Source organism: Triturus cristatus, chromosome 7, assembly GCF_964204655.1.
Source record: "Triturus cristatus chromosome 7, aTriCri1.1, whole genome shotgun sequence".
Taxonomy (NCBI): domain Eukaryota; kingdom Metazoa; phylum Chordata; class Amphibia; order Caudata; family Salamandridae; genus Triturus; species Triturus cristatus.
Window position 1 is genome coordinate 1,391,740,660 of NC_140590.1, and position 72,089 is coordinate 1,391,812,748.

Sequence of the window (72,089 nt, forward strand, 5' to 3'; positions counted from 1 at the left end):
CCCAGTCCGGCCCTGAGTTTGGTGACCAGGAGCCCTATCACAGATATGGCTCAATGTCCGACTCTGTCCTGCAGCACAAACTTAAGTGTGTGCCACAGCTTCATACTGCAACAATGCGCCATGTCACAGCAAATGGGTTGTTCCCAGTACAGACACAAGCCTGTGCCAGCTGTAGGAGAAATGTGCATTAGTGAAAAGTGGCCAGTCAATCTGCATTTGAAAGGGGACAGAGACCACCCTGCAGACAGACTGCACCGCCCTTCCTCTCTTCGAATGGGCAGCCTCAGAGAGCTCACTGCCTGTGTGTCCGCCAGTGCTTAATTTGAACTGGTGGTTTCCAGTGCTCGGCACCGGCACTTAACTGTCAACACCAGCGCTTGTTACAATCTGCCACAAGGTGGCACTGTCTGGCTAATTTAGAGATGACCACAACAACAGTTAATTATTAAATTAATATATGTTAAAAATGACTATTATTTGCCGCCTGAGCCATTCTTATACATTTGGGGACCTTAAATAGTCTGAATTGCCACACTTATAGGAGTGTGATTGTTAGTAGTTGTGTTGTTACGATCAATGGCAGCATGCCTGGGGCAATATGGGGTGCAAGCTGCAGTGGCTTCCTGAGGAGGCACTTATCTTTTTACCAATTAAGTACTGGTGCCTGCTGTATTTGGTGCACAGCCAGTGCTCCTCCTGAAGACTACTTCTCCTCTGGGCCTTGCTACCGATGCGGGGGCAAAGGCAAAGGATGCCCTCATGTACAAGAGGCCACACCACCATGCAAATAAGGGAATGCAAACTTGAAATCGCACCAATGCACATTTATGCCAGTTTGATCTGTAAAATAGAAGTGGCCTCTCAAGGGTTTGTTTCCCCTTCTGATATACCAAAGGCAGAGGCTACCATTGCGGCCCAAGACAATTTCTGTAAACCATCCCCAGGAGTGTCTTATTATTGTTAATGTAATTTCAGCTTGTAGTTTGTAGGCTGTACTTTAGGTCTGAGTAGGGAGGCTACTCTTTTCTGTGGAGCTCCAGTTGAATGAAGGGAAAGAATTAATGAAGCTGCCTCGGCTTTCAGAAACTTGGTAGCCAATCTTTTTTGGGAGTTGAAGCCCAAATCACTGGCAAGATAAACAGCTGGGTTCTTAATTTACTGGTGATGAAGAGTGGGAAAGAGAGATGGAGGGAGAGCTAGAGAGTGGGAGAGAGAGAGAAACTGCGTGTGTGGTGGTTCGAAGTGGGTGCCCAACACAATATATCCGGATGTGGGAAGCCACAAAATGTCCAAATCGAATTTTTTGATTTTCTGAGGTTGAAATCGCCATTTTTTCTAAACAGTTTTTGAGATTAGAGAGGACTATGGCTCGGAACTGTTTTCTCCAGGAGTTTAGGTTTAGGCATTCACGTTCAATGCTTCTTTAATATAGCAACAAGAAACCCTTTGGTGCGGATATTGGGCTCTAGAAATGAGCATATAGGTAGGTAAATTGCAAAAAAAGTTATTGGAACCATTAATTCACTCATTTATTTGTCTTTCATCAGAGCACATGCCCTAAACAAGATCCATTGGAATGGGGGAGGGAATGACCCTAAGGGCTCATTCATTTGCGACTAAGTGGGATTCACAAATTAACCTGTTATTCCCCATTTCAATGTACACAAAAGCAAGTGTGTGGTAAGTATCCCCCAAATTGCAACAGATTTCACCAGACCCAAATCAGATGAGCAAATACCTGCATTTGTGCCCATAATGGGATTAGCAGCCTGATCATGAATGTGTTCAACGAGGGGACTGACGCTGCGGTACACGGTGGGTGATTCTGTTGGAATCATATGGAAGTATACCACTTGGCCCTCAGTTTCATGCTGGTTAGGAATGATTCAAACCATTGGTGATGTGGACCCAAGTGACCGAAGGAAGTGGCAATGCCTTATAAAAGTATTCTATGAATGACTATGAGCACAGCTGCTGAGAATTCTGCGGGGGGCATGCGCATGTGAGAGGCAGCTGCATCTGTAAGTCAGATGGCGTCAATGACATATCAACCAGCAATAAAAGACACTAATCAACTGTCAAAATATACTAGTGTCCATATTAGAGAAATTATAAAGTCTGGGTCAAAGCTTTAATATACACCGTACATAAATCATCTTCTATTGAGTAGCAGCGCCTTATTTTCTCTCACCCCCAAAATCAGGCAACAAGCAAACTTTTTTACCATCTCTTTTAGTGCTTAATTTGTGCCAGTGGTTTCCGGTGCTGATCACTGGCACTTAATTGTCAGCACCGGCTCTAGTGACAGTCTACCACATGGTGGCACTCTCTTTTTCATTTTGAAATGAGCACAACAAATGTGTTTATTAAGTCTATATACATTGAAAATGAATAATACCAGCCACTCATGCCATTATTATAGCTTGGTGTGGCCTGAAATAGTCTGAATTGTCACACTTGTAGGAGTGCGATGGTAAGGTGTTATGCTGGTACGATCATTGGCACTGGCAGGGTATTGGATGGTGCTGGCTGCAGTGCCTTCCGAGAAGGGCCCTGGCACTTAATTTTTTACAAATTAAGCACTGGTCTCTTTAATCTTCCAAGTATCCTTTCCATCCAGTATCGAAGAATGAACACGTTATTGTCTTCCTACCCTACCACTGCTACAGACCAGAAAGCTCTTGCAATCTTTAAACAATGCCATGCCAGCAACACAGACCTCATGCTGTCCCATGTCCACTAATGCTGCTCCATAGACTGCTGAGAGCACTGCGTCCAAAGTAAATGCATGCACCAGACCGGGGGGGGGGCGGGGGGGGACAGAAGCTGCAAATATCACACCCACCAACGACCAAATTCCCTTGTTTGCCTTCAATGATACATAATAGACATAAAGATAGTTCAGTGGAACAATGCATGTGCTGTAGAGACGAGTGTAATCTGTTCATTGATTCAAATGCCAGTGGATCTGCGTTGAATATGAGCTGGGTAACAAAACATGATGTTTTATGCAAACAGGCAATTCAAAATTAGGTGAGTGATGTGTTACGGGTCAATATTGTGCGTTTTCTACATATTTCTATGAGAACCTCATTGTGTGTAAATACCTGTCTTTGTTATTTCCAAAGGGTGATCCACCCTGTTTCCAAACTATCCTCAACGGATTGAAGTATGTTTCTATTTTTTCCTAGTGGCATGCATTTATTTAGCGTTCTTGCGACATAGAGCAGGTGATTTAAAGATCAAGAGCAGACCTCACAAGCCAGCCTGCTTTGTTGCCGTATACACTGTTGGTCTCCAAACAAGCTGTTGGCTCTGAAAGTCCCAAAAAGTTGGTGCAGAGTCAGTTATATGTTTCAGGATTATTCATCCTGCCACAGCCCCAGTGCTTTATAATGGGCCGGTACTTATTTATTTTGAGAGGGAGAGTACCTGTACTTCTCAAGAAAAACTTAGGGGCAGCGATAATCTCACGAAGTTTGGCGATAGCTTGCTGATAGGGCCTCACATACTTAGCCATGATATCCACCTTCCATAGTATATCATGGCTAAGTCAGTCACAAAGCAGGCGTAAGGAAAGTAGCGATTACAGGGGTGATCGCTACTTTTCTTGTCGCTATGCTACTTTGCGTGAGGCTTGATAATAGGAGAAATGTCGCTTAGCGACATTTCTCCCATTATCCTGGGGAGGAACTCCCACTTTGCATCTCATTAGAGATGCAAAGATGGGCGTTAGGAATTCAGGCGCTAAGGCAAGGTTTGACGCGATAGCGTGACCTTGCTGATATAGCGATAAAATTATCGCTGCTTTTCGGACGAAAACGGCAGCAAAAGCGGCGATAATTTTATATCGCCGCCTTGTTGATATGCCCCTTAATACTTTTAATTGGAGAGTACAGGCACTTCTCAGAAACAAGCTGCACTTCTATTTTTCCATTTCAAGCACTGCACAGCCGTATCTGCCTTTTACGAAAGGGCTAAGGGGCATATTATCAAGAAACGGCGTTAAAATTATCGCCGCTTTAGCGAAGCAGTGATAATGGGCTTGATAACATGCCGCAGAGAATTCCCATAGAAGCCCATGTTCTGGGTGTCAACATGGGCTCCTTTGGGAATTCTCTGCGGCATATTATCAAGCCCATTATCGCCGCTTTGGCGGCAGTTTTCTGCCGCTAAAGCGGCGATAATTGTAACGCCTTGCTTGATAATATGCCCCCAAGTTTCTTACAGGCAGACTGCCTCTGGCCGTGGTCCCTACACCTACGCAGTGTCCCCTCTCACCCTGCCCTCCAAACGTTGCGTAAATGATTTACCGTCGAGTTCACCACAGATCTTTCAAGGACGTGGGCTGCGACGCTTCAGCCCCTCCACGGGCTCGCACAGCCCATGGATGTCCGCCTCTCCCTTTCTCATTAATGCCACACCTTTCCTCCACAGGCCTGCTGGAGTTCAGTCATAACTTCCCGCCCTTCCTCCTCCGCGCCCGCACAGGCCCTCGCGCTCACTTGGCTCGGCGCCCTCCTTCTCACTGCACTCCCTGGAGTAATATTATTGGCACCATCTGAGCTCGCTCACTCCCTGCTCCCCTCCTGTACGGGCGGTTCAGAGCAGCAGATGGAAAACGTCTCATTTGGTGCGGGGCTACTGTGGGTCGAGCTCAGAGTTATTGAAATATGTCAAATATTGCAATTCTGTGTAGTTTAAATAATCAAACAAGACGTGCAAAGGAGTGTTATATAACACAACTGTTGCAGATGCCTCTTGCTGGCGTCCTTCATTCCCAGGGTCGTGTTTTCAATGTAAGGAACATGGAAAAAGCATGCTAAAAACTCATGCATTAGTTGAGATCTACATATTGCACTGGATTGAGGAAAGCCCAACCTGACAAGAAACATATTTGCTAGTACCTGTTGTATACAATTTAAGAATTTACTTTAGCAACATATAACATCCTCCCTATAGCTCTCCTTTCTCATTGTGGATATAATTCCTTCACCCTTTAGGGGCATATCAACAACAACCGGCGATAATTCTCGCTAAGCGCACTTAGCGCTAGGATAATTATCACCGGCTAGCGTGGATTTTTATCGCTGAGATAGCATGCTATTAGCAACGCTTATCTCAAAAGAGAGAAAAATCCTAGCGCTAACTGCCTAATGTGAATCGCTGGAAACCCAGTGATAATCTCACGAAATGTGACATTAGCTTGTTGATAGGGCCTCACATACTTAGCCATGATATCCACCTTCCATAGGATATCATGGCTAAGTCAGTCCTGAAGCAGGTGTAAGGAAAGTAGCGATAACAGGGGTTATCGCTACTTTTCCTGCCGCTATGCTTCATAGCGTGGGGCTTGATGATAGGAGAAATGTCGCTTAGCGACATTTCTCCTGTCATGTCAGGTCAGTAATGCCCACTTTGCATCTCATTAGAGATGAAAAGCTGGGGGTTAAGATTTCGTACGCTAAAGCAAGGTTTCACGCGTTAGCGCGACCTTGCTAATTAGGCGATAAAATTATCGCCGCTTTTCGGCCAAAAACGGCCGCAATAGCGGCGATAATTTTCTATCGCCTCGTTGTTGATATGCCCCCAGGTTCTTTTCACATGGCCTCTTTCTCTGTCTCCCAGACGCTATTTTCCTCTCACTGTTTCCTCTGCCTATACCTCTATTTTTCCACAACTTTCATCAGATTTCCCCATACAGGTATCTCTTCCTTTCCATTTTGGTTCTTCATCAGTCTTTTGTACCCGCCTCTGTGTCTTTCCCTCTCCAATATGTTGAAGATTCAGTTCTCCCTCAGCATGTTTCTTTCTCTCACTCTTGTTTACTGGTTTTGCCTCTCACCTCTTCAACCTCTACCCCCCTCTCAATCTCTTCACTCCCTCTGCAGCCATCTTACTCCTTCTCCCAGCCTCCCTTTCTCTCTCACATCAACGTTCTCAATGTATCATCCATCTCTTCGCTCTCCTATCAACTTTCTCTGCCTCTGTTTGGCTCTCTGTCGCTTCCATTCGTTTTCCAATTTCCACTCTGCTACTATTTCCTGTCTACCAACTTTCTTTCCACTGTAACAGCCCCATCTTCTCTTTTCAGCCTCTTTCCTTCTCGGTTATCATATTCTCCCCTCACATATGCCTTATTTCATCCTCGTGGACCCTGTCCTGTCTATTTCATTCTCCCAAAGCCCCTTTTTAGCTTTGTCCTCTTCAGTTTCACTCCACCCTCTTGATCTCACTCTTACTCAGCACCATTATCTACACATGTCTATTTATTACCACTTGTATCTCTAATTTGTTCTCTCTTTCTCTTCTTCCCACCCAGGGCCATACCAAAATCGGCACTGGTAAAAATGTTCAACCCAGACTCAATCGGGTCATGGTTGGGCTATCAGATTCTCTGAATGCGGCTAGTACATCTAAGGCCCAACAAGGAAATACCAGAATTGCACAATGGACAGTTCAGACCTGCTCTTACCTCAATTTACTTTTCAAATCCCCACTCTCATCCCTCATGTCTTCTATTTTCTTCTCTTTCAACCTATTTTCCCTCCCTGTTTTCCAGTCTGTCAATTTTCCTTTTCACACAATCTCTGTTTTGGTTTTTATCTGTTAGCCTCTCCACCCCTCTTACTGTCTGACTTTCCCAACAGTGACTTATTTTTTCCCCTGGGTGTTTCTGTCTCTAATCTGTTTCTCTTCCCCTATTCTAATCTCATTTGCCTTCTAAACCGTTCCATGCATATCTGCCTGCTTGGTTCCTTACCTCCAAGGCTCCACACTCTTCTTCTCAGTCTCTGTTTAATTCTCTTCCAATCTATTTCAACCACTCTCTAATTGGACTTTTCTTTCCAACTTTTTTTCGATCTAATATTAATTCTCTCTCTATTTCTCCTATTTCATTCTTTCATCCCCTTCACTTTCTCTATCTTCTCTCAGCCGCTGTCTTGTCCGTCTTTGGTTCTCCCCCATTGTCGTCCTTGCTTCTCTTTGAGCTTCTGTTTCTTTTTCTATGTTTCCTACCTGTCAATGTCTTTCTCCTCTCAATCTGTCTTGCTCCCAACATTTATCCCCTATATCTTCCTATCTCTAGTATGTATACTCCTCCCTCATTGATTCACCTTCAGACCATTTCTCCTTCAATACTAATTTCTTCCCTCCCAGCATCTCCTCTCAATTTGCTTCTCTTTCAACAATTTCCTCCTTTATCAACCTTTCTGTTCTCTCTGTTTGCATCCCTCTCTATATATTGGTCCTTTCTACTTGCCTTATTCTCATTATTTCTCCTGTATATTTTCTTCATTCTAATCCTATTTCTCCTGTCTAATCGATTGTCTTACAAAGGTGGCAAAGTTCAAACATTTTTGTGAGACTAAAATATGCAAAAGTAGTTTTTTGCATTTATGAGCTATAGGTGGTCATAGGGATGATGGTTGTGATCCGATCATTCTACTTCTCTTGGCTTGAGGAGGCCTACATTGATATTGTCTGCATTTGTTATTCGGATTCTCCCAGTTTATGTTGAAGCGTTTTATGTAGATATTTTTGTCAGATTCAATCAATCAACCAATCAATCAATCAATAAATCAATCAATCAATCAATCAGGGGCTTTTAAAGTGTGCTATTCACCAGTGAGGGTTTCAAGGTGCTGGGGGAGTGTGGGGGGATTGGTGTCAGATGAAAATTCAGGTTTTGAGGCTCTTCTCTGAAGGTGTGCAGGGTAGGGAAGCATCTGTGGTTGACTGGGAACTCGTTCCAGGCTTTGGCTGCAATGTAGGAGAAGGCTCTTCCCCCAGCTCTGGTTCTACGGATGCGCGGGCCGCTGCCAGGGCGAGGTCGGCAGAGCAGAGGTTTCTTTTGGGTGCATGGAAAGAGATTCTTTCGATGAGGTATTTTGGCCCGATGTTGTGGATTTGTAGGCATGGGTGAGTAGCTTGAAAGTTACTCTCTTCTCGACGGGGACCCCGTGAAGGTCTTGCAGGTGTTGGGTCATGTGCTCATGTCATGGGGTGCCGAGGACGAGTCTGGCTGGAGTGTTCTGGATGGTCTGGAGTTTATGTAGCATGGATTTGATGATTTCTGTGTAGAGTGTGTTTCCGTAGTCCAGTTTGCTAGTAATGAGTGCGTGGGTGATGGTCTTTCTGTCTTCGGGGGGATCCACTTGAAGGTCTTGTGGAGGACGCGGAGGGAGTTGAAACAGGTGAAGGTGTCGGCGTTGATTTGGTGAGTAATGGTGAGGGAGGAGTCTAGAATGAGGCCGAGGTTCCAGGCATGATCCGTTGGGGTGGGTGGGTTTCCGAGGGCAGAGGGCCACCAGGAGCTGTCACAAGTGGTGGGGGAGGGTCCAAGGACAAGGACCTCTGTCTTCTCTGAGTTCAGTTTTAGGCAGTTCTTGCTCATCCAGGCGGAGACGTCTTTCATTCCTTCCTGGAAGCTGAGTCTGGTGTCTTCGTGGTTCTTCGTGAGGGAGAGGATGAGCTGGGTGTCGTCGGCGTAGGATACTATGCTGAGCCCATGCTGACTGATGATGGCGGCGAGGGGGGCCATGTAGATGTTGAATGGCGTGGGGCCAAGTGATGATCCTTGGGGTACTTTGCAGTTGATCTCTGTGGGTTCGGAGAGGAAGGGTGGGAGTCTGATCCTTTGGGTTTTGCCGATGAGAAAGGAAAGGATCCAGTCATGGGCGGATCCGCGTATGCCAGCGTTGTGGAGTCGCGCTGCAAGAGTGCGGTGGGAGACGGTGTTGAAGGCTGTGAGGAGATCTAGCAGGATTAGGGCTGTCGTGTGTCCCTGGTCGAGTAGCATGCAGATGTCAATGGTGGTGGCGAGGAGGGCGTGCTCGGTGCTGTGGTTGCTGCAGAATCCAGACTAGGAGGAGTCAAGGATGGCGTTCACTTCGATAAAGGTGGTCAGTTGTGCATTGACAAATTTCTCAGTGACTTTGTCTGTGAAGGGAATGAGAGAGACGGGCTGGTAGTTTATCAGGCCTGTCAGGTCAGCCGAAGGTTTCTTGAGGAGGGGCTTGACCTCAGCCCGCTTCCAGTCGTCGGGGAAGATGCTGGATTCGAAGGTGGCATTGATGGTGCGGCGTGGTTCGGGTGCAATGGCGTCATCGGCTGCTCTGTGGAAGATGTGAGGCGGACAGGGGTCTGTTGGGGTTCCTGAGTGGGTGCTCTTCATGGTCGTGGTGGTGTCTTCGATGGTGACCATTGTCCAGGTGGTTATGGTGGGCTGGCTGTCATTGCTGGAGGGGAGGGTGGTTTCTGTAGTCTGTTAGTTGAATTTGTTGTATATTATGTTTGCTGTTCAGTCACACATTGTATGAGTTTGTTGAGTAAGTCTTTATCCTTTTATTGTGTTTGATAAATGGAAGGAAGGAGAAAAGTCTTGTTGGGAGAGGAGTTGTGGTGAAGTGTGCCAAAGACAGTAAGGCAACTTGTGGCTGGAGTGGGTGGTTGAAGATCTGCTGTAGGATCAAGAGGGAAGGGCAGTTGCCATTCCATGGAAAGGCATTCATGTGGATTCAGGCCCCACGTTATCCATCTAAAGAGGTAACTGATTGTACATTTGAGCTGCAGATATTAAACAAGCAACCCAGACCACATGGAGTTTCTTGGTTTCAAGCCAAAGAACTGCTGCAGAGCTGTTGCCAGAATCCACATCTCTCTAGAAGAGTGTCTCTAAAGCATCCCTTTGTCTTCAAAATGCTTATTCTCCATTACAGTGTCTTTTCGTTCCCATCCCTCCATCCTATCTCCAACACCCAGGTTTGTAACCCCTGATCTCATTCAAACCACTCAATCACATTGTCCATTTCAACTCTTCAATGCAGTGTTACCAAGTCCTGTTCTCCATAGTGGTTCCCTATCACCTTCCCTACATCCTAACACTGCACCTCACTGAGATCGTCTCATAAAAACACACCACCCCAATCATCTGCCCTGAGTTTAACGTGAATGCCTTCATCTATTTGGTGGCCATGACCTCTCACTCCTAAATTCACTAAACGCACTCCCTAGCCCTCCATAAATTTCTCATCATCTCTAATATTGCCGTGTTTCAGAAAAACCCCACAAATTCCTTCTCAACAATAACTTTCCTTGCTACTTCGACCATCTCCTTTCAGCTCTACCTCTCGCCTTAATTAGATATATGAACCTAAGATTTCACCAGCTATCAACTTTTTTCATGTGCTTCACCAACTAAGAAATGCACTCTCAGTCACCAGTATTGCATCTAAGATGACGAAATTGCACATTGCCAACCTTCAGATGTCATCGGCTCTGGCTCAGAAGTAATCTGGTTGTGATAATCTCTAGCACCCGATAAATAAGTGCAAACAATTGATTATGTTTTTCCATACTAGATGAGGACCTCACTGGCCCAGAGTTATTGCATCTAACTTTCTTTCAAGCTGGATCCATACCAGGTAAATTTTCAAATTTCAACAATGTTTAGTTACCACCATCATTCGCTGAACGAAATTAGTATATTTTGTCAGTTCAGGAGATGGTAAAGTTGCTTTTTGGATTATTTGCCTCCAAATACTATAAGCAGAGCAGTGCACTAAGAAGACAGTCTATCCCAGGTGGCAGGAAGGTAGCATAAAATATACGCGCCAGTCTTTCCCCAACTGTTTATGTTTCGATCTATTCCAGCTTCTTACTGGAGTCGACTAATTACCTTCACACAATTCAAGTGAACTAGCAACCTCTTCAGGGGCCGTATTACAATAAGTGCACCGGGGGTGCAACAGGCGTTTGCCCCCGCTTTGCGCGATCCCGTGGCCTTTGGTATTACCAAAAGGTGTGCAGACGTTTGTGCGTCCCCTTCAGTAATACTGATAGCGCTGGTGCACTTAAAGCGCCAGCGCTACCTTCAGGGGGCGTTCCCTCACTTGCATTGGGCCGTGCCCAATGCAAATGAGGGAATTCCTTTGCCTCCGCGCCTTCTAGGTGGCGCAATGTGAGTGCACCCCCTGAGAGCAGCACTCTGGATTCACTGACTGCACCAGCCTGCAAGGGGATCTCTAATCCTCTTTAAAAGTGCAGTTGGGTTGCCACCTGCACGGTGAAAACACAGAGAGGCTGCCAGAAAAGGGGACAAGGAACCAATTTTCTGCCCATGTTGCATGGATCTTTTATCCCCAGTGTTCCAGATAGAAATCTCTCAGCTGGGTGGTGGGATACACGCAATGTCCCCCATGGAGAGGCTGTCTCGTCCCAACTCTGAGATAACAAGACTGTTTAACCACCACAGAGGGCAATTCCCTGGAAGATCTGTGTCCCTCCCGTATATTTAACCCAACAGAAAGTAGGTCTAAATGTGAGCAATGTATGACCTCACACAGCTCGCTCTCAGATACAGTTTTGGTATACAGAGCAATGTATTGCGGTCATAAGGGGTCTGATTTGCGTGGTGACACCCCATGCTAATCAGCCCACCGCGCATCACCCCTCAGCCTTACCTAAAGAATAGATCATTTCTGATCAAACATGGCTAGGCTCACCACAGGGGGAACCTCCCACTCTGTTAAATAATCAGGCACCATTCTGTCTGTCATCATCTCAAGCGTGGTCCTTCTTCACTTTCCCTTACCACAACCTCCATCATCTGCAATTTTAATATGAAAATAAGAAACCACAATTTTCCTAAGAATATACTGGCAATGAATGCTGACGTGAAGAAGCTCTGGGGCATATCACCAACAACCGGCGATAATTATCGCTAAGCGCACTTAGCGCTAGGATAATTATCGCCAGCTAACGTGGATTTTAATCGCTGAGATAGCATGCTATTAGCAACGCTTATCTCAAAAGCGATAACAATCCTAGCGCTAACTGCCTAACGTGAGATTATCGCTGGAAACCCAGCGAGAATCTCACGAAGTTTGGCGTTAGCTTGATGATAGGGCCTCACATACTTAGCCATGATATCCACCTTCCATAGGATATCATGGCTAAGTCAGTCCTGAAGCAGGCGTAAGGAAAGTAGCGATAACTGGGGTTATCGCTACTTTTCTTGCCGCTATGCTTCATAGCGTGGGGCTTGATGATAGGAGAAATGTCGCTTAGCGACATTTCTCCAGTCATGTCATGTCAGGAAGGCCCACTTTAGCTGGGCGTTAAGAATCTGGGCGCTAATGCAAGGTTTCACGCGATAGTGTGACCTTGCTAATTAGGCGATAAAATTGTCGCCGCTTTTCGCCCGAAATCGGACGCAAAAGCGGCGATCATTTTATATCGCCTCGTTGCTGATATGCCCCTCTGTTTTTAAAATCCACGCTCCTCTACCAGAGCGCCGGTAGCCTTCAGCGGCCCAGGCCAGGCGTTCACACGGTGAGCAGTGCCCAGAATATACAGGCTACTGCAGTGTTTTTCTTCCCCATCCTGGAACCAATGGAAGCAAATTGTTTGATCTTGTTTTAAAAGAGTACTTACTTCTCCCACATCAGGCTAATAAAAGATATCATTACTGTATAGCACTTGCGTCCCTTTCCTGCTATTTCTGGCCACTCTTTGCTTTCACTTGGAAGGAACATGAAAGCCTGAGCGAGAAACCCTTAAAGTACATTATTTTTCGTTCATTTAAAAAGGCTGTGCCTTAATCTTTTTATATTTTTCTAACTTAGATCACTAAAGAAGGAGCTTTATATATCTTTTTTAAAGTGATTATTTATGTTAAGGCAGCACAAAGGTCCAGGGACACTTAGGCCTTTGCATCCCTAGGGAGGGCAGCTAAGGTAAGAGTTTGCGCAATAGAAATATCACTTACCTAAATATAACAAACCTTCTAGTTTGTGAGCATATGTGCCACAATTATGGCCACCCCTGTACTGGAATGGTTGGTTACTCCTTCATTGATGGTACCCTGTGTCATAAGGTAGTGATCATTGGCATATTGTGTGTAATGTTAGTCTAATGGTGGACATCCAGGTAATAGTGACAGTTCTACTTAGCGGGATGATGGTCCACACATAATGGTGAATACTCCGGCTGTGTGGTAACCATCTTTGGATTTTGGTGGGTATCGCTTTCATATGAATGGAATCCCTGGCACCTAGTAGCCAGGCGTGACCGGCACAGGAAAGAAAGGTGGGGGCATGGGTTGAGGCGTGGTGGAGGGTGGGAGTCGACAATTGACGGGACAAGTAAAATGTAAATTAAAAAAACACTCAAACTTGCGCTCGTCGCATTGCCAAGTCGGCGATGCGGCAGGCGAAAGGTAAGTGTTTTTTTTTTTTTTTAAATTTCATTTTACCTATGTTGTTGTCTCTCGACTTCCCCGCACACACTGCCCCACACCACCATCTCACCGCTCTTACCTGTGCCGGCTGCGCCTGCTAGTAGCTAGTGGACATCTTGGCGAAAGATGGAAATAGATGAAGCAGAATCTGTTGATGTTGGCCTGTTCTTTATGTGAGTACTTGGAGAAAATTCAAGGCTTATATTGAAGGACAATGGGGCATATCAACAACAACCGGCGATAATTATCGCTGAGCGCACTTAGCGCTCGGATAATTATCGCCGGCTAGCGCTGATTTTTATCGCTGAGATAGTGTGCTATTAGCAACGCTTATCTCATAGGCGATAAAAATCCTAGCGCTAACTGGCTAACGTGAGATTATTGCTGGAAACCCAGTGATAATCTCACGTTAGCTAGTTGATAGGCACTCACAAACTTAGCCATGATATCCACCTTCCATAGGATATCATGGCTAAGTCAGTCCTGAAGCAGGTGTTAGGAAAGTAGCGATAACAGGTGTTATCGCTACTTTTCCTGACGCTATGCTTCATAGCGTGGGGCTTGATGATAGGAGAAATGTCGCTTAGCGACATTTCTCCTATCATGTCAGGTCAGGAACGCCCACTTTGCATCTCATTAGAGATGCAAAGCTGGGCGTTAGAAATCCCCACGCTAAAGCAAGGTTTCACGCGTTAGCGTGACCTTTCTAATATAGCGATAAAATTATCGCCGCTTTTCGGCCGAAAACGGCCGCTGAAGCGGCGATCATTTTTTATCGCCTCATTGTAAATATGCCCCTAGATTCGTCCTCACTAAAATAGAAAGATCGTATTTGGGAACAGGAAGAGTTATTTAACAGCAAGTACTTGTCATGCAGAAAATGTGTTTATTTACCCAAAATTATGTGCATATTTTCAGAAAATATGAAACTAGGGTTTGAAGAGTGTATTTAGCAAAAAAAGTGACATCTTATATTTGAGAATAAAATGTATGTATTGTAAGACAATGTTAAGCTAATAATTGAGGACAAACTAATTTATTTCCAGAGCATTAGTGAAAATGATGTTGACTGAAAAGTCATGCTTAGTGGGGGGACTCATGCAAGAGTTATTTTCTTGCTTTTAGAGGGTATTTGATTTTTTATCATTTCCTCGTTGATTATACTGTCTTTTATAAAATATAATTATCATCATTGCTTTATCATCATTGCTGCTGTGTGAATCTTTGTCTTTAATAATGTTGGGGCATATTATCAAGGACGGCGTTAAAATTATCGCCACTTTAGCGGCAGAAAACTGCCCCTAAAAGCAGCGATAATGGGCTTGATAATATGCTGCAGAGAATTCCAATAAAAGCCCATGTTCTTGTGTGAACATGGGGTTCTATTGGAATTCTCTGCGGCATATTATCAAGCCCATTTTCGCCGCTTTAGAGGAAGTTTCCTGCCGCTAAAGCAGCGATACTTGTAACGCCGTCCTTGATAATATGCCCCGTTGTAACTTAAGGGGAGCGTATGCTGTCTGAACTAGCACTGTCCGTAAACCGAATACGATCTCTCGTGTCCAAACCGTCAGATAGCAGGAGCCCCAACAGCCACGGCCCGTGGAGGGTGTTCCGTGGGGTGGAAAGGCGGGGCGGGGGATGGGCAGGGTGGGGGTGCTAAAAACCGGAATATGGATAATTGGAGGTAAGTAAACAATTAAATCAATAAAACTAATTTTGCAGCGCGCGCTGCATCGCAATTTGCGATGCAGGGCGCGCTACGAAATTTGTTTTATTTATTTAATTGTTTACTTACCTCCAATTATCCATATTCCGGTTTTTAGTACACCCCATGCTGCCCCTCCCCCACCCTGCCTTTCCGCCCCACGGAACACCCTCCACGGTCCGCGGCTGAGCCCCAAGATGTGAATATCTCTGAACTTTCAGCATTCCATTCCATGTTGATTCTCAATTGTAGTACAAGTAAAAAATGGAAAGTGGAAGGTAGAAGTGAAGAGAAATTATAGATGAATAGGAGATCATGTAAAATTGCACACAGAACCTTTGAACTGCCTGTAAATCATTGGCTTTCTAGCCTTCCTATTTCCTAAAATTGTTTTGTGAAATTGTAGACAAAAATGCAGTTTTGCTACCACGTTTTAATTTTAAGCCTGGTAACCCAAAAGGGATAGTTTTGTTTGGCACACCAGGCAAGTATCAGAGTAGTTCTTAAATGTCTGTAAACACTGCAGCGGTTTAGCAAATGTATTTTAAAATTATTTGAAATGCACCTTCCGGTATACTTTTTCCAACATTTTCTTGGGATGAGAATATCCTAATCCCCCCCAGGTGGTGTGCAGGTTCTCTCTCTTGGTCTAATTTGGGATATTTATTCATGTACCACCACTTTCAAAGATCTTAAAATGCTCTTAATGTGAGGTCATTGCACAGAGCACAGCTTTTTCACTGCAAGTCTAGAAACCTATAAAAACAAGACACTAAAAGAAAAGAAAACTGGAAACAAGCCACACCAAGACAATGGAATGAAATACACTTTTAACTCAAACTCATCCCCTCACTACAATATGTAAGGGCAGAGGTGGCTCCTCCGATACGACGGAGGATCGTTGTGCCCCAAAAAACGTTAGGAAAGGAAAAAGAAAACGGCACTTGTTTCATTTTTCATTTTCTGCCGAGTCTTGGGGGCAGGGCCTGGTAGTGACAGGCACTGATGGGAGTGGTAGTGCATTCGAGAGATCTCAGGCCGGCCAAACCATCATGCGCAATGAAAGCTTTCTCCAACCCAGCAACACAGCTGGGTTGGAAAGAGTAGGCTTAGACTCTCAGGCTGAGCAGGAGCGTGAAATGTGGGCTCACAGGCCAATCCCGAAGCTGCTCTCTGGGCAAGAGCAGCTTCAGCATTGGTCGCAGGGCATTCTGGGAGCCTGTGTCTTCCTGACGAGGTGAAGAATAGCACAACGGGGACGGCTGCAGGTACGTTTTTATTATTTTTTATTTTTTTATTCACCTCCACGACCCCTAGTGCCTCCTCCAGCCCGGCCGCCACCCCCTGCCCCCTCCGCTCTTCCAGCATACCGGCCATTCCTGCGTAAGGAGGGAGCTAAAAACTCTCCTCTGCCCTATATTCCTTCTTCCAGAAGACCTACCACTCTTCAGCCACTTTCCCTGGTCCCCTGGTACTCCGTGGACCCCTGGTGGCCAAGACCTTATTTAGAGTTTTGGCAGATTGGATACCCATTTTAATTTGGCAAATATCCCATTCGCCATATTACAAATGTCATAGGCTATAATGCAATTGTTATGCGGCGTGCAGGACATCCGCCATGTTTGTGATAAGTATTCTGTCGGCAAACTCTAAATAAGGCCCCAGGTTTCTGCATCTTGGCTTCATAGTGCTTTTGGAAAGGTGAAAAGAAATTAAGATAGCAACAGGAGATGTATATAATCACAAGAATGAGTAAAATTGTTTTTTTATCCTGGTTATCTGTAGCTTGAAGATTACACTTACACTTTCATATCGACACCCTCATTCATTCTGGTAATGGTAGCCATGCCTCTTACCTAGGGAGTCTTTTAAATCAGGTTATACATTTAAGGTTGTGCGAAGCAGAGAATTAGAAAACGTTTCTCTTCTCCAGTTTGCAGTCTCGGACACCCACATGGACTTTGAAAATGTAAAAAAGTCTAGTCAGGGAAAACCGTGTGCTAAAAATAGGTTCATGGGAGAAGAACTCAACTGTTAGCAGGGGAGAACTTCTGTGTGAAGGAATCTACTTTTTCATGTGAAGTTGTATGAAGTTTGCAAGCTGCAAAGTTTGTCAATTTCAGCTTATTCCAACGAAAGCTTTGAAACATATCCAGTGGCTGCTCCTCTGCTATGGCGGAGGAGCATCGCCCCACTGCTTTTAAGCAGTGTGTGGCGTACATAGTAGAAACATAAAATGATAATTACTTTGCTTTATTATAATTTTATGCTTCCTGCTGCATTGCGGGTGGGCAGGCACAGCTCTGCTCACGGAGCAGGGCGTGGAAAGAGTGGTAGCACCCTCCTAAGTGCGCAATGACTGTTTGGTCGGCCCTCTCGGCCCACCCAATTTAGTCATGTGCACTTCCCCTTTTCCATGCAGGCTGCATTACAGCCTGCATGGAGAACATGCCCACCCCTCCAGCACCTGGATGAGTGCCGTGTCACGGTGCTCAGAACAATCACAACACTGAATTGCAGCGCTGTGATTGATTTAGGGGAGGGAGTCTGGCTGCCTGCTTCCTGTTCCTGGAACGGAGACAGGAGAGCAGGAGCAGAAACGCGGGATCTGGCGGAAAGGTTTTTATTTGTCCCTCTGACACCCCCTGTGAATCCCCTGAGATCCCCTGCGACCAACCCACGCCCGCCCCTCCACCCACGAGCCATGCCGGCTGTCCCTGAACATATCCCCTAAGGCACTTGGCATTGGCTAGCATCTGAGTTATATAAAATGGTAAGCAAAGAAAGGCAAATACTCCTGAGTTCAGCCTTAAACCTGCCAGTCCCACCAGAGATGACAGCCGCAACTGGATGTCCCGCCCACAAAGGGCGGGACATCTGCTGCAGGTAATTTTTCGGTCCTGAATGCTAATCCCCAGATACTGAGTGCCTCAGAATAATGGGTCTACGAAACAACAGCAACTAGAGAGCAGTTAATTTACACACTTCCAAACTTGGATGCCCTTAACCCCCAGAGGCAATTAGTGAACCACCACTACTTGCTCGCTTTGCACCAGCAATTTCCTCCTGCCGGAATTGTTGCCTCTTATGGGGGCATATTATCAAGCACGGCGTTAAAATTATCGCCGCTTTAGCGGCAGCGGCGATAATGGGCTTGATAATATGTCGGTGAGAATTCCAATAGAAGCCCATGTTGACACCAGAACATGGGCTTCTATTGGAATTCTCTGCGGCATATTATCAAGCCCATTATCCCCGCTTTAGCAGCAGTTTTCTGCAGCTAAAGTGGCGATAATTTTAACGCCGTTTCTTGAGAATATGCCCCCAAGTGCGTACATTCCGGCGTTAGTGAACTTCAGAGCATGGCCCCGAGGGGCAGTAGGAATGGTTTCTCCCTATCAGGAAGGGTCTCTAAGTTAAAGAAAAATATGTGAAGTTGCGAATCACAAGCCATCACAACTGTGCAGACCCATATCCTCAGAGATGGGTGTCAACTCCACATAGCACTGACTTTCCCCTTCACACCAACCGTTTCATTTGCAATGTGTGTGCCCAATCCGTTTTGTACATTTTCTTTTCTTAGTTTAAAACACCATGGGGCATATCAGCAACACCCGGCGATAATTATCGCTCAGCGCTCTTAGCGTGAGGATAATTATCGCTGGGTAACATGGATTTTTATCGCTGAGATAGCGTGCTATTAGCAACGCTTATCTCCTCAGCGATAAAAATCCTCACGCTAACTGCCTATCGTGAGATTATCGCTGGAAACCCAGTGATAATCTCACGCAATGTGGTGTTAGCTTGTTGATAGGGACTCCCAAACTTAGCCATGATATCCACCTTCCATCGGATATCATGGCTAAGTCAGTCCTGAAGCAGGCGTAAGGAAAGTAGCGATAACAGGGGTTATCGCTACTTTTCTTGCCGCTATGCTTCATAGCTTGGGGCTTATGATAGGAGAAATGTCGCTTAACGACATTTCTCCTGTCATGTCAGGTCAGGAACGCCCACTTTGCATCTCATTAGAGATGCAAAGCTGGACGTTAGGAATCCTGACGCTAAAGCAAGGTTTCACGCGTTAGCATGGCCTTGCTCATCAGGCGATAAAATTATCGCCGCTTTTCGGCCGAAAACGGCCGCAAAAGCGGCGATAATTTTTTATCGCCTGCTTGTAAATATGCCCCCATGTTTGAGCTACAGAATATCCCTGGCTAGTTCTGGTGCCATCTCTACATTTAGTGGATTGCATTAGCAGGTTGAACTCAGAGAAGTGAGGAACCAATTCTGACCTGGAAAGTAACCAAAAAGATCTCTTGGGTGAAGCAGATTGCACATAAGTGGAAATTGTCATCATTGCGCAAAACAGGCAAACTGATCCTGCTATCGACGGGCAGCCTCATTAAATCCACAAGACACAGTCCAAAAGATTGAGGAAAATGCCATCTCTCCACGGTACTGAAGGGAAACCTCTTTAAGAAAATTGAAAGCCTCGAAGACCAGACTAAAATGAATGACAGAACGGCAAGCACTGTTGTGTTTTTTTCTCCCCTCATCTCCCATCTAGCTTCCAGGCTCCAACTGATAAAATCATTACAAAGGCCGTTTATTTTTTTAAATTGGAAGATTGGGAAGAGTCTTAATGAGATATTATGTGTAAAAGTTGCACATAAATTTCCTAGTGTCATACTTTGGGCTCGCCTAACGCATCCCTTTGGCAGGCCAGAGCGAGGCTGATTACTTTAGTATAGATTGTGCGAGCTTCAGTAATATTGCCCAAGGACAGAGCCACTGGGCAATAGCTGGATTTTTATTGGCCAGGTTAAATTGTTCTGTCTGGAAAGAAAAATACATTTTTATTGCAGAACTCGCAAACACAATTGGTAACAACATTTTCTTTCTTTCTTTCTTTCTTTCTTTCTTTCTTTCTTTCTTTCTTTCTTTCTTTCTTTCTTTCTTTCTTTCTTTCTTTCTTTCTTTCTTTCTTTCTCCTTATTTCAATGTTTGTTTGTTATTCCTTCTTTCTTCCTTTATTTCTCTTTTTTCTTATCCATTTGTTCATTCATCTTTCTTTCTTTCTTGATTTATGTTTCTCTAGCATCTCTCTATTTTCTCTATTTTGCTTATTTGTTTCGTTTGCACATCCTTGATTTTTTTTATTTGCTTCCATTCAGTTACGTTCTAATCATTACTCATAATTTCCCCATTCCTTTCATCTTTGTGTATTCGCTTTCTTTTTCTAAATATGTATTCTCTTAATTCTTTTCTATTATCTTGGCCCTCTTTTTTTATTTTTTCCTAACCGCTTGATGCTTTTTTCATCTCCCATTCATTATTATCCCCTCATCTGCAGTCTTTTGTCTTGTGCTTTACGTCTAATCCTCCTAATTGCTCTTTCCACTTACTCATTCTGTTGTCTCTAACTCATTCTGTGGTCAGTTCCCTCAAGATTCTCCATCATTATAACTGACAGTTACATCTCTCCTTTTCTCTTTTCTTGATCTTTTTCTGTTTCGATCTCATTTTGTAATGCCATTGCTTCTCTCTGTTTTCCTCCCCTTTCTTCTTTCTGCCACTCCTTTTGTTTCCTTTTAATACTCTTGCTCTTTTTCTTCACTTATTCAAATTTTCCATCCGCTTCTGCTCTGTTTTACTTTGTCTATGTCTTGCTCTACCACTTCTGTTATTCCCCTTGACCTTCCATAATTTTTTCTGTTGTTTTCGTTACTCCATCTCGCCCCCTCACTTTTTCTGTCATTTATATCAATACTTTTGTCTTCCTCACAACTCCTGACTTTCCTCTCCCTCTATCAATCTTTTCTCTCACTCAGTTTTTGTTTTCCCTCAAACCTTTTCTCCAGACTTTTTCTTCCAGTTTGCCTTTTCTCTCACACTGTTTTTATTTTTTTCCCTCTGTGTTTTGTGCTCACCTCTTTGCCTGACTCTATTTTCATTCACTTCTGCTGTCTTTTCTTTGACTCCCTGTCTTTTTCATAAATCCTTTTGTGTTTTCTTCATTAGTTGTTTCCCCCTCTCACTTTTTCTCTTTTATCTCACATATTCAGCACTTGTGTCTTTTCATTCATTCCTATTGTCCTCTCCCTAACTCATTCTTGGTTTACCTCTTTCAGCTTGTCTGTCCCCACCGACTCCCTTCTTTTCCCTTATTCATGCTTTTAGTACTTTTGCCCTATCTTTTCAAGCACCTCTTGTGTCTTTTCCTTCAATACTTACGTTATTTGCTTTCCTCCTTACATATCCTGAGCAAAACCAAAGGAAATGATGGACGGAGTGTTGAACATTGCAAGCACTCTCCCCCAGTCAACTGATTTGGGTTTAATCCATCATCATTCTTCAGCTCACTCCGCCACCCCAGTTCAGACATGGCCATATGCAAATCAGTCTGACCCTGTGCCTCATGGGAACAGTCCAGCCCGAACTGTCAAGCCATGTCTTCCCTGGACCGGAAACAAGCATCCTGGGACTGGTGTCTGTCAAATCAGTCGTCATCAGCCAGGCAAGCTTGAATCCAGTGGTAAAGTGAGCAGGGGACCCACGTCTGGGCATACCCTGGCAACTTAGGGCGAAAAAAGCAAAACCAAAGGGGATGATGGACGAAGTGTTGAACATTGCAAGCACTCTCCCCCAGTCAACTGATCTGGGTTTAATCTATCATCATTCTTTAGCTCACTCCGCCACCCCAGTTTAGACATGGCCATATGCAAATCAGTCTGACCCTGTGCCTCATGGGAACAGTCCAGCCCGAACTGCCAAGCCATGTCTTTCCTGGACCGGAAACAAGCATCCTGGGATCGGTTTCTGGCTAATCAGCCGTCATCAGCCAGGCTAGCTTGAATCCAGTGGCAAAGTGAGCAAGGGACCCACGTCTGGGCATACCCTGCCAATTTAGGGAGATCAAAGCAAAACCAAAGGGGATGATGGACGGAGTGTTGAACATTGCAAGCACTCTCCCCCAGTCAACTGATGGATTTAGGCCCAGATCTCTGTACTGGGGTGAATGTATGACATTGTTCTGCATTCTGTCCATCAACTGTTGTTTTTGCATTTGTCACCCTGAGTGGGACGGGTATGCCCAGACGCGGGTCCCGTGCTCTCCATGTCACTGGAATCAAGCTAACCTGGCTGAAGAGGGCTGAAACCCCAAAACCGTTCCTAGGATGCTTGTTTCCAGTTCAGGGAGGACCTGGCTTGGCAGTTCGGGCTGTACTGTTCCCATGAGGCACAGGGTCAAGACTGATTTGCATATGGCTGGGTTCAAACTGGAATGGTATGGTGAGCAAAAAAACGATGGATTTAGGCCCAGAGCTCTGTCCTGGGGTGAATGTATGACATTGTTCTGCATTCTGTCCATCAATTGTTGTTTTTGCATTTGTCGCCCCGAGTGGGAAGGGTATGCCCAGACGTGGGTCCCGTGCTCTCCATGCCACTGGAATCAAGCTATCCTGGCTGAAGAGCGGTGAAACCCCGAAACCGGTCCTAGGATGCTTGTTTCCAGTCCAGGGAAGACTTGGCTTGGCAGTTCGGGCTGGACTGTTCCCATAAGGCACAGGGTCAAGACTGATTTGCATATGGCTGGGTTCAAACTGGAATGGCATGGTGAGCAAAAAAACGATGGATTTAGGCCCAGATCTCTGTACTGGGGTGAATGTACGACATTGTTCTGCATTCTGTCCATCAATTGTTGTTTTTGCGCTCCTTACATATCCTACCACATAACTTTGTATTTCCCCTTTCTCTTGTTGTCATTTAAGTCCTCTTGAACATTTTCAATACTCTCATTTACCCATCTGGCATTCCCCCTCCCACCTGTCTTTTTTTTCTCAATTTCTGACTTTTCTCTCACACTGTGGCCCAGATGTACAAAGCTTCCCCTTTGCATTTTCTGAAAATAGCGACTCCATAGGAATCACTATTTAAGAAATGCAAAAAGATATGTACTAATTTTGCAATTCCCTAATAGCAATTACTACAAAGTAGAAATCGCTATTAGGGAATTGCAAATAGGAAATGCCATTGCATTCCCACCTATGGGCAAAATAGGAAATGGTTTACATTTCTTAAAATGCGATTTCTTAATAGCCTAGGGTGCTCCTGGGCTTAAGGCCCCCCTAGACAAACCCCGAATTATCTAGGGCACATGTGAGTGCATATATGTGTGCATCATGACACATTAAAAAATGCAGTTTTTAATTTTGCACATGGTCTACCATCAACTTCAAGTCAATGATAATAGCATTGCCTAAATGCCCTATTTGCATTTAGAAAATGTGACGTACTTGTGCTTTCGGAATCGCAAATAGGTAATCCTTAAATTTGCGATTCCTAAATCAAGGTCGCAATTTGTGATTTCTACCAGTTAGAAATCATAAATTGCAACCAGTTTTGGACATTTGTACATCTGTAAAGTCCATTTAGCATTTCTTAACGGGCCGAAATAGAGATTCGGACCATTAAGAGATGCTAAATTGCTTCGCACATCTGTGCCTTTGTCTCTTTTGCTCACTCCACCTGCTGTTTTTCACTCCCACCATTTGAATCATGCCCTTCATTCTTTCTATTATTTTGCTAATTTCTTTTGTATCTTACTTCTCTTGCCTGTTTTCTTACTCTTTATATAGTTATCCTAATTTGCCCAATGTGACCTTTTTCAGTGTGTCTCTTTTTTCCGATTACACACCTATAACATTTTACCACATCACACTCACAAACAACACATTAGACAGAACTTCTCTCACTCAAACTCTCTGTCTCTGATAAAAAACACACATGCATCAAAACTCCAAAAAGCATACACAACACAGATAAAACAAACGACTGAGCCAGCAACACTATGGGGTAGATGTACAACCCCCTTGCTCCACTTTTGTGTCACTTTTCCCATGTTAAAAGTGACGCAAAAGTGGCGCAAGGGGCTTGTAAATCTGCCCTTATGTATCTAGGGAATAGAGTGGAATGTGGAATGTGGGGGCCAGGTGGGTTCCGAGGGTTCTAGGAGAGACGTTGAGACGGGTGAGAGCTGGAGAGAGGACAGAGAAATTGGGTAGCAGATATAAGTGAAAGCATGTCGTGAACAGCATGAGACTGTAATATATAGAGGCCGTGAATAAAGCTGCTGCTACCAGTAGCAAAGTGTATATTTGCAGTGCGGAAGAGCGTATATGGAGAAAAGGCAATGAATAAAAAACTCGCCCGACGCGAGCGCGGCAGACGCAATGGTTATAAGTGAAAGCGCATCATGAACAACACAGAATCTAGGTGCGCAGAGGTGCATTTGTGAGTAAGAATTTTAATGACATGAAGGATACAGTGGCAGCTCCTCAGCTAAGGCAGAAGAGCTTCGCCCCACTGCTTTTCAGCAATGTAAGGAAAAATAAAATTATAATAACTGAAAGTTATTATAATTTTATTTTTTCCTCTTTGTGGACAGCTTTGCCAGGCAGTGTGGGGCGTGGCTGCTCTGCTGACGGAACTGGGAGGGGGGGAGTGGTTTTCACTCCCTAAGTGTGCATGAATGTTTGACCGGCCCTCTCATGGGTTAAATGGATGGAAGGATTATTTGTACGCTATGCTAGAGTATGTGGGGTGACATTGAGTGTGGAAAGGAAAACCTTGTTGCTTCTTCATGGTTTGGGGCCGGAGGGGCAGGAGGTTTTTGAACACCTTCTGGAGTTAAGTGATGAGCAAGCAGAGGGTTTGAATGAGTTTGATGTATGTGTAAATAAATTAGACAAACACTATTTTCAAAGGTCTGGTTAGGGACCTGCTCTCTACCCCTGCAGCTCCGTTGTTAAGTGCCGCTGCCCGTGCTGTGCCGCACTCTGTGCTGTTAGGGGTTCGAGGCCCTCCTCGACCCGCAGGCTCCTGCCTGTGCCTCATCCCTGGTGGTCCAGTGGGAGAGCCTTGCTCTTCTGCTGGTTCCAATGTATTGTACCCGTTTTCTGTTCGGTTTTCGTCTCAGTCTTTGTTTTCCTCCATTTATTGTATACTTGTAACTGAACTGTACTGTATTAGAAGTGTGCCTGTTTTGCCCCGTATTTTTGTCTTGTCTTATTTTTTCCTGTTTACTGCCCATTTCCCCTTCCCGCCGCTGCTGCCCCCGTGGCCCCTTCCCCCTGCCGATACCCCGTTCCCGCCACCCAGCTGCGATTCCGTCCCCCTTCCCTACTTCATGGAGGCCGCTGCGAGGGAGCACGACAAGACCTCGGACCTCCTGGTCAGGGACCTGCCCTCTCCCCCTGCAGCTCCGCTGGTAAGTGCAGCTGCCCATGCTGTGCTGCACTCTGTATTGTTAGGGGTTCGAGGCCCTCCTCCACCCGCAGGCTCCTGCCTGCGTCTCATCCCTGGTGGTCCAGTGGGAGAGCCTTGCTCTTCTGCTGGTTCCACTGTATTGTGCCTGTTTTCTGTTCGGTTTTCGTCTCTGTCTTTGTTATCCTGTATTTATTGCATTATTGTAACTGAACTGTACTGTATTAGAACTGTGCCTGTTTTGCCCTGTATTTTTGTCTTGTCTTGGTTTTTCCTGTTTCCTGCCTGTTTCCCCTTTCCCGCCGTTGCTGCCCTCTGCGGCCCATCCCCCCTGCCGATTTCCCATTCCTGCCTCCCAGCTGCAATTCCCACCCCCCTTCCCTACTCAATGGTGGATGCTGCGCGGCCATGCAGTGGCCACACGCACTGGCGCACTGCTATCACGCTGAAGGTGCGCCAAAGGCAAGCCCGCCTGCGCCCGTCCGCGACCCAACCACGACCAGCGCCAGGGACCCTGGACCTCCGACCCTCCACTGCTACAACCCAGCTACCCTCCTCGCGCTCAACCCCAGTAGAAACAGCAACTGCCAGCTATCGACACCGAACACCACCCACGGCCAATTCTCCTGCTGACATTCCTTCACCATCCATAGCACTCCTTCAATCACAGCACCCACGCCGGAAGCCCGCACCAATGAAGCCCTGAAATGCATCCTTCTCAACGTGCGCTCCTTACACAGACATGTGGTAAAGATCTGGGACCTTCTTGACACCCTCTCGCCAGACATCGCCTTCTTCGTGGAAACCTGGATGAACGCGGCCTCTGCCCCTGCCACCTCCATCCCCGACAGCTACAGGATCCAGAGGAAAGACCACCCCCACTGTCAAGGAGGAGGACTCACCAGCACACACAAGAGCTCCCTCCAACTCTCCACCTCCAGCACAAGCGACTCTCGCTCCAACACCGAACACCTCAACTTACAGATCCAGACCAGCCCCAGAACCACGCTCCGCGGCACCCCTCGCCTACAGACCCCCCCCAGGCCCGCGCTCCTTTCACCACCACCATTGCAACCTCATCGCACCCCACCCCACGCCTCGACGGACTACATACTCATCGGAGACCTGAAGTTCTATCTCGAGAACCGCAGGGACCCAGACTCCACCGCCCTCCTGGACAATCTCGCTAACCTCGGGCTGAAGCAGCTCGTCACCCAACCCACAAGGCAGGTCACATCTTCGACCCTATTTGCACAGGAGGGACCAACAACCACTTCAGCCACACCTCGCAACCCCTCTGGACAGACCACCACTGTGTACACTTCTCCTTCTGCACCACCACCGCACACAAGCCCACCTGCACCCGCCACGAAGGAACTGGAGCAAGGTCACAGAAGTGGACCTCAACTCTACCCTCGCCCAAGACCCCCCTACTCCACGACCGACGCCAACTCTGCAGCCACGGAACTACACCGCTGGATCTCCAGCTGTGCAGACAAGCTTGCTCCCCTCTGCTGCCCCTACAGGCAAAGCCTTCAGAAGGCCGCTTGGTTCACCACCCACCTCCAAGAAGCTAGACGCTCCTGCATACGGCTCGAGAAACAATGGAAAAGCAGCAAAACAACCGAAGACCAGTCCACCTACAGGCACGCCATGACAGAATACCACCAGCTCATAAGAACCACCAAGAAGTCCTTCATCAGGGTCAAAATCCACACCAACGCCAGCAACTCAAAGGAACTTTTTAACATCATCCAGCAGTTCACCAAACCCCCCAGCAAAGCCACAGAGATCACACCAAGCCCAGGACCTCTGCAACAAACTTGGCTCCTACTTCCACCTAAAGATCATGGCCCTCTACAAAACTTCAGTGAACAACAGACTCCAGAAACCACCCTCCCTTCAAGCAACGACAGCCAGTCCAACATCACCACCTGAACACCGGTCACCACCAAAGACACCACCATGTCCATGAAAAGCACCCCCTCAGGAGCCCCCGCGGACCCCTGCCCGCCTAACATCTTCCACAGAACCACCGCCGCCATCGCGCCTGAACTAAGCCACACCATCAACGCCCCCTTCGAATCCGACATCTTCCCCGATGACTGGACGCGGGCTGAAGTCAAGCCCCATCTCAAGAAACCCTCGGCTGACCCGACAGACCTGAAAAACGACCGGCCCATCTCACTCCTTCCCTTCGCAGCCAAAGTCACCGAGAATTTCGTCAACGCACAACTGACAACCTTCATCGAAAAGAACGCCACACTTGACTCCTTTGAGTCCAGATTTCGCAGCAACCACAGCACCAAGACCACCTTCCTCGCCTCCACGGATGACATCCGCACGCTACGCGACCAGGGACATACCACGGCCCGCATCATGCTAGACCTCTCTGCTGCCTTCGACATCGTCTCTCACCACACTCTTGCAACCAGACTCCACGACGCTGGCATATGAGGACTCGCCCTCGACTAATCCGCTTCTTTATCACCGTCAAAACCCAATGGATCCGACTCCCACCCTTCCTCTCCAAACCCACAGAGATCAACTGTGGAATACCCCAAGGATCATCGCTCAGTCCAATGCTCTTCGACATCTACATGGCACCTCTCGCCGCCATTTTAAGACAGCATGGGCTTAGCATAGTATCCTATGCCGATGACACCCAGCTCATCTTCTCCCTCACAAAGAACCCCAAAGTCATCAGACGCAGCTTCCAAGAAGGAATGAAAGACATAGCAGCCTGGATGAGCAACAGCTGCCTAAAACTGAACTCAGAGAAGATGGAGGTCCTTGTCCTTGGCCCTTCCCCCACCGTGTGGGACAGCTCCTGGTGGCCCTTTGCCCTCGGAAACCCACCCACCCCGACGGACCATGCCCGAACCTTCAGCATCATACTCGACTCCTCCCTTACCATGACCAGCCATATCAACGCCATCACCTCCACCTGTTTAACTTTAAACTCCCACTGCACCCTCCGCAAGACCTTCAAGTGGATTCCACCCGAAGCCAGACAAACCGTCACCCATGCACTCATTACCAGCAGACTGGACTGCGGAAACGCCCTCTACACAGGAATCAACAAATCCATGCTATGGAGACTCCAGAACACCTCAGCCAGTCTCGTCCTCGGCAGTCCACGTCATGAGCACATAACCCAACACCTGCAGGACCTCCACTGGCTCCCCATCGAGAAGAGAGTGACCTTCAAGCTGCTCACCCACTCCTACAAATCACTCCACAACATTGGACCCAGATACCTCAACGAAAGAATCTCTTCCCAGACACCCAAAAGAAACCTCAGCTCTGCTGACCTTGCCCTAGCAATGACCCCGCGCATCCGCAGAACCAGAGCAGGAGGAAGAGCCTTCTCCTACGTTGCAGCCAAAGTGTGGAACGAACTTCCAGTCAACATCAGACACTTACCCACCCTGCACACCTTCAGGAAGAGCCTGAATCCTGGCTTTTCGGCTGACCCAGAGCTGCACCTCCCCACCCCAGTGCCTTGAGACCCTCATGGGAGAGTAGTGCGCTTTACAAACCCCCTGATTGATTGATAAAAAAAATAAGACATTCACAGCATGTGTGGACATTATTAAGAAAGAGAATCATACAGAGAATGAGAACGATGGAAGGGAATAGGTACACAGTGTAGTTAAGGCCAAGACTGAGAGCAAACAAAGGAAGGGGTTCACAGGAAAGTGCTTCAGATGTGGGGTGGTGGGCCATATGGCGAACAACAAAAAGTGCCCTGCTTGGGGAGTGATGTGTAACATGCAGTGTTAAAGGCAATTATGAAAAGTATTGCAAGTCCAAAACTAAGAATAACAGGATGAAAGAGGTGGGGTTGCTGGAGAAGACACTGATGAATTGCTTATGATGATTTTCAGGTGGAGAAATTGTCCTTCAGGTGTGTGACAGAGAAAAAGTTTGTGGACCAGAGGTCTCAGTGCAAGTAAATGGATTTAGTGTGAAGATGTTGTTCGACTCAGGGGCAAAGATAACGGTGGTCTCCAAGGAATCCTATGATGAGAAATTGCCTGGAAAGTTGAGCCTGTTCAAGCTAGACATCAGGGGGCAGATTTATGTTGCACTTGCGCCACTTTTGCGCCGCCGTTGCGTCACTTTTGTGACGCAGCAGCAGCGCAAATCCTGCGCCATGGTGCGGGGTATTTACAACGTGACGCATCTGGGAGATGCATCACGTTGTAAAGCCCTGCGCCACATGTAGGCGTTCCAGGGCAGGTGGGGGCGTTCCGGCGCAGGAACGCCTCCTAAAAGTGGCTGAGTGAAATCTACAAGATTTCACTCAGTCACTTTTAGGCCCATGCTGCGTCAAAACCCTGCGCCTGCTTGAAGCAGGCGTAAGGATTGACGCAGCATTGTACAGATAGGGCCCCCCAGAACATTGCTGGAGCTGCGTCGCGCTTGCGACGCAACTCCAGCAATGCGCCACTTTTACGGCACAGATGCATCACGCATCTGTGCCGTTTATGCCCCATGGTGCGCCGCATTATAAATGCGGCGCATCCATGGTGGCGCAGCTGTGGCGCATAATAATTGGCGCATCCCTGCTGATATGCAGGGATGCGCCAGTTAACATAAATCTGCCCCCAGGTCATTAGCTCATGGTGGTCAACCCATGAAATTAGTAGGTAACTTTGTTGGTGAACTCTAATACAAAGGACGGAGGTTAATACAAGACGTTACTCAGCGAGAGCCTAGATGTTGTTGGCAATAAGAATTCCCTGTAGTTTTCTGAGATCGGTTGGGTTGTCTCACACAGTGTACTCATGAGATTATCTTTTTACAAAATGTGGTTTCAGTCACTAGTAAGGTGTGGGTAGTTCCTCTTACCATGAGACAGCTTATGAAGGATGAATTAGAAAGATTAAGAAAAGTGAGGATAATTGAAGAGGTAGAGGTATCTGAGTGGGTGGCACTGGTAGTGTTGGCGTGGAAAGCTTCAGGTGACATTAGGTTATGTGTGGGCCTGAGAGTGTTGAACAGGGAGGTAGTGGTGGATGTCTTACTCTTACCAGCTGGATGGTGTGGAAGTGTTCCTAGGTTTTCGAGCCGCGTACCACCAGAACAATCTAAAGACCCGATGGCCTTCACCACACTCTTTGGCGATTTTAAGTTTACCAGAAGGATCTTTGGGTTGATCTCAGCTGCCTTTGAATTCCACAGGAAAATGGTCAGTGTGTTGGAACGTCTGGTGGGGGTAAAGATTTACCAAGATAATGTTCTGGTCTATGGCAGGAGGAAAATGATCTTCATTTGAGAGAGGTTATTGCGAGGTTTAAGCCAAGGGGCCTCATATCGAAAGAGAGTAAATGCAAATTTGGATGCAAGTAGGTAGTTTATCTAGGACATAAGCTGACAGGAAGAGTGTATTCTCTAACAAGGAACTGGTGGACATGATCAAGAAATTGGCTACCCCTGAGAATAAAGAAGACTTAGACAAGTTCCTTGGAATGGCAGAACATTACCATAAATTCATTCTGCATTTTGCGCCAAGGGCCTACAATATAAGAACGTTTTTGAAGTGGGGTATGGAATTTGAATGGTCAACACAGTGTGATGAGGAATATAATGACCTCAAAGAGGCATTATAAAACCGTCCTCATTGGGAAATTTTAAAACGCTGGATAATTCAGTGTTGATCACAGATGCCAGTGCCAAGGGACTGGGGATTGTGTAAAAGCAGGGAGAAGGGAGTGAAGAACGACCCATAATGTTTGTGTCAAGGAGCTTGAGGGCTCCCCAGAATGCTATTTAGTAATTGAAAGGGAGGCCCTGAGTACATTTTGGGTCGTTAAGAAGTTAAAACATTTCCTATGGGGAATGGAGATTATGATAAGGACAGTTCATAAAACTCTCAGACAAATTGTGGTGAACAAAGGAATAGATGTGGTCTCTAGTAGGATCTGCGTGGGTGTTTTCACCACAATACTTTAACTTCAAAGTGGAATATATTTCAGGAGTGGAGAATGTAGTAGCTGACTGTCTGTCAAGGTTGGTAGAGGCAAATAAAGCGGAGGCAGAGGAATGTTTTGAGGAACAACAAAAGGAAACTGATAATTTTAAGGTATGTAAAGTTAGGGAAGGCAGGTAAAGAGGAGTGAGAAGACCAGCTTATGAAGAGTGAGGAGTTAAGGCAAGTGAGCATGCACATTGAAGCAAGAAGTAAGCTCCATCATGCCTGGGGTGATGAGTGGTGAGAAATGAACTGTCTGTGCTTCATGCCTTGGTGTGTAGACACTCAAAACTGATTCCTCATGGTTAGGCTGAGAAAAAGAGTGATGGAACTGACACACCAAGGGCATTTGGGTGTTAGCAAAAAAAGAAAGGATACATTTACACTGGAAAGGGTCAAAAGAGAGTGTATAGACTGCAAAAACAGTGACAAAGTCTGTAAGGCACGGACGCAGGCCATGACTGTAAGGGAACAACTGGAGAAACCATGGGAGCAAATAGCATTGGATATATTTGGGCCTGTAACCAACCAAATTGGTCAATTTAATGTTGTAGTCTTAATTGACTTATACTCCAGGTGCCCTGAGTTTAAGATCACTCAGGGTGCTGAGACAGGAATATGGTAAAGTTTCTCAAAGGTTATTTTTTCCAGAGGAGGTATCCTAGATTCCATTTTTACAGAAAATATAGTACAATTGGTGTCAGGGGAAATAGAAAATTATCTTTCTCTGAGGAGCTTTCGGCACAAGGAGTGTGCTCTCTATCACCCGAAGTCCAATGGAGCGGCGGAGAGATGCAATAAAGTGCTCAAGGAATCCATACAGGTAGCTAAACATGAAGCAAGAGATTGGAGGGAAGAAATTACAACAAGAGTTGAAATATACAGACTTAGACTACATACAGTTACCAGGATGTTTCCGTTTGAACTGTTTAGAGGGAGGGAACCCAACTTGTTGATGTGTCCTGCTTAGATCAATCACTTTAAAGAAGAGTCCTAGAAGGGGGCAAAAGAATGGTGGACTAAACAACAGGAGAAGACACTCTAAAAAAAAGAGAGGTATTATGTCAAACATTCTGTAAGGCGGATGGAGGTATCAGTCGGGGACGGGGTCAGAGTTAAGCTACCCCCAGGGTTGATTAAATCCTCAAAGTTTGGGGTTCCCCAAAAGGTAGTCAAAATATTCAAAAAATGTGGTTAAACCGGAGGATAATCGGATTTGGAATTTAAGTAGAGTGGTTGTGGTACCAGGAAGGTATTTGAAAAATCAGGAGAAGGATGAACATTCACAGAGCGGTGACAGCACAATACCTGTAGGGGAAGAATGTATGACGTTACATCGCATACATTCACTATTCATGGTTTTACAATGCTGTTGTTACAACAACTGCGTTGTTACCACGCGTGCCATTACATCGCAAGTAGTTTCAATGACTTGCTGTAGGGGGCGCGCTGAACTGAGGAATAGTGTTATTTACTATTCCTACTCCAGTTTGCGCAACAGCAGGTAAGTTGTTGGATTTAAAATCCAACACATTCCCTGGTGTTGCGCACCCCCTACAGCAAGTCGTTGATACGACTTGTGATGTAATGGCACGCATGGTAACAGCGGTTGTTGTAAAGTTACTGCGTTGTGTTTACAGGGTTGTAAATGCTGTTTCCTGTAGGGGAACCATGATGCAGCAGCAGGAGAGGGAGATTGTCACAACATTTAACAGATTATGTGATGAGTTAACATTTTTAAATCTTATACTGTCCTATTTGGTATTCTAATATACGTTGTACTTGTATTCCTTTTTTTAATTTGTCCCTGTTATTTGCATCTTCTTTAGTTTAATCATTGCGGTTACACGTTTGTGAATAATGTTCTGTTAAATCACAAATTACATTGTCACTTTCCCTGTTGATGTTCCCTGCACTAGAAACGCCACCGCAATTAGAACATCTTGTTGATTACCTCAGAAATATAGAAGAGGCAAGCAAGCCCCCAAGTCATTCCTTTCCACTCCCAAATCATGCATCTAAAATATCTTGAATATGAAAAGCTAGAGCCTTACCAAAACATAAGAAACCAAACACACCACCAAGGAATGACTCAGATTGCAATTTGTAATGAAACCTCAAAATCATGTGGAATAACCCACAAGACAGCCACCAGAAATATACGGCCACACTAAAGTTAGAGCGTGGGCTACGGAAATATCTCTATCCTAACCAAGCTTAGTTTAGGCTAACCTGACCTAAACAACCTTTTCTAACCCACCTAATCTATCCTTTCCTGTCCTAACCTAACCGGACACAATATAATTTCTTTCTCACTTTCCTCCTGTCTCTGTTTTAGTTTGCTTCTTTCTCGTGTTTATAGTCTCCCTTTTTTCCTCTTTTGTCTTCTTACATCTGTCCTTTGTCCTACTGCTTTTTGTATTCGTTTCTCATTTCAACTTTCCTTTCTTATAGCTCTGTTTTTTGGCACAAGACCTATGCTCCAAATCTTCCCTGCAAAAGGCAGACACACTACTTTATGGTTTGAGCCCCCAAGTCTCAGATCCAGATACATGAATTCAACATATAGGTGGGCGAAATTATGCATTTTTTTCACACATAATACATCTAATTTTCTAAAACAAATGATTGATTTTATGCAATTTATGCTTATGCTGTCATCTGCGTACATCCTGGATTCACTCTCTGGCAACGCACAATCCATGTATGCAGCGCTTCACTTCCTTCGGCGTCCCAAAAAAACAACTGCCTGATTTACTCCTGGGCATTAAGTGGCCTTGGTCTGCCACACGAAATCAGTTTTGACTGGAGGCATCCCAAATTGATTTTGCATGCGACTCCTCCTTGCAGCCCTGGTGCCTATTGTTTGGGAATTTCTCAAACTAACTCCAGCCACCTCCTATCTGCCAGAAGTGCATACATACATTCTCAGAAGTCTTGATTGGTTCACCCTCTACCACTTGGTCCTATTCTCCTTACTCCTCCTCAGCAGGTATCCCGACCACCATCGTAGCTTTGTGTTTGTTCTTTAGCCATGCTGCACACCATTGGTGATGCTATACAGCATTGCAAAAGTCCATTGGCAAAGCCAAAAGGTCTCCAATGCTAGACCAATTGCCTTTGCCAGTGCTTGTTAATCCAGGCGAGCTCTGTCTCCTTGTTCTGCAAAGGCTTAGGGCGTTGGAAGTGGAGAATGGAAGTCCATTAACTTCTCATTGCACTTCTAAACTGGATTACTTTGCAGATCACTTCCGACCAAAAGTACACTTGGAAACAAGTTCAGGACACGCCTAACATTAGTTTGAGGGGACAGCTTACGAAAACTACATGAAATCATTTACAACTGTCCCTGTGAAAAGAAAGCCACCTAATTACGAATGCAGCGTTCATGAGAGCTCTTAATGTTTGCAGTATAAAGGAAGTGATTACTTTTTTGCTAATATTTGACTTGGCACAGGGTGAACAGGGGAAGTGAAAGAATCAGGGCCGCGTCTTCATGTTCAAACTGGTTTGTTGGCCTGAAACTGTGCTCCGAATACTGGGTGAGATTTTCCGTTCACAGAGTTGAAAAGAGCATAAGCCCACAGGACTGACAAGTTACAGTATATTCAGCAATTAGCATGTCATGTGAGCCAAGGATTTCTTGGCATCCAGAGCACTTTTTAGGTCAAAGCCTACCAGACAGCAGGGACATTCGGAATCTTTCCTTTAGAATTCATTCCACCCATTGCTTAGCATTGCCTTTGTGGTTTGTAACTCACAGTTGCTTGCTTTCTATTTGCTGTCTCTGTTTGTTTTAGGCTGTCCAGCTTGAGTTTGTAGCTTCCTTTACCCAAACCTATTTACTGTATTCATCCACCAGTGGTGGATTTCTGTAAACAAGCAGTTACATCTTGTAATATTGTCACATTTGCTGTGCATTCAAGGTCAGAGGTCAAATGTCAGGCTCTGTCCTCCTGGGTGATTAGTGTTTACTTTTCTTTCTCTGACTTCAAAGTGAGAGGATTTATGTGACAACCATGCTGGCTATTTGGGATGTGCTTAAGGAAGGGTGTACAATGTTATTTTTTTTCTAGCGCACAACAAAATGTAAATGTCTGTAAATGTACTGAAGATATTTCAGAATATATCACAATTACAAATGTACAAATGAAGCTCCATTTGTGATAATTTTGAAGTGTGGTGGAACCAAATATTTTAATGCGATCAAACTCAAATCAATATACTAGGGGGTGCCATTTCCACACATTATCTTTTGTGCGCTGTATACTTTTATTGGTAAAAATGTATGTCTGTGCAAATGGTCATTCCAATTCAAGATGTTTTGTCTGTAATGGCCAGTGTGCTACCACACTATGCATAATCCACTCTATGCCACTCAGCATTGCGTCACTGCAGTCTACTCTGCACCACTTGACTCTCTGCCACCTCACTCTACGTCTTTCTATTCTACACCACTCTACTCTCTGACAATGCACTTTACCCCACACTACTCTACTACGCACAACTGCACTCTATATTACTCCACTCTGTGCCCCTCCGCTCTATGCCTCTCTACTCTGCAATCTATGCCACTGCGCTCTCTGCCAATGCACTCTATGCCACTCTAATCTACTGTGTTCTCTACGTCTCCATACTCTGCCGTGCACCACTGCACTCTACTCTGAAACAATCTACTTTACGCCATTGCTCTCCAGTCCACTGCACTCTACTCTGTATCACTGCACTTTCCACCAGTGCACTCTACACTAGTCTTCTCAAAATCAATGCACTCTACACCACTGCATTCCACAACAATCTACTCTGCACCCCTGCACCTCTGCACTCTATGGTACAAAAGGGGGTGGTGATGGACGGAGCATTAGAACCAATCAAACACTCACACCCAGTCAACAGATCTGGGTTTGATCCATCACCGTTCTTTAGCCCACTCTACCACCCCAGTTCAGACATGGCCATTTGCAAATCAGTCTGACCCTGTGTCTCATGGGAACAGTCCAGCCCGAACTGCCAAGCCATGCCTTCCCTGGACCGGAAACAAGCTTCCTAGGACCGGTTTCTGGCATTTCAGCCGTCTTCAGCCAGGCTTGCTTGAATCCAGTGGCAAAGTGAGCAAGGGACTCACGTCTGAGCATACCCTGCCAACTTATGGCGAACAAAGCGGTACAAAAGGGGGTGGTGATGGACGGAGCATCAGAACCAATGAAACACTCACACCCAGTCAACAGATTTGGGTTTGATCCATCACCGTTCTTTAGCCCACTCTGCCACCCCAGTTCAGACATGGCCATATGCAAATCAGTCTGACCCTGTGCCTCATGGGAACAGTCCAGCCCGAACTGCCAAGCCATGCCTTCCCTGGACCGGAAACAAGCTTCCTAGGACCGGTTTCTGGCATTTCAGCCGTCTTCAGCCAGGCTTGCTTGAATCCAGTGGCAAAGTGAGCAAGGGACTCACGTCTGAGCATACCCTGCCAACTTATGGCGAACAAAGCGGTACAAAAGGGGGTGGTGATGGACGGAGCATCAGAACCAATGAAACACTCACACCCAGTCAACAGATCTGGGTTTGATCCATCACAGTTCTTTAGCCCACTCTGCCACCCCAGTTCAGACATGGCCATATGCAAATCAGTCTGACCCTGTGCCTCATGGGAACAGTCCAGCCCGAACTGCCAAGCCATGCCTTCCCTGGACCGGAAACAAGCTTCCTAGGACCGGTTTCTGGCATTTCAGCCGTCTTCAGCCAGGCTTGCTTGAATCCAGTGGCAAAGTGAGCAAGGGACTCACGTCTGAGCATACCCTGCCAACTTATGGCGAACAAAGCGGTACAAAAGGGGGTGGTGATGGACGGAGCATCAGAACCAATGAAACACTCACACTCAGTCAACAGATCTGGGTTTGATCCATCACCGTTCTTTAGCCCACTCTGCCACCCCAGTTCAGACATGGCCATATGCAAATCAGTCTGACCCTGTGCCTCATGGTAACAGTCCAGCCCGAACTGCCAAGCCATGCCTTCCCTGGACCGGAAACAAGCTTCCTAGGACCGGTTTCTGGCATTTCAGCCGTCTTCAGCCAGGCTTGCTTGAATCCATCGGCAAAGTGAGCAAGGGACTCACGTCTGAGCATACCCTGCCAACTTATGGCGAACAAAGCGGTACAAAAGGGGGTGGTGATGGACGGAGCATCAGAACCAATCAAACACTCACACCCAGTCAACATATCTGGGTTTGATCCATCACCGTTCTTTAGCCCACTCTGCCACCCCAGTTCAGACATGGCCATATGCAAATCAGTCTGACCCTGTGCCTCATGGGAACAGTCCAGCCCGAACTGCCAAACCATGCCTTCCCTGGACCGCAAACAAGCTTCCTAGGACCTGTTTCTGGCATTTCAGCTGTCTTCAGCCAGGCTTGCTTGAATCCAGTGGCAAAGTGAGCAAGGGACTCACGTCTGAGCATTCCCTGCCAACTTATGGCGAACAAAGCGGTACAAAAGGGGGTGGTGATGGACGGAGCATCAGAACCAATCAAACACTCACACCCAGTCAACAGATTTGGGTTTGATCCATCACCGTTCTTTAGCCCACTCTGCCACCCCAGTTCAGACATGGCCATATGCAAATCAGTCTGACCCTGTGCCTCATGGGAACAGTCCAGCCTGAACTGCCAAGCCATGCCTTCGCTGGACCGGAAACAAGCTTCCTAGGACCGGTTTCTGGCATTTCAGCCGTCTTCAGCCAGGCTTGCTTGAATCCAGTGGCAAAGTGAGCAAGGGACTCACGTCTGAGCATACCCTGCCAACTTATGGCGAACAAAGCGGTACAAAAGGGGGTGGTGATGGACGGAGCATCAGAACCAATCAAACACTCACACCCAGTCAACAGATCTGGGTTTGATCCGTCACCGTTCTTTAGCCCACTCTGCCACCCCAGTTCAGACATGGCCATATGCAAATCAGTCTGACCCTGTGCCTCATGGGAACAGTCCAGCCCGAACTGCCAAGCCATGCCTTCCCTGGACCGGAAACAAGCTTCCTAGGACCGGTTTCTGGCATTTCAGCCGTCTTCAGCCAGGCTTGCTTGAATCCAGTGGCAAAGTGAGCAAGGGACTCACGTCTGAGCATACCCTGCCAACTTATGGCGAACAAAGCGGTACAAAAGGGGGTGGTGATGGACGGAGCATCAGAACCAATCAAACACTCACACCCAGTCAACAGATCTGGGTTTGATCCATCACCGTTCTTTAGCCCACTCTGCCACCCCAGTTCAGACATGGCCATATGCAAATCAGTCTGACCCTGTGCCTCATGGGAACAGTCCGGCCCGAACTGCCAAGCCATGCCTTCCCTGGACCGGAAACAAGCTTCCTAGGACCGGTTTCTGGCATTTCAGCCGTCTTCAGCCAGGCTTGCTTGAATCCAGTGGCAAAGTGAGCAAGGGACTCACGTCTGAGCATACCCTGCCAACTTATGGTGAACAAAGCGGTACAAAAGGGGGTGGTGATGGACGGAGCATCAGAACCAATGAAACACTCACACCCAGTCAACAGATCTGGGTTTGATCCATCACCGTTCTTTAGCCCACTCCGCCACCCCAGTTCCGACATGGCCATATGCAAATCAGTCTGACCCTGTGCCTCATGGGAACAGTCCAGCCCGAACTGCCAAGCCATGCCTTCCCTGGACCGGAAACAAGATTCCTAGGACCGGTTTCTGGCATTTCAGCCGTCTTCAGCCAGGCTTGCTTGAATCCAGTGGCAAAGTGAGCAAGGGACTCACGTCTGAGCATACCCTGCCAACCTATGGCGAACAAAGCGGTACAAAAGGGGGTGGTGATGGACGGAGCATCAGAACCAATCAAACACTCAGACCCAGTCAACAGATCTGGGTTTGATCCATCACCGTTCTTTAGCCCACTCTGCCACCCCAGTTCTGACATGGCCATATGCAAATCAGTCTGACCCTGTGCCTCATGGTAACAGTCCAGCCCGAACTGCCAAGCCATGCCTTCCCTGGACCGGAAACAAGCTTCCTAGGACCGGTTTCTGGCATTTCAGCTGTCTTCAGCCAGGCTTGCTTGAATCCAGTGGCAAAGTGAGCAAGGGACTCACGTCTGAGCATACCCTGCCAACTTATGGCGAACAAAGCGGTACAAAAGGGGGTGGTGATGGACGGAGCATCAGAACCAATCAAACACTCACACCCAGTCAACAGATCTGGGTTTGATCCATCACCGTTCTTTAGCCCACTCTGCCACCCCAGTTCAGACATGGCCATATGCAAATCAGTCTGACCCTGTGCCTCATGGGAACAGTCCAGCCCGAACTGCCAAGCCATGCCTTCCCTGGACCGCAAACAAGCTTCCTAGGACCGGTTTCTGGCATTTCAGCCGTCTTCAGCCAGGCTTGCTTGAATCCAGTGGCAAAGTGAGCAAGGGACTCACGTCTGAGCATACCCTGCCAACTTATGGCGAACAAAGCGGTACAAAAGGGGGTGGTGATGGACGGAGCATCAGAACCAATCAAACACTCAGACCCAGTCAACAGATCTGGGTTTGATCCATCACCGTTCTTTAGCCCACTCTGCCACCCCAGTTCAGACATGGCCATATGCAAATCAGTCTGACCCTGTGCCTCATGGTCACAGTCCAGCCTGAACTGCCAAGCCATGCCTTCCCTGGACCGGAACCAAGCTTCCTAGGACCGGTTTCTGGCATTTCAGCCGTCTTCAGCCAGGCTTGCTTGAATCCAGTGGCAAAGTGAGCAAGAGACTCACGTCTGAGCATACCCTGCCAACTTATGGCGAACAAAGCGGTACAAAAGGGGGTAGTGATGGACGGAGCATCAGAACCAATCAAACACTCACACCCAGTCAACAGATCTGGGTTTGATCCATCACCGTTCTTTAGCCCACTCTGCCACCCCAGTTCAGACATGGCCATATGCAAATCAGTCTGACCCTGTGCCTCATGGGAACAGTCCAGCCCGAACTGCCAAGCCATGCCTTCCCTGGACCGCAAACAAGCTTCCTAGGACCGGTTTCTGGCATTTCAGCTGTCTTCGGCCAGGCTTGCTTGAATCCAGTGGCAAAGTGAGCAAGGGACTCACGTCTGAGCATACCCTGCCAACTTATGGCGAACAAAGCGGTACAAAAGGGGGTGGTGATGGACAGAGCATCAGAACCAATCAAACACTCACACCCAGTCAACAGATCTGGGTTTGATCCATCACCGTTCTTTAGCCCACTCTGCCACCCCAGTTCAGACATGGCGATATGCAAATCAGTCTTACCCTGTGCCTCATGGGAACAGTCCAGCCCGAACTGCCAAGCCATGCCTTCCCTGGACCAGAAACAAGCTTCCTAGGACCGGTTTCTGGCATTTCAGCCGTCTTCAGCCAGGCTTGCTTGAATCCAGTGGCAAAGTGAGCAAGGGACTCACGTCTGAGCATACCCTGCCAACTTATGGCACTCTAGCCTGCACCACTTCACTCTATTCTGAACCACTGCACTCTACACCACTGCACTCTACTCTGAAACAATCCACTCTACGCCACTGCAATCTACTCTGCACCATGCTACTCTATGCTAGTAGGTGGAGACTACAGAAACTGTCTCTTAAAACCCAGTTTACATGCTATTCCAGCTGCAGTCTTTGACTCCTGACACAGGGGTAGAAAATGGGGCATTGCTTTCTGTGGTTGAGCTGGTGCAGTGTCACTGGGGCCGATTGAACACAAAATTAGGGCTGTATTTTACTTACTTCTGAGCGGGGTCCATGTTCCTTGCACCACCGCCCGAGTCACCCTTGTTACGCCACTGGGTTTAGAGGGCGGTGCTAGGAATACAATAGGATGAGCAGTTATTATCCCCATTTACCCTTACATTCAGGTACACTTGGTCTGATCTGTTTTTCCTTTTCTCCAGTGACCTTTCCCATAACTTTTTATGTCTCGCGAGGGCTTCTTGAAATCAATCCGGTTTGAGAAGTTCTCTTTCGGCTCCGCCCGTAATTTCCATTGGTGTGCGTCATTTGGCGTCACCAATTATGCTAAACGGGGTGTAATGATAATCCAGGAGGCTTTTTAGTCCCTCCTGGTTACCACTCTATCTTCTTTTGGCCCCGCCCACATGGACTGCATCTTTTACTGGCGGCGTGACACAGTGTCTTCTAATTACTGGGTGAGCACTTTCTTTTTCCATTTGCACAATGGCGTGGCGTGGCGACAGGTGTTTGTGTTCTTGTTTACTAACATTTTTGCGGCGTCCACATCAGGGACACCACACTCTGTTTGTTTTTTTTACTTTAAAACTGAGCGCAGCGTCGCTTCACGGACACCGGGCTTGGTTTATTTATATATTTCTTAACTTTAACACTGAGCGCAGCGTCTGCTACAAGAACACTGCGCTCAGTGTTAAAGTAAAAAAAAAAACGAGTGCGGTGTCCTTCAAGCGGCGCCGCGTTCAGCTTTAAACGTAACAATTTGCAATGCAATCGGACCTATTGCATTGCAAATTCTTTTTTCATGTTGCTTTAATTAGTGGATCGGTACAATAGCAAATGGTCCCAGTAGACATCAACTAGGAACATATACAAATTGAAAACAATTTAAACAAAATAACACTGATGCTTTCAGCAAAAAATGGGTTCAATGTTATTTATTCACATTGAACAGTTATAGGTACTGGTCAGTCACCATATAATTTCAAACACTTTGCACAAGTGCCCCACAGCAGTGGGAGAAAGGAAAGGGAAGGTAAAAGTGCATTGAGGGTTGTAAAGGTGTAGGAGAAAGGTGGTGACATCGTCATGATCACAAAATTAGTTACAGTGGAAGTGGCTCGTTTGAGCCGTAGACAAGATATTGATCTTTTTTAACATAGCCATTACAAGGAACAGTATCACAGTTACAAGTCACTGTTGATAGTGGCTGGCATAAAACAACAACAACACAGTCGACGTTTCGACCCCCAATAGAGTGTAGGCTCATATGTTCCTTACGGCGGGGTCTTCCTCAGGACTAGGACAAAGGGGCACCTGGGGAAAATGAAAAAAGTTGCTAGGTCTAAAATTGGTGGCACTACTTGTTAATATACAAAAGGGTGTAAAGAACTACAAAATTGTATTTACCGTGGGCCACCCTTGGTTGGGGGTGGTAGAGTGGAGATGAGGCCCATAGGCTCACCTTGACAAAGAGCGGGGGTGGCACCTGCAATGTGGATTAAGTGCCTGTTAGAATGGATGACACAAGTCTGGATATTAGAGTAGTGTAAAAAGTAAAAACGTGGGAGCCATCAAACCTACTATGTGTGATTTAGAAGCTGCCAGCAATGGTTTAATATAGACAATCAATCGGCATTGACTGAAGGTTCACATACTCCATTGTGGTGGTCTGTAAAGAGAAAGAGGACCCAATATCACAACCCGACGCTGAAGGGTAAAGGGCCATTATTACTGAAAGCGGTGTAGCAAATCCCAAATCAATGTTAGATAGCCACTTGAATATTGACTGAATTGTGGGAGGTCTGTCTATGTTGTAAGACACATCGGGAAAGTAGTGTTTACGAAAAAAGGGCGCTGCCTAGCTCTAGGTTAAGTGAAAGTGGGTGGCAGCAGTGAATCTAGTTAACTCGGACTTGAGCGCCAAAGGCAAAGTGAATTGAAATCGTGTCTCAATGTTGGAATAAAAGCTAGCGAGTGCTGCTTATGATTAGGAATGCGCATTGGAGGTGTCCAAACAATGCGGCAAACGGGGAGTGGAACGCGTTACCGGCAAGCAGCATGGGCCGCGTCTTATCTCTAAAACGCCTCGTCAGTCTGTCTCCGTGTGGGGCGCTCAAAAAACTGCAATACGCCAATAAAGTATCAGGAAAAACGTCAAAGGACGTGCACCGTCTCAACAGCGTTGACCGGGCTGAGTGGCATCATGCCGTAGTCATGGTGGAAAGACTACTGTGTATGACATCAGATTACAGTCATGTGCAAAACGAAGATGAAATAAATGATACATTGAAAGACGGTTAAAACATTAAATGGATTCCCTATATAGAAATCAGGCGGCATAAATATTTACAGGTGTAAAGTAACTCCTTAAATAAGCAAACAGGTGTATTTACATTAAAAATTACGAAGCACAAACATCCACAATGATGTTGAACAGAGAGTGGTTAAATACTCTCGGATTAGGTGTACATGTATTGATGGCACAAACAAAATGAGAAACATATCTAACACAAATAAAACATATGAGGGTATCGAAATAACCAAGCGAGTTGTCTGAGAATAAATGTATATATATGCAGTGATTGGGAAGAACAAATTAAATTAAATTATTCTTAGATAACCCACACAAAGGCTAGTTGAAGTGGGAACCGCCAATGTGGATGATGGGCCAAAGTATGTTAACAGTCGTATTATAAGTCTGTGGTTAGGCATGACAGTTGTGCTTAGCTGGTGTCCAGTTCATTGAGACTCCCATGGATAGAGTCTAGTCGATACATCCATTTACATTCTCGGACATTGAGAATTGTTTCAATATTGTCCCCTCTGGGGCCCAGTTCTACCTTCTCCAAGACTAGCCATTTGAGATCTTCTGGTCCATGGTTAGCATTTTTGAAGTGTTCAACCAGGGGAGTTCCTTGCACATCGCATCGGATCCTGCTACAGTGCTGTAGTATGCGTGCCTTCACCTTTTGTTGTGTCTGACCAATATAGATTTTGTCACAGGGACAGATGATTCCATAAATGACTTTGGACGTGCTTCAGTTGGTAAAGGACTTGAGATCGATCTATGTTGCTTGAAGACCAGTTGTTTGGTCTGAATTGTCATAGTACAGGTCTTACAGTGTGCACACTTGTAGTGGCCTAAGGTAGGGGGTAGGTTCCATAGGGACTGAAGGGAAGGTACCTCTAGTGGATCTAAGAGTGAGCGTACAACATGATCCTTCATGTGTTTAGCCTTTTTAAAGGAATGCATCGGTAAATCCGGTTATTGCACGTCATCAGCTATCAGGTTCCAATGTTTGTTATGTTATGTTATGTTATGTTATTTATTCTTTTGTATAGCGCAACGGTTACTCAAAAAGAGTGTCCCGGCGCTTTTAGGTAAGGGGAACAGATTTCAGAATAACACAACACAGCTAAAAGAGGTTAAAAGATAAACAAAAAGAAAACAAAACTACTGGCAGACCTATTGGGAAAACAGCCAGGTTTTGAGACCTCTTCTAAAATCAAGGAGAGTAGACGCCCCCCGCAAAGGGAGCGGTAGTGCATTCCACATCTGTGGGGCCAACAGACTGAAAGAGCGGCCCCCAAGGCGAGCCCTCTTCACACGCGGAACAGCCGCCAAAAGTAGAGATTCTGACCTCAACGAGCGAGTCGGATGGTAAAAGGTCAGTCTCTTTTGGAGATGTTTAGCTCCCACAGCATGGAGCGCTTTGTAGGCCAAGGTCAGAGCCTTAAAGGCAATCCGTTTGCGGATGGGTAGCCAGTGTAACGTCACCAACAACCCAGAGGCGCTGGCCCGTCTACTTAGGCCAAAGATGGCCCTGGCCGCCGCGTTCTGTGCATCTTGAAGCCTTTGTAGCAGATACTCTGGCAGGCCCAGGTAAAGAATGTTGGCATAATCCAACCTGGAGCCTATCAGAGCCTGCACCGTCAGCCTCCTGTGCTCCTCGGACAAGAGAGGCAAGAACCTCCGCAGCATTTTTAACAGGCCGAAGCAAGTGCCGGTTACCCCCAAGATCTGGGCTTTCATCGTCAGCCCCTTGTCCATCTTAACCCCCAAGTTTTTAGCCATGGGAGAAGAGCCGGACGGAGGGAACATGTCGATGGGCCACCAGGCCTGCCAGCTAGGCTCCGTATCGCACCCGAAGAAGAGTACCTCCGATTTGTCGGAATTGCACTTGAGGCTGTTCAGTTGGAACCATGCGAACACAGCCCCAAGGCAATTCTGGATACTCTCCCCGTCAAAGTCAGCCCCTCTCTCGCAAGAGAAGAGAAGCTGGGTGTCGTCGGCATACGACACGATCCGGGCACCAAATGACTCCACCACCGCCGCCAAAGGGGTCATAAAGATGTTAAAAAGGGTCGGGCTCAATATAGAGCCCTGAGGGACCCCGACTCCCAGAGGCGGCATTACGGCGGTGTCAGATGATGTCCAGATCGTTTGCCGGCGGCCGGCCAAAAAGGAAGAAAACCATTTGAGCACCGTCCCCCGCAGACCAATCTCAAAGAGTCTTGCGAGCAGGCCCTCATGGGGGACGGTGTCGAAAGCCGCCGACAAGTCCAACAACACCAGCATGACTTTGCCCCCGGTATCCAACACCCCTTTAATGGTTTCAGAAACCTCAAGGAGCGCGGTCTCGGTACTGCGATGTGAACGGAAGCCCGACTGGGAGTCATGTAAGATCTCATGGGACTCCAGAAAATTGGAGAGCACCGACTGAACGTGCTTCTCCAGAATTTTTACAAGAGCCGGCAGCAACGAAATTGGCCTGTAATTGGCTGGGGCTTTCGGGTCAAGTCCCGGCTTTTTAAGCAACGGGATGACCATTGCCTGCTTCCATACTGGCGGCACCTCTCCCAGACTCAACGAGAGGTTGAGAAGAGGGTGCGCCAGCGGATTAACCACCTCCGCCAGTTTACCCAGGAGCTTAGCAGGGCAGGGGTCAAGCGGAGACCCAGATTTTAAATTGCCCATAAGCGCTAGAGAAGCTGAGGCTGGCAGAGATGGAAACTCAGCCAATAAGGCGCCCTGCGCAACTGGGGGAGGCGAGCCCGCCTCGGGCATCGGCAATGTAACCGGTTCACTCGATAGAAAGGAGTCCTGGATGAGTTTGATCTTGCCTGTAAAAAAACATGCAAGATCCGCCGCCCAAGATTCTACGGGCCCCTCTTCCGAAGCAGTAGTCCGAGGGGAGATGAATTCTCGAACGATGGTAAAGATCTCCTTACTGGAGTTCGAAGCTGCTTCGATTCTCCCCGCAAGATAGGCTTTCTTTTCGAGGCGGATGTCTCGGTGGTAAGCTTTAACCACAGCCTTGTAGGCAGACCTGTCCTTGCTGTCATAATGTGCCCGCCAGGCCCTTTCGGCTACCTTGCACTGCTGCCGCGTAGCCCACAGAGCAGGGGTAAACCAAGGGGCCGAGACCCGCTTAGATGTCGGGCGGGGGGGCGGGACTGGGGCCAGGTCATTCAGCCTCTCCGTCAGCCATTCTTGCAGGGACTCCAGGTCTCTCTCTAGCTTGCCAGACAGAGGGCAAGGGTGCGTCGCAGCAGCCTGAGCCAGCATCTCAGGGGTCACCCTGCTAAATGCTCTAGAGGCTCGTCCCCGCTGCTGTGAGACAGGGTTAGGCGCCCTGACGTTGCCGCTGATTACAAATTTGGCCAGCCAGTGATCCGACCACAAGACCGGGAGAATCTCATTCACCACTAAAGGAGAGGTCGAGAAGACCTGATCTAGAGTGTGCCCCTTGTCATGGGTCGGGCCCTGCAAATGCGGGGTGAGACCCAGCGGAGTCATAGCCTCCAAAAGCTTAATAGTGGCGGGGTCCGACGGATCATCCATCCGGATGTTAAAGTCCCCCGCCACTAAGCAGTGTTCTGCTCTCAGTGCTAGACCCACCAGCACCGAATCAAGGTCAGGAAAAAACGTCCCAAGCGGACCAGGGGGGCGGTAGACTAACAGTCCCTTTACTGATTGATGCGGCGCTAGCACAATTGAAAAAGCCAACGATTCCGAGCCGCGGATGTCCTCAGTGGGCAAGATAGTGCAGGGCATGCCCTTCTTTACCACCAATGCGACCCCGCCACCCCTGCCCTTTGCTCTGTCCTTCCTGAAGATGTCAAAATCCGGCGGAATGGCCATAGCCACATCGGGATTAGAAGCTTCACCCCACCAAGTCTCCGTCAGCATTAGGCAGAGTGGCTTCTCTGTCTCGAGGAGCTCAAAGATGTGTTGCGCATGGCTGCGAGCTGATCTGGTGTTTAACAGCATGCAGGCATACTCTGCACCAGCTATGTCAATAGGCGGGGCTGATGACAGAACCCGTGTCGGATGCCAGCCACAACCCGGACATCGCGACTTACCCCTATAGCGGCCCGGAAAGACAGTACAACAGCAGCTCTCCCTATGATTCAAGGAGCGCAGCTCCCTAGAAGAGTACCGCACCAAATGAGGGCCCAGATTACTCATTCTCGGTGAACAGAGCCCCGCCCGCCGCCAAGACGCCTCCGGGACGCTGACGGGCGCAGACGGGCAGGACTCTGGCAAGACTCCGGCAAGAGACGGCGTCCTAGCTGCGCGTTCCCGCTGCGCGGGTAAGAGCGACTTTAAATAGGCGCCGAAGTGGAGGGAGGAGCGCCTGGACGCTCCAAGATGGCGCCCGCCAAAAAAGCCTGGACCCAATCCAAGATGGCGCTGGTCGCCGATGACAAGACGATCCCCGGACCACCCACAGAACCCGGGCCCACCAAAACGGTGGTGAGTATTCCTCAAATTAAATGCAGGTGTGAGGGGGGGGAGAGCCCAGCCAGTGCACAGCAAATAAAACAAAAACAAGTGCCAAACGCGCGAAAACGCGCTAAACGCGCTAAAAACTGCACAAAGTAAAAGATTAAAATCTGCAGCCCTTACAAACCGCAGCGCGGTAAAACGGGACCTTTCAAGGCTGACCGCCGATTAAAAGTGCCTTAAATAGGCGCCGAAGTGGAGGGAGGAGCGCCTGGATGCTCCAAGATGGCGCCCGCCAAAAAAGCCTGGACCCAATCCAAGATGGCGCTGGTCGCCGATGACAAGACGATCCCCGGACCACCCACAGAACCCGGGCCCACCAAAACGGTGGTGAGTATTCCTCAAATTAAATGCAGGTGTGAGGGGGGGGAGAGCCCAGCCAGTGCACAGCAAATAAAACAAAAACAAGTGCCAAACGCGCGAAAACGCGCTAAACGCGCTAAAAACTGCACAAAGTAAAAGATTAAAATCTGCAGCCCTTACAAACCGCAGCGCGGTAAAACGGGACCTTTCAAGGCTGACCGCCGATTAAAAGTGCCTTAAATAGGCGCCGAAGTGGAGGGAGGAGCGCCTGGACGCTCCAAGATGGCGCCCGCCAAAAAAGCCTGGACCCAATCCAAGATGGCGCTGGTCGCCGATGACAAGACGATCCCCGGACCACCCACAGAACCCGGGCCCACCAAAACGGTGGTGAGTATTCCTCAAATTAAATGCAGGTGTGAGGGGGGGGAGAGCCCAGCCAGTGCACAGCAAATAAAACAAAACAAGTGCCAAACGCGCGAAAACGCGCTAAACGCGCTAAAAACTGCACAAAGTAAAAGATTAAAATCTGCAGCCCTTACAAACCGCAGCGCGGTAAAACGGGACCTTTCAAGGCTGACCGCCGATTAAAAGTGCCTTAAATAGGCGCCGAAGTGGAGGGAGGAGCGCCTGGACGCTCCAAGATGGCGCCCGCCAAAAAAGCCTGGACCCAATCCAAGATGGCGCTGGTCGCCGATGACAAGACGATCCCCGGACCACCCACAGAACCCGGGACCACCTTCCTAATAGCATTTCTTTGAGTGGAGAAAGTGGTGACACAAATCAACCTTTGTATGGAGTTGCGTTCCCGTTCACTTGGTGTCAAATGTGTTTCTCTAAGGCAGAACCATGCCCTTTTGCGTGCTCTCTTACCCAGTCGTTAGGGATAGCCTCTTTGTGTTAGTCGTGTGCATAGTTCTTCTGATTCCATCATGAAGTCGTCCTTCCGCGAACAGTTCCGACGGATACGCAGGAACTGCCCAAAAGGGAGGTTATCCCTTAGGTTTCGTTGGGGATGACTTGTATAACGGAGCAAGTAATTGCGTTCGGCCAGTTTGCGGTACAATGTCGTGAAGAGTGTGTTGTTCTCATTTTCAATAGTAATGTCGAGAAAATCAATGTTCTCAGAATTAGAGTGTGCAGTGAACTGTATATCATCACTTCTTTGGTTCAACCATTCATGTAATTGGGTTAGTTCTGCTGAATCACCAGTCCAGATAATCAGAACGTCATCTATATACCTTCTCCATAATGTGATCCTGCTGTTGAAAGGATTGTCTGTACTGAAGATAAATGTATTTTCATAATGGTCCATGAAGATGATTGCCAGATCCTGGGACCTGTTAGCCATTCACCTTTACCTTGAGCTCTGCTGGTCATGCCACCCGGCCCTTTGCTAGGATGAAGGTCAGACTTCACCTGTACCAATGGTCAGGTTCTTTCATTTGCCTCAACCTCAACCATCACTGAGTCAGAGCTCACCTCAAACCCACCCCTCGTGATACTTTGGAGTCTTGGACCACTAGCAGATCTTCAGGCTCTCGTTCGCGCTCTTCAACCCTTCCAATCTGATCCTTCAGGATATCCAGCAGGTAAAGGTTGTGCTTCTGTGATCTGCATTGTCACATCATCCAGGGGACAGGGATCCAGGAGAATGAACCTAGGTAGGCAGCCCTCCGAACTTGACAGCTGTTTTGGTCACAAGAATGACTTGGAAAGGGGCCGTTCAGCGAGGCACCAGACATGTCTTTTGGACACGTTTCTTCACCAAGGCCCAGTGTTTAGTGCTAAGGTCCTGGCACTGCTTCTGGTGTGGGAGAGTGGAGTTAGCTCCGGCCTGGTGCCACATAGAATGCACCAAATCAGCCATTCCTTTGCAGTACTTGAGAATAATATCTGCGATATTTACAAGTGCATTCGCAGGCACAGCAGGCAGCCACATTGCTCAGCCCATGATGATCTCATGGGGCGACAGATCGGTCCTCCGATCAGGGGTACAGCAGAGGTTCACCAGCACCAAAGGCAAAGCATCAGGCCCCTTCAGATATGTATATGCACACTCTTTGCCATGCAAGACTTCAACATTGCATTAACCTTTTCAGCAATTTTAGAAGCCTCAGGTCGATAACTACAGTGCAATCCCTGTTCCGCGTGCGAAGCTGTACAAAACAATTTCAGGATCTCATTATGAAAATGACCCCCTCGGTCTGATTCCAGAGAAGTCGGAAACCCAAAATGGGATATCAGCTCTCAACCCAATAGGAGAAGATGCATTTGAGGAAACCTACAGAACTTGGCAACTTTGATTTTTTTTTTCTCAATTTGAACTTGGCAGGTCCTTTCAGTGGATGCAAACTTATTAATTGTCTGGTACAGCTAAACACAAGTTCTAGATCCAACCACTAGGCACCAATGTTAGGATATGGGTGTATTATATGGTATAGCTATGTAGCCTTACCATGGAATACACTCGCAAAAACTGTATTGGGTCCGGTCCGGCTCATTTGAACAGCCTTAAGCTCAACCCTGAGTAGCTATGGCTTCAAGCAGCAAGGCCACCACAAAGGAACTCAAGGCCTGATACGATCTTGGAGGCCAGGATTACTCCATCACAAACATGACGGACACATCGTCTGCAAAATTACAACTCCATTATAACCTATGGAACTTGTAATACATCAGACATTGACTCAATCACTAGAGTGATTCCAGCTATTGTCTAAGGTGTGAGATTGTATTGGGGTGTCATAGAGTACTCAACATTTGGTTTAATAGTTAATATGCATATATATGATAAATAAAGGGTTGTCGTTGTCCTGATGAAGACCCGACTTTGATGCGTATAAATTCACACGTATTCCTAGGGTCGAAACGTCGACGTTATCTATTTGATTGATCCATGCAACTCCACCATTGGAATATTGAATAATACATATTGTGGTGTTTTATGCTACGAACCACGGATCATCAATCTTTTAATGTTTTTGTCTAAATATATGTCCATGATGTCAAGTTTATGTTGATTGTTAATGTGATTGTACACTATTGTTCACCAATGTGTTTATGTATTGTTTTTTGGGTCAGTCTTATGTTGCAATAATAATTGTGTACATTTAAAAATACATTTAAAAATACATTGAGAACGAAAATCACTTTGCGTTAGTTAGAGTAATAATTGTTATGTGTGTGTGTTTGCTTGTGATTAGGTACACTTTTTTGTAATAACCTCTTGTACACATTCAGTGTTCCTTAAATCAAGTTCACCCCCAACAGAACCAATTTTTTCCTTTTCTGCTCTCAGAGCAGGGCAGGGGTAGAGTGGTTTGATCACTGCTAAGTGCGCAATGACTGTTTGGCTCTCAGGCCTCCCAACACAGTCATGCACGCTTTCCCTGTTCTCCATGCAGTCTGCATTACAGCCTGCATGGAGAACATGCCCAGGCCCCCATTCCCTGGTTGAGTGTCAAACCAGGACGCTCAAAACCAATCATAACGCTGAATTGCAGCATTGTGATTGGTCAGGGGAGCCTGGCTGTTCTTCCTGGCTTTCTTTTCCTTGAGTCCCACGAGGAGAGCAGGAGCAGAGACGCAGGACCCGGCGGCAAGGTAAGTGTATATTTCTTTGTTTTATTATTTATTTTGCATTGTGCAACCCCGCGCCCCCCGTGCCCGCCTCGTCACCCGCGAGTCATGCTGGCCGCCACTGCTTTCTGAAGTGATCACCTAGAGGTCACAATGATGTACATTCTGCATGGCAGTTCCATCATTGGCCTCTTTTGGTACACTTCAGTGTCCATGCCAAGCACCGTTTCGCAGTTTCAACTATATTCATGCGTTTCAAAACTTGCTTCGCTAGACTAATATTTCAGATTTATATGGTTGTTAGGTAGTTCCATGTGCACCAAACAATATGAATTCAACCCTCCTTTTTATAGTTGTTTTATTCCAGTTGGTGTAAATAAAGCAAACACTCACTACAGCTACCACAATAGACTGCCTTGTTACATGAAACTAAGCTAGACACAGAGATTAGCTTATATGAATAGATCTGACAACCCTATATGAACACTCCAAAATGCAGACACGATCTGTACAAACTTCTATTTTCTACACTCAACACATTTGGGGTTAGTGTTTAATGGGCAGGAGAATCAAATAGATAGAGAAATAGATGCATGCTATCATTTTGCAGCAAAGTAGAGGGAACTTTCATATGCATTCACAATGGTGGTCTATTAAATGGTATTATCAGTCTTTGTTTGTTTACATTCACATTTGCGAACGTCCCAAAAGATAAATCTTAGATATGGGACTAGAGAAATAGATCTCTAGAATGCATCACTTTTTACTCTGGCCAGAGGCATGCATTAATATGCCAAGAGAAAACTTGGCCACTATCAGCACAACTCCCTTGAAAGCAAATGTGATATGAAGAATATGGTGCAAAGGCAAAGCTCCATTGTTGAAGCATGGCCATTTCATACCTTTCACGCCCAATCAGTCCCAAAGTTAGTAATTCCACATATTGCCACCAGGCCCCTAAGTCTTTTATAATAGCTCCATAAAGGTTGCATAACAAAGCAGCTTAACAAAATGTAACTTACATATTGAGAAAATAAAGAAAACAAGCAATTGGAAACTAAAAAAACAATGGAGAGAACTCAGACACAATGAACGACAACAACAAAGAAAACAAGAGGGCAAGAGAAAAACATGAAAAATATGGAAAATGAAGACCAAAGTAACAATTAAACAAAATAAAGACAACAGTATTTGGATGAGAAAATAAACACAAAGGCAAACCTATATATCCATTGATCACAAAGGAGAACTAGAACATCTCAGAAATCAACAGCATTAGATGATGATGAGGAGATGATGCAAGCATTATCAAAGACACTAGGCCTCGCCTGTGGGAGCTATAGGTTTTACCAATGCGATTTGGCGCTGTTCGACAGATTTGGACGTTTACCTGACACTGTGAAGCACTGTCGAAAAATAAATAAATAAAAGGTGCGATGATACAAGCAGGCGTGTCATTCCACTGGTGTGCTTTTTCTTAATATCATATTCACCAGTGGAATGACATGGGAGCCATTTGCTTCCAATTTGAAACTTACCGATCCAAATTCTTGAATCAGTAACTACAAAAAAGAATCATTTTTTGCGCAAATTAATTTAAAAAAAATTACTGAGGGCATGGGGTACTGGAGTAGCGAATTGGAGAGTGGGTGGGGGTGAATAGAAGAAAAGCATTGCACAAGGGAGAGAGTAACATGGGGATTAAGAGAAGAACACATGGAGAGAAGAACACTGAGCATATGGCGAGAGAAGAAAACAGTGTGTGAGGAAGGAGGGAGGTGCATGAGATGAGTGGAAAGCACACGAAAGTGACGGCAATATGGGGAGTGGGCGAGAATCACACAATGGTAAGAACAGCACAGAGTGCAAGGGGTTGGAGTGGGAAGTACGGAAGAGATAAACTAAGCGCGGGGAAAAGTGGAAATTTGGTGGAGAGTACGGGGTAGAAAAGGATGGAGCTGGAAAACACATGCCCTCTCATGCAGTGCTTACCCAAAATGGGGGAAAAAAGTTTCCTAAAAGTGACCAGTGGAAGGACAACTCAAATGAGAGTGAGTTGAAAGACATTAATGGCAAGCAATAGGTAGGCTGTAAGCCCTGCAAGCTCTTGGTAAGCCCACAATATGGAGCAGATTTACAAACCCCTTGCGACACATTTGCGCCGCCGTTGCGTCACTTCTGTGACGCAGCGGCAGCGTAAACCATGCGCCACGTTGCGATTTATTTACAACGTGATGCATCTAGGTAGATGCGTCACGTTGTAAAGCACTGCGCCACATAAAAAAATGCGTCAGGTTTCATGTGGGCGTTCCGTCGCGGGAAAGCCTCGTAAAACTGACGCAGTGAAATCTACAAGCTTTCACTAAATCAGTTTTACGACGCCGCTGCCTCAAACCCTTACGCCTGCTTGAAGCAGGCGTAAGGAGTGATGCACCACGTTAAGTATGGGCGGCCCTTGTGCATTGCTGGAGTTGCGTCGCGCTTGCAACGCGACTCCAGCAATGCGCCACACTTACGCCGCAAGATGCAACACGCATCTGCCTATCCTTACGCCACGGTGCGCCACATTGTAAATGAGACGCATCCGTGGTGGCGGAAGGGGAGACTTGCGTGTCGCATCTGTTCTGGCGCATCCCTGCTGATTTGCAGAGATTTGCGCCAGACATTGTAAATATGCCCCTATGTCTTTTAGAAGCAGACAGCCTGCACTGTCTGGAAGGCTCGAACTAAAAAAGATGAAATAAGGATTTTGGGTTGAATGGTCAATAGCACAAGGGAATTAAACAGAAAAGAAATAAAAACTACTATTTGATGGGAACAAACTTTATCTGGTTTAAGAAGCAATATTTGCATTAGTGCGCACACCACTCAGAGTTATTTGCACAAATCATTTGCAGCAGGGACATGTTCACGAACTACCGTGTTTCCATGGCGTGCTGTCAGACACAGAAGTATGGTTTTGATTTTAAAAGCAAGTACATAATATCGAGCACATGACGATGTCCCCAAATCAAATCCAAACCGGATGTAGTGTGGGCAGAACAATGGGAAGCAGATAGCATCTGGTGCAGAAAAAAATAAGCGAGCCATAAACTGCCGGCAAGCGACTGTCCAAGTTTATTTATCCCTTATCGTGTTTTTTGTGTGTGGAGTTTGATTGAAGTCCAAACCGCAGAGATGATGATGTGAGGGCGGAGGAAGCGGATAACCTTTGCCAAGTCTCCTGCTCTGCTGCAAGGAGTCCCGCCTGTTTCCTCGGCAGGACGCTAGCTGTGAGAAGTGCAACTGACAGGGAAGACGGACAAGCTTGCATTGTTTTCCTTGCCTCCTATTAATCGGCTCTTTCTTTGCGACTTCTCTTCCAACTCTCTAACGTTGGATGAGTGCAGATATGAGTTGACAGATTAATGAACGCTATGCAGGAATGTGTCACGGCTTGAACTTGTGTGATTTAGTGAGTATGTGGCTATAGGGGTAAGACCCAATCAGAAGCTATTATGCTCCATTTCACATTCTTTGTCCTTAATTCCCTTTGTAACAATTTAAAGATGACTGTCGAATGTGATATCATCAGAATGCAATGGAACATGTTCATAGCCCGATGTACCCCTTACATCGGCCTGCATGATTCTTCTCTTATTCTTCCATAGGCCACACTCCATGCAGCGACACATCTGATCAACAGAGATCACAAATATGATCAGGTTACACCCACCCTCTGCATTAGTCTCTTCTCTCCGCACAATTCCTCCTTCATCATCTACAAGCCTATCAGCCACAGCAAACCACACTACCGTTACTTTGCTGAACACCACACCCCAAAACTGCAAAGTGTGCAAAGATTCTCGTCTTCACCGTTGAACGACCCAATTCAACCCACCATCCTCTAACAACTGCGGTTCTGTATGTACAATTGAACATTACCCCCTCGTCCCTCCCTCGCTTCAGGTCATAACAGTCTGAGGCAGTCCAGCCTCCATAGACACCCCAACGCCACGGCTTATGTCATAAGAACCCTCCCTCTGATTGCTCCTCCTAATGGATCTCAAAACTTAGGTGGCTCCTAAAGTTTCTTTTTGGATGCTGGTCCAGGGGGGCCTAGCTGCAACAGTGTTCTTGGTTCCCTGGGCCAGATTTCATCTATACCTGCTTATGCAGTCCATTCTCAGGAACTGATGTATGGTTTCTCAAGATTTGTACAATAAGTTGTGCATCCCCCTAGAAGTGAAGAGAGAACTTACTTGGTAGTTGATTAATGAGAATATCAACAGGTGATTTCCTTTATCCCTTTTACCGGTAGTGGTGTTAACGACAGATGCAAGTCTCTCATGGTGTGGAACTTGCTAGGACTCGCTAGAACTTCTCCAATTGGCGGGAACTAGAGGGCAGAAGAAGAGATTTGGAACAGTTTGCCCATCTTTTTCAGGGCAGAAATGTTCTGATGTGAACAGACAATATCACAGCCAAGGCTTTTGTCAACAGACAACAGGGAACATGATCTCAGACAATCTATTTAGCTGGGCTCAGAGAACACTGCTGTCATTGAAGGTGATTTGCAGTCAGGAGATCAACAAAGTGATAGCGGATGCATTAAGTCCCATGATCAGCTCATTTTTCTCTTCATTCTCAAATGTTCAACCAACTGGTTCAGAGATGGGGTGCCCTTGCTGCAACAGTGAGCAATGTGAAAGGCCAGAAGTTTTGTTACAGGGTCTTGGGTAGTGGAGTATCAGTTGTGCAGATGGCCATCGGGCCTCCTCTATGCATTTACCCTATTTCCCATAAACCTGTCCTTTCTAGTGAGGCTCAGGAGGGTGTCGGTTCAGGTGATATTATTAGCGGGCTCTTGGCCATGAGCAAATTGGTATAATCTTTTTATGAGTCTGAGAGAGTCAGAGAAGTGGCAAATCCCTCTAATTCCCATCGATTCCTGGTTCTCCAGGTGTTATGCAGACTACACTTGACAACCCAGAGGTTGAGAGGAGGGGTATTATTCAGAAGGGTTTGTCAGATGAGCTGGCATCAACTTTGCAGGCCTCAAGAAGGCCTTCAGTGCTTAGGTCATATGCTAAACATTGGAGATCCTTCTCGGTGTGGTGCATTCAAAATGAGTTAGAGCCCAGAAAGGCTTGTTCAATTCAGCTTCTTCAGTTTTTCGGGGATGGAGCATCTATGGGTTAGAAGGGGGCCTCCTTGAGGGTTCCATGGGCTACTATCAAATAATTTTGAAGTTGTTGGGGTAATCTGAAGGATGACGAAGATCTGGTCTTTGACTTTTTAAGGATCTTTCAAATGTCAATCCAGATCGCCCCAAGCAATTTCTGGCATGGGATTTGGAGGTTTGGCTGATCCTCCTTGTGAGCCTCTCGAAGAAGTGAATGTTAAGTTGTTGACCTTAAAGGTCTTCTTTTTAGTAGCCATTACGATCGCAAGAACATTTGGAGAACTTGGGGCCCGCACTTGTAAAATTCCTTACTGTATAACTAGACTTTTTTCCTCTTCCTGCTTCATAGAAGGAGCGGAAACTACATTTGTTAGACGTAAGAAGGGCTCTTCTTCTATTCTTTCATAGTGTTACCACTTTCAGAATATCTGAATCTCTTTTTAGTAATTTGGGGAACGCAAAGTTTTGGGCCTGGCCCTCTCTGCAGGATCACCCCCAAAACTGTTCTCTTCACCCCTCTGTTTTTGAGGAATTTGTTTTCAGGAGTCTGCACACTTTACCACTGCTAACCAGTGCTAAAGTGTTTGAGTAATCTCCTTTAAACCCAATTGGCACATTTAATTACTTGTAGGATCCTAATAAAGTGTTACCATATTTACCCAAGGCCTGTAAATTGAATGCTACTGTTGAGCCTGCAGCAGACATTATGATACCCAACTCAGTTGCCTTTTAAATATGTCTCAGGCGTGCCATTGCAACCTGTGTGTGCAGTTTTAAATGGCCACTTCAACCTGGCAAGATAAGCATCTTGCCAGGCCCAAACCTCCCTTTTTAAATCATATCTCACTGCTAGGGTAGGCCATATACAGCGCAGATATCAGGGTGCAAAGTATTTAAAAAGTTGCACTAGTACTTTTAGGTTTTACATGTCCAGGCAGTGAAAAACTCAAACTGTTGTTTTTCACTACAATGAGGCCTACCTCTCCTATAGGATAACATCGGATTCCATTATTCCATTTATTAATTGGTAACTTTCAATTGGGCGCAGGTAGGGGGGTTGAGGTTGGCGTCAAAACAATAGTAGTTTAAAATCCTCTTTAATGGCAAATTTTGATTTTAATTCATAATAGTGAAAATTCTTCTCTTAGAAAGTTTGCATTTTTTTGCCCAATCATTTGGTGCCTGCACTCTGTATCCTGGGTCACATGACCAGATGTGCGCCATTTCTGACTTGATAATGGGGAGGAGCTGTCAACTACTTCACTTGCACATCACAAAAGCTCTTCCCAGCACCTTCACAAAGAGGTTTGGCACTAATCATTTGGTCCACAGACAAGCTGGGCCAGGGCAGGTAGGCAAGAAATTCCAACGACCTCTGGGCATGGAAACCTCCAGAACCTTCTCCTATTTCAAAGCTGGCACCAGGTATAAATATTGGACGCTCAGAACGAGAAGTGAGAAGGACTGGATCTGCATTTTAGCCCTAGAACCACCAGAATGACTCCAAGGGCTAGTTGGCTGGGCTTCTGATAAGAGCCTCAAGGACAGGAAAAGCTCCAACCACCTTCAATCCAGCACCTGGGCTCTGCGTGCTGTGCATCTTGTCCCCCAAGTGGTGCCACCCCAGTCCTGGACCCTTGTAAGTGGGCCTGAATGTGCTCTTCCAGTCCAGCTGTGGCCCTAGAAGTCCGGATGCAGTGCTACATATTGTCCGGCAGCTGCGCAATGCATCTCAACACATTTTGACACATCTCAACCCAAGCCCTTGCATCACAGCCCCACAGATCCTCAGAACTGCCTCTGGGTGACGTGCGTTGACGCAATGCTCAGCAACCCATATTTAAGATACTTTTTCAGCGGTCCAATCTTGGTCCCTGTACCTGGCCTGCACTCCATCACAGTCGGCCAGAACTTGTGACTTTGTCCCCATCTGATGGGACCAGATAAATGAAACTCTAGGCACTACTTACTCTTAAATCTATCTTTGAAATGACATATATCTCCAGTTCTACTGATTGGAGTTTTGCCATTTTGGTCTCAAATAATTTATTACATTTTACTCTGTGTTTCTAATTGCTTGGAGTGATATTTTTCTTGTGTTGTGTTTTCACTTTATTACTGTTTGAAGTGCTGCATAAATACTTTACACATTGCTATTAAGTTAAGCTTTACTGCTATGTGCCAAGCAACCAGAGGGTTAAGCACAGGTTAATTTCGTATTTGTTTCTGACTTTACCCTAACAGAAATTGTGGTTTGATACTTGAGTAGGGCTCCACCCCCCCAAACCCCCCCTCAACCAGTAACCTAATTTCCTACACTGAAGTTAAGAGGTCATCTAGTGTAGAGAACAAAAGTAATTCTCTTTCACCATTCCTGCATTACTAACAATTACCAGCAATAAACACTTCAGATCGCTGCTCTATTTGATGTTGTCAGTTGGGTCTCTGAGCTGTATTATTCCATCTTTTACTTGATGACCCCTTTAAGGCAGTCCTCATCTGTATCACGTTTTCTGTTTCTATTAAAGCTCTTGGAACCGCTGTTATGTAAGTCAAAGATTACCATTTTATGCGGCAATAAGTGCAAGTATTGACCTTGGTATGGGTCAGGTAGCAGCATAATGTCATTTTTTTAGGGCAGAGTTAATCCTTGCAGCAGTCCCGATGGTGCACAGCGAGTTCTGCTTGCTGGTCGGATCCAATTTCTTCACTGAGTCTGAATTATAGCGTCCCGACTTCTTCCACTGATATGAATTTATTTCATTGTTCCTTTACCATCAGCCCATAGAGTTCATGAGTTCAGTAGAGTGTTTAACCCCTCACCACATACACACACACTAAGTCAGGGTGTAGAGTTCCCATTAGAGCTTTTGGCCATGATAATCTGTTTCCCAAAGCTGCATATTAATTGTTAAAGGGCCTCTTATGTCTGAAAATCTTCCATCAATACCTCATTAGCAACAATGTAAGTTAACATGATGACAGCTGAGAGGTATCAATCAAGCCTGCCAGGTGATCTAAGCATAGTGAAAGAGAAGAGGAAGAACAATTACAATTGGGGAGATAAAAGGAGTGAGAGAGTGGCAACTAATGGAGCAGAACTCTGTACCAGTACCCCCCCGCTACCAAGCGCCGTGTTCAGCTACTGCCCGCTGCCCTCTGCCTTATGTATTTTTCTCTGTCTGTCCTTGCTTTTGTTTTGTCACTGGAAACTTGGTGCCTGTCAATTGTAATCCGTGCCTGTTATATGTAATCCGTGCCTGCCAGTTTTGCCTTTTGTCTCTTCCATTCATGCCCGCTATCTCCTGTGCATTTTTTTCTTTAACTGTTATCCATGCCATTATCTCCTGTGCTTGTTGTTTTGCCTTTTGTCTTTTTCATTTTATTTATTTTGTACCTCGTGACTGCTATTGACTGTTATGGTTGTTATTGTTTTCAGAGGTGCCTTCCACTCATTTTTTACCGCTCCCTGCTGTCCCGCTGCTCCCAGTGCCCCTTCCAGGACCTACTTCATCGAGGCTGCAGCACAGCAACACAGCTAAAGGCAAGCCCGTCTGACTCCCCCCCAGTCCGCACCTGGAATGGGCGAAAGGCCAGGAATCCTGTGCAGCTACACGGCCGCAGACCTCCAAGCCCTGTGTCCTGGTTGAATCAACAACAACTGCTGCTGCACATAACCACACACCACCAAAGGACTGTTCTTTTGCTACCACTGCCACATCACCTGTTACACATAAGAAACCAACAGCGCTTGAGACACAGCAAACACGACTGCGTCCACCACGAGGACCAAGACCGCCTAAGCACAACTCCAGTGCATCCTACTCAACACACGTTCACTCGGCAAACACACCACAGAGACCTGGGACACAATCTGATCCCTCACACCAGACCTGGCTGAACCCTGCCTCCACGCTGGACATCACCATCACCACCCCTAAAGGCTACAAGATAGCACACCAAGACTGAGCTAACAAACACAGAGGTGGAATTGCCCTCCTCTGCAAGGACACAATTTGCTGCACGACCTCCTCAGATGATGCGAACCTGGGTTATGAAGCATCTCAACTTCCAACTCCACACAGACAAGAACAACACCATCAAAAGCACCCTCAGCTATAGAGCACCAGAGCCAAGCCCCAGCTTCTGCAACTTCATCCCAACATCATCACCCCACTCACCATCAACTCCGAGCACTACATCTTCCTAGGAGATCTCAACTTCCACTTTGACGATCCCAGAGACCCCACACAACTGACATCTCAACAGCATGAGCAACATCAGCCTCAAGCAACTTGCCACTGACCCTACCCACATCGCAGGACAGACGCTAGACCCCATTTCCTCATCTAGAGGCAGAGTCAAGTACAACCACATCTCACAGCTCACCTGGACTGACCACTACACCATCCACTTCACCATGTTAGGACCCACCAACACTGGCACCATGCCCCCCAATTCCAAGTGCAGAAACTGGAAAAAGATATCAGAAGACCGGTGGAACAACACCCTCAACTCCCATCTCCCAGATGCAATATCCAACCCAGAACATGCTGCGAAGAACTTCTCCCAGTGGATTACAGAATGCACTGACACAGTCACCCCCTCCAAGCTAGCCAAATCCAAAAGACCTGCCAGAAGAGACGGCTGGTTCACCACGGAGCTGAACTCCTCCAAATGCAACTGTCCACAACTAGAAAGGAAGTGGCGCACCAGCAAACAGACAAGTAACAATACCACCTTCATGACAGCACTAAACCAGTACCACCGCCTCCTGAAAGAAACAAAGAACACCCTAGCAGACCTCATAGAAGCCAGCACAAATTGAGCAAGGAGCTCTTCTCCGTCGTAAAAGAGTTCTCCATCCCTGCAGCTGCAGAGAACAACGTCACACCCTCTAAAGAACTGTGTGACACCCTAGCAGACTTCTTACATGACAAGATCTCAGTCATCTGTGAAAACTATAAGCCTCAATCCCCCACCGCCAACAGAAGCAGCCTGCTCACACCCACGAACATGAGCACCTGCTCACTCATTGGGACCCTCTCACAACTCAAGCCACAATCTTCATTATGAACTCAGTGCACTCAGGAACACCCACAGCCCCCTGCCCCTACCACATCTCCAACCTCTGGAGCAAGCCAACTGGTGACGAGTTAAAGAAGGTCCTGAATACCTCCATCACCATGACCTCCTTCCCTGAAGACTGGGTACATGCTGAAGTGAGGCCCTTCCTGAAGAAACCATCCACCAACCCAGCACAACTGAAGAACTAGCAGCCCATCCCCCTGCTCCCCTTTTCAGTGAAGGTTCTTGAGAAGGCAATCTACCAGCAACTCACTGAAAACTTGGACACAAAAACCTCCTGGACCCCTCCCGATCCAGATTCCGAGCCAACCACAGCACCTAGACAGCCTTGATCACAACAACAGATGATATTGGATCCCTCCTGGACTGAAGCAAAAAAGCAGCCCTCATCCCCTTGGACCTGAAAACCACCATCAACACCATCTCCCAGCACATCCTGATCAATGGACTCCACCACATTGGAATCCTCAAATAGATCACCTCATACCTCACCGGGAGAACCCAGAGAATCTGTCTCCCACCGTTCACATCAGAACCCTAGAAGATCAACTGCAACATCCCCCAGGGATCGCCCCTCAGCCCCACCCTCTTCCACTTGTACATGACCCCACTAGCCGACATTGTCAGGTCACAGGACGTGATTGTGTCCCAGATCTCTGTGGTGTGTTTGCCGAGTGAACGTGTGTTGAGTAGGATGCACTGGAGTTGTGCTTCGGCGGTCTTTGTCCTTGTGGTGGACGCAGTCGTGTTTGCTGTGTCTCAAGCACTGTTGGTTTCTTCCGTGTAACAGGTGATGTGGCAGTGGTAGCAAAAGAACAGTCCTTTGGTGGTGTGTAGTGATGTGCAGCTGCAGTTGTTGTCGATGAACCCGGGACACAGGGCTTGGAGGTCCGCAGCCGTGTAGCTGTGCGGGGTTGCTGGCCCTGCGCGCAGTCCAGGTGCGGACTGGGGGGGTCAGACGGGCTTGCCTTTGGCTGTGTTGCCGCACTGCAGCCTCCATGAAGTAGGTCCTGGGAGGAGCACTGGGAGCAGATGGAGAGCAGGAAGCGTCTAAATGTGAGCGGCAGGTGCCTCTGAAAACGATAACAACCATAACATTCAATAGCAGTCAACATCTTCTCCTACGCTTACGACACCTTGCTCAACCTCTCGCTGCCAGAAGACCCCTCCACCTCCAGAGTCAACTTCCACAGATATATGATGAACATCTCCAACTGGAAAAAAAACAACTGTTGCAATCTCAACACAGACAGACAGATGTCCTCATCTTCAAGAACAACACCTCTCCACGGAATGACGCATGGTGGCCAGCTGAACTCGGCCTATCCCCTGCCCCGACAGATCATGCCCGCAACCTCGGAATCATCTTGGACAGCAAGCTATCTATGAGGAAACAGGAGAACACAGTCTCATCCATTTCGTTCCACACCCTATGCATGCTTCGCAAGATCTTCAGGTGGCTGCCAGTCAACACCTGAAGCACTGTCACGCAAGCCCTCATCACCAGCAGGCTAGACTACAGTAACACACTCTACATAGGAGTCACCTCAGCCTTCTGAAGAGACTACAGACAATACAAAACTCAGCAGCAAGACTTGTCTTCGACCACCCCAGACACACCCACATCACACCCCACCTCAAGAAACTACACTGGCTCCTCTTCCAGAATAGTTGACAGTTCAAGTTGCTGAGCCACGCATACAAAGTCCCGCACAACGAAGGACCATGATATATCAACAAAGTCATAACAGCCCACCAAACGACCAGACACATATGATGCGCCTCCCTCTTCCTCACAGACACCCCCCGGATCCGCCGAAGTAACAGCGGAGTACGCTCGAAGAGAAATGTAACATAAAAACACATAAGCATAAACTGGCAAGAGAGAGGAAAAACATGAAGGAGTAGTAAAAGAAATGAATGACACATGAAAGGGGATAGGAAGAGTTAAAGAAGGTAAAGTTGAAATGAATGAAAGCAAAAAAGGAAGGAAGCAAGGTCAATGGAACAAATGTGGAAAAAGGGTGAGAAAAAAGAACAAATGGAAACGATCGATTTAAGGGTGAAAAGATAAATAAATGGATGGAAGGAAGGATGAAAGAATGGATAGAATGATGGGCAGGAGGGTGAAAGCTTGGATGGATAGATTAATGATGGATGGGTGAAATAATGGATGGAATAGTAGATGGATGGATGATTGGAAATGTAAAAGAACTGATAGATGGATGGATGAATGGATGCATGGATGGATAGACTGGTCGCTTTTGATGAATGGACTGATGGATAAATGGATAGGTGGACAGAAGTTTTAAATGATGGAAGGATAAAGGGAACTCTTCTAGAAAGGGTCAGGTTTGCTCACTTTGCTGACTTTGTGTCATTGATGATAAGAATCAAATGAGGGGTTGGAGGTATTTTAATTTCCTGAACTCTCCCTTCTCTGAGTTTTACTTTTCTGAGCTGGATGGTCTTTGAGATCATGCCAAAATCTAATTTGCCTTTGGTGTGTCATTACAAAGACTTTCCTTCCCTCTTCTTTTTCTTTCCCCCAAGCCCAGTCTGTATGGGAATTCCCTCATTTCTGTCTCGTCTAACTTTAAATTCCCAAATTGTGATGTATATCTCTATCCTTTTCTTCATTGTTCTGAATGCCAAACACTTAATTTATCTACAAATCTAAAAAAGAAAGCTTGAACAGTTTTGAGTCAACCAGAGCTAAGTACCAGAAGCTGGGTATTAATGGGCAGGGACAACTTTGACATACCCAGGTGCTACAACAGAAAACCGCATCTGTCACAAAATGCTAAACCCAGGGACAGACCACTTACAGTCAATGCAAGGAATTTACTAAAGTCGATGGAAGCCTGGGAAGGACAGTGCAGTGAAGCAAAGAGGATTGTTTAAGGGAAAGTACAACATACGAATACTGTCTTGATCTGTTTTGATAATTAACACACGAATAAAAGGCAATGTCATTTACAATGCCAATAGCTCAAACTCTTGTAAATAAGAGACCTATTTCATTTCAAAGAGTCGGCCGCCAGTGTCCCGGGCTGCTTGGAAAGTGAAAGCGTGCATAGCGCGCTGAATATTGCACAAAAGCATGTCGTACCTACAGTAGGAGACTGCAGGTACCTAGAACGTGTCACTTTAGTGCCACAAGAAAACGGTACAAGGGACCTTTAAAACAGATGGAGCAGATAAAGGAAAGCAGCATCATGCATCTGGAGGGAATCTGCACTGGCCTTCATTCAAACTTCACAGGCAAAAAACTAGCTATAGATGCGCACTCGAGTGAAGAGCACACATGTTCTTTCAGTTTAGCGGCAGGAGGGCCCTTCTGCTGCCTCAGACTGGATCTGGGAATCTTGGAAATATACATTTCTCAGTACAATGCACCTTGGAGGATGTAGTTCCTGGTTGCATGATTGAGGGTTCAGGAAAATTAAAAAGAGCACGCTCCAGTGGGGTAGTAACGAGTAGCATACTACAGTATGTCTTTTGAATTGAAGAGTTGGCTACATGCTTCCAGTGCCTTAAATGTTGAAATTAGAGAATTCTGATTGTAGATCCAGCAGCAAATAATAACAGTGAGTGCTGAAATTATTTTCTAACAGTATTGTATTTCTGAATAAAAGCATCTGGAACAGGCTGAGTCCCCTGGTCTTTTTGTGAATGTTGAATACACCCATAAAGTTTGAAACAAACACTTTACTTGACCTCAGAGGTGAGAAGTGACACATTTCCGGTCAATCTGTGGGTCACATGCATTCTTCATGATGCCTTACAATACTGATATTGGTATAATTCAGATGACAGTAGGTCAAGAAAATCTTCTCCTAACAATTCCAAAGATGTGAACAAAATGTATTTGACACACAGGCAGGGGCTATCATTGCTACTGATGTAAAAGGGCTGAAACTTGTCTAGTTATGTTGTCATATTCTATAGGCACAATGGGCCTTATTTATGAAGGCTTGCGTCACTTTTGTGCCGTCGTTGCATCACTTTTAGTGACCCTGCAGTGGCGTAAATAATGTGCAATGTTGCACTATGTTTACGAAGTGATGAATCTAGGCAGATGCGTCACTTCATAAACCCTTGTGCTACATTAAACCTGCGTCAGGTATAATGCATGCAGGGTGGGCATTCCCCGCAAGAAAAGGTCATAGGAGTGGCACAGTGACATCTATGAGATTTCACTGCGTCAGTTCTTGGATGCCAATGCATCAAAACCTGACGTCTGCCTCATGGCAGGCGTAAGGGGGACGCAGGCCCTTTCACATGAGGCATGCCCCATGTGGAAGGAACATTGCTGGAGTTGTGTCTGTTTTCAGACATACCCCAGCAATACGCTGCATTTGCGCTGACAGATAATACTGACGTATCTGTCATTCCTTGCTACATGATGCGTCATACAGTAAATATGAAGCATCCATCATGTTGCAAGTAAGGGCGCACAGAGAAATGTTGCACTGCTGCTTTCACGCAGCGATGCAACACTTCTTATAAATGAGGCCCAATATCTTTAGTTAAGCAAGTGGATAAAGGGAAGAGATAACACTTCCATAACTCAGCTCCTAATGGTCATAGTTAGGATGTTTTGGCTACTCTTGCCTTTAGAAATTCCTGCCACCTCACTGCCAGGGTGAGGAGCTGCACAGATCATGGGAATGAACAAGGTCAGCGACCCGCATGGGTCTCGGGATGGCAGAACAGTTGGACAACAGCTCTAAATCTGGAAACTGGTACCACATGATTTTGATGCCACTGTGGAGGTCATCGAAGAGAAGGTGGTGGGTGTGCACAGAGATGCACAGTGAGGGGCAAACAATGCATATGAGACCCAACATTATGTTTTGTAGGCCTCTTGTGCAGTGAGTCATGGTCGTGTCTGGGGCTACATGAATTTTGTTTTTATTCTGTGGTATCTGGAAGGGAAATAAGATAACATTTGGAAAATTTGCTTTTGCCTACCATGAAAGACAAAATGCCACACAAACTGAGTCTGTTTGGGAAGTTTGTTTGATTCCACAGGACCTGTTTTGCTATTGAGACATTCATGCAGTGCTTAATTCGTGCAGGTGATTTCTGGTGCTCACCACAGGCACTTAATTGTCAACACCGGCGCTTGTGACAATCTGCCAAAAGGTGGTGCCCTCCGACTAATTTTGGCATGATCACAACAACAGTCAATTATTAATTCAATCTACACTGAAAATGACTTATACCTGCGGCCCAGGTCCATCTTAAAGTTTTGGGGGCCTGGAATAGTTCGAATTGTCACACTTGTAGGAGCGTGATGGTTAGTAGTTATGTTGTTACTATCATTGTATCATTGGCAGCATGGCAGGGCAAAGTGTGGTGCAAGCTACAGTGGCCTCCTGACAAGAGCCTTGGCACTTATTTTTTTTACAAATGAGTCACTGCATTTATGTCGTTCTCCCTAGAACCCATTTTACCAGAGATAATCACACAACATGCACAAAGTGCAAACGCCTTCAGTTTCACTGGTTCACATGTAGTGCGAATTTAGGTGGTTTTTGCAGCCCAGTTTCGCTACACAGGAGAATGTTTTAAAAATTGGCGAAGTTGCCTGTTTCACAATTCGAAAAACACATTTGCCCACTCCTATTCGTGTCCTTAGAAATAAGAGAAGGGATGGTAACTAGGACTGCCCACACATGGGGCTATTGGGACCCTGTGTTGTGGTGCTCATGCCAGGTGGTGACACCACTTCCGGGTAACAGGTCAGGAGTTCAAAACAACGACGTCATATCACCCTGATCCTAGAACATCTCGCACTGTTTTCGCTCAGAGGCATCCATTGACTTTAAAGTAGCCTGAATAACACATAATGCTCTACACTGCAGCCTTCAGCCCTACCTTAAGGATACACTACTCTTCTGCAGAAGAAAACGAATTACAAGAGGCAAGTGGTGGATATTCATAAATCAAAGAGCAACACAGAGGAGCTGACCTTTGGAATTAGATCCTGGAACCCAAATCTCGTTTCCAACAGGAAAACAAGTAAAACTCACCCTCTTTTTATCCTCCTTTGAGTGGACAGTTAAATTCCCCACCCTCCACTCCACGCGCTCACTCGGGTAACTCTCTCACACACCTCAGGTATGTTGTTTGCCTGTGCTCCTCTACGGTGTCATTTTTACTACCTTCAATGTTTTCAGTAAAGTGTTCACCTGCCCCTGTGAGTAGGACGTGTAGTAAAAATACCCGAATACATAAATAACGAAATGCACAAATTAAGGCTATTTTTCCTTTGGTGTGGTCCTGAAAAGGCCTGAAGGATAGGTCACAACCATTTTTGATCACCTGCACTTGTTGCTCTGGGTGTTCAGTTGGTCAGTATCCCTCCGTTACACTCTCTGGTCAGTGACAGCTCATTAGATCACAGGAAACCGATCAGGGTGGCCCTGAACCGACGCTGGATCTGCTTCTGATGGGGTGGTCACTAGTCAATGGACTGCCAGACAAGCCGGGTGGCTGCAGTGATCCAAGAGGTGAGCTAGACTTTGGCTAGCTGGCTCTGTTTGGAACCCGCTGGCACTTCCTGATTCACTCCCAGGATATTTTGCGGGACATCTTGGGTCCTCAAAAGCTTCAAAATAAAAGGGTCACCAGGAGTGCTTACAACGGGTGGGCAGCTGTGATGTTGACACAGCTCAGGATAAAATAAATAATGTTTTGAGTTTGAAGGCCCCGGACGCTCGCTCAAGTGCACTTCTGTGTGCAAACTGCTGAGAGTTGGCTCAAGGGAAACCTACCTGTGCTCTGGCCAATCACCCCAACAGTTTATTGCAATCCTTATTTGAGAACTGTTGATTGGGCAGTGGGGGATCTTTGCAGACTGGAGATAGAGATCAAAGTAGGGCACAGCCCTACCGTCTCCAAAGGCTATCTGTCTAGAAGCAATTGTGAACCACTTCTAAAAGATCCACTGACTGAGTTAGGAGTGTTTTTGTCATTTGGTCGATTTGTGCCTTTCTTGCATGCTGTCCACTCCTCTGGATATTGCAGATGAGCTCGCCAGCTTCATATAAAGAGGTGTGCCATTTGTGTTCCAAGTTCAAGCATTTTCTTTTCTAGTCTGCCAGATCAGGAGTATGCCACTTATACCACTTTTGGTGGCTGGGATAGTAAATGCTTTCTAAATCAACAAGGTGCCAGTCGATCTTGATTGCGTAAAACTTATCTATGAAGTATTGTGAGGAAGCACTCTGGATTGGAACAGGTAGAAAGTTTTAGTTCTAGTGCACTTTTTCCCTTATGTTATTCAGTTGCCTGGATGTGAAGCACAATGTTTCTGTTTTGGTACAAGGAATGGTTGATACAAGAGATTGGCAGGGCGGGGGCGGGGGGGGGTTGGGGTCTGATTAAACAATAGTCCAGCTATGACTCACTTATAATGCTATGAACAAATTCCAGATAGTAGGTGTGACTCTCATTCTAGGTGTGGCCATTCCTTGTTTGTGGACGGAGACTCCTCTCCACCTCTTAGTGGGATAAGTTTGACCATGTGGTGCAAGCGAGAAAGGCTCGCCATTGGCTCCGGGTGCAACAACTGATTTCATCCAAAGTAACCTGCAAAGATTTTTTCTGTGAATCAGAAAGCTCATGTCATTTTTTAAAATTTCTTTTTGTATTTTGGTACATTACATAAAAAACAAGCATTGAAAATGCAATAGGTCTCGCCTTTGATTAAGTTAAATTAGAACAGAAGTTCTGTGGGTCTTGTCAAAGCATACGGGTTTCCATGTCTTTGCACCTATGACCGGCATCTTATTTAATGTTGTAAATCAAAAGTAACACGTACCTTTCTTATGCAAAATATTATATTCTTATTCATTCTGAACGTTTTTGCGCTTTCCCAAAAAAGTGCGTTCGGCCCATTGCTCGTAGGTGGATACATTGTCTGAACAGTAAAGTATGAAACATGTACATCTCGGGGATGTACCCCGCTTTCACACAGTTCAATCCAAATATTGTTCTTTTTTGTAATCTATTACATGAACGTCAATCCCAGAGTTGGTGACAACCCATAATCAAACTCATATGGAAGTGTGCCCCATTCACAAAACATACTCACTGGAGAGGCGCCGCTGCGCTTCTAGTAAACTCAGGCTAGGGCTGCACGTGCAATACTCAAAGAGGCAGAGCGAGGGAGGGATGCACGTGCAATGTGCTCAGTACAGGGTCAGAGCGACGGGTGTAGTGCAGTACTCAGTACAGATGCAGAGCGAGGGCAGCACGTACAATGTGCTCAGTACAGAGGCAGAGCGAGCAACGGCTGCACGTGCAATGTGTTCAGTGCAGGGGCAGAGCGAGGGATGCACGTGCAGTACTCAGTACAGAAGTAGAGCGAGCAAGGGCTACACGTTCAATGTGGTCAATACAGGGGCAGAGCGAGCGAGGGATGCACGTGCAGTAGATGAGAACTCGGACAGGAAGGGATAAGCAGTGGAGACAGTACAAAGGCGGCACATGCGTTGCGCTCATTACCGAATCAGACTTGCACATGCAATAAGACCTTGCTGAGGGAGGGGGCTGCACACATGTACGGGGGTGCTGCACAAGCAGGGTCGTCTTTGCGCGGATAGCGCCCTGGGCAGAACCGAATTTGGCGCCCCTTAATCCTCTGCTTTTTATCCTAGTTGTAGCCTGTAACTTAAAATATACAACGAGCAAACCTTTTTCTTTCTATCCTGGTACTTGTAGTCCTATATTTATGGTGAGGAGAAACAAAACTGCAAGTACTAGAAAGCAAAGAGAAACGGTAGAATCTTTTCCCCAAAATGTTTATACAGCGCAAACCTAGACGCTTTACATGAGCACCAATTACATCACACAAGGACAGATTCATGTAAGCATGGGTGATTTGCCCAGATTCCCGAAAAGTTCACCTGACACTGGGACTCGAACCTGGTTTCCCAGGTCCGATGCCATAACGCCATATCCACTCACTTAATAAAATACCGGTAATCGATCAACACAGTATTTTTGTATTTGCAAAAAGACCTGAAATGAGTAAGATGTTTCACGTTTAGAAAATAATGATTAGAATTTAGTTTTATAGAGGTTCAGCAGCTCCAACAAAGACACTCCTGCCCGGCTGTCTGCTGTCTGCTGTCCTGTCTCTTCCGCCTCAGCTGTCTGCGGTCTCGTTCAACATTTTATTCCTTGCTGCTTTTATTAAGTAAACTTTGTCATGGAGGGGAGCTGGGGGCTATTTTATTCAAGGCAGACCTTGGCTGATGACACAAACTTCGCTACTCCTCCCCCAGTTTTCACGTGAATCACGCTCAACTAAGCTTCTTCCTGCCAGTGCTAAACTGTAGACGAGGGGTAGAGGGTGCAACTGTTAAGGAAATGGGATGCGAGAGGATTTCAATGAGGTGTCTGAAGCCCGTACAAGAAAAAAGCATGATTAAACAGTGTGGCTTGAATTGCAGGAGCCATTTCAGATGGTGACTGCTGTATGATCGGCACGCAGACAGCTCCTTGCGCCGCTACGGGCGCCCAGCTAGTCCGTGCTAAAGGCAGGCCCTGTGCACAAGCACATGATAATACAAAGGGAACAAAACTAGTATCCGCAAGACACGCTTTAGATCCAACACAGAGACAGGGCTGCACAAGCAGAGGACAAAATACAGTGGCAGCAAATGCAGTAGACAGTGAATAGGCCAGGAAGGACACAATACATACAACGCAGCTCAAGTAGTAGACACAGCACAGAGACAGCACAAGCAGTGCACCACTTAGCTCAATTACAGAGACTGGACAGCGCATGTAGTAAACACAGAACAGGGGCAGCACAAACGTGCATGCTTTAGATACAGTAGAGAACAGGGCTTGCAAATGCAGAATCTTAAATAAAGAAGTAGTGCTCCATAAACAGTGTGACCTCTGAGCAACTGTAATCGGCCCATGCCATCGACAGCTGCAGGTCACACAGCAGGAGCACTCCCCGAGTCGCTGCCCTTGCCCTGAATCAGGAGGTCAGCTATGCTTTTGGGCGGGGTGACTGCTGCCCCTGTGCGAGTGCTGTCAGAGGCAGCCAGCACCCGTTGCCCCCGCCTCGTCACCTCTTTGCCAGGGACAGGGTCATAGTTGCTGCTCCCAGCCCAAGCGCCCTCCTATTCCATAAGCGGCTAGTGAGCTTTGCGTCTGGCAGTGCAGCCACCTGTCACAGTCTCTCCAAAGCCTTACCTGGACCTTGAAGCTGCT